The sequence below is a fragment of the Apus apus genome, chromosome 16 (genome assembly GCF_020740795.1).
Source record: "Apus apus isolate bApuApu2 chromosome 16, bApuApu2.pri.cur, whole genome shotgun sequence".
NCBI classification, from domain to species: domain Eukaryota; kingdom Metazoa; phylum Chordata; class Aves; order Apodiformes; family Apodidae; genus Apus; species Apus apus.
The window spans coordinates 6557843-6629158 of record NC_067297.1 but is presented as its reverse complement, the minus strand read 5'-3'; the positions used below and the strand labels follow the sequence as shown (position 1 = coordinate 6629158).

The 71316-nt window shown below is 47.8% G+C and overlaps 2 protein-coding genes across 6 annotated transcripts; both read right to left on the bottom strand.

Annotated features, from left to right (window-relative positions):
* Positions 1–22092: 22092 nt before the first annotated feature.
* Positions 22093–26105, bottom strand: GP1BB (glycoprotein Ib platelet subunit beta). Its single transcript, XM_051634467.1, has 2 exons — positions 24437–26105; positions 22093–23745 (listed from the first exon to the last, which is right to left on the bottom strand). The coding sequence occupies exon 2, from the start codon at positions 23573–23575 to the stop codon at positions 22961–22963; it is 615 nt and encodes a 204-aa protein (XP_051490427.1). The 5' UTR covers positions 23576–23745; positions 24437–26105; the 3' UTR covers positions 22093–22960.
* A 71-nt stretch (positions 26106–26176) lies between these two features.
* On the bottom strand, positions 26177–69101 carry SEPTIN5 (septin 5). Of its 5 annotated transcripts, XM_051634461.1 has the most exons (12): positions 68987–69101; positions 68842–68852; positions 36744–36840; positions 36121–36207; positions 35440–35563; positions 35134–35268; positions 34536–34653; positions 34114–34215; positions 33095–33191; positions 31653–31788; positions 30017–30119; positions 26177–29682 (listed from the first exon to the last, which is right to left on the bottom strand). In XM_051634461.1, the coding sequence occupies exons 1-12, from the start codon at positions 69027–69029 to the stop codon at positions 29626–29628; spliced, it is 1110 nt and encodes a 369-aa protein (XP_051490421.1). In that variant the 5' UTR covers positions 69030–69101; the 3' UTR covers positions 26177–29625. The 5 variants fall into 5 exon arrangements, with proteins under 5 accessions (XP_051490421.1, XP_051490422.1, XP_051490423.1 ...); XM_051634462.1 differs by lacking the exons at positions 68842–68852; positions 68987–69101 and adding an exon at positions 42793–42810; XM_051634463.1 differs by lacking the exons at positions 68842–68852; positions 68987–69101 and adding an exon at positions 40885–40906.
* Positions 69102–71316: the final 2215 nt, after the last annotated feature.

The following is a 71316-nucleotide window of genomic DNA, read 5'->3' as shown; positions in this document are numbered from 1 at the left end:
TCCCTGAAGAGAGAGGAGTTTATTTAATTCCCTACTGATGTCAGATCCTGTTGGTGCCAGGATGATTGATGGGCAAGCCCCATGACTGTCAGGAAGATGCGCTTTCAATTAGCTGTGTGGGCTGTTTCCATCTCTCTGCCCTCTCTCCCCACAGTCCCGTTGGGGCAGTGTCCTCATTGCAGGGCTTCTCTTTGGACCAGCATTCCATATTCCCTAACCTTCTCTTATGTCAGCAGCACCATTTTAAAGAAATGTGGCTTATTTTAAGCTGGGTAAATCTGAACATGGAATTTTCTGTCTTGGGCATACAACAGCCCTAAAACACACCAACTATGGGCCACTAGAGAAGACATTTATCCCAAGAAAGCCACAGGGTTCATAGAATTTTCTTCAAAACCTCTCTGAAACCCAGGATCTGTGGTACCTGGCTGATCATAGCTCCAAGGAGTCATGGAACCAGAAGAAAAAGCATAATTCTTACATGGTTTTGACTTCTGTTTTGCAATAATCACTCTAAGACTGGACTATCAACACAAACTCGAATTACTCCTAAGAAGCACAATCAAGTGTGAAGGACATGAGAATTAATCCTATTTTGTTTCTTATTTCTGCAGAACATATAATATCTTAGGTATTGTTCTCCTTCCTGAGTAACAAATTCAACTTCTAGCACAGCCACTTTTGTGCAAACAGGATGGCATGAGAACATCACAAGGGCATTTTCACTGTCTCCCATCAGCATTCATTCAAGCCCGCCAAATCAAAACATCTAAACCAAAAAGCTTTTGCAACTGTAATAAAATGAAGACAATGTTCAACATTTAAAGTTATGATGGCTAAACAAAAGCATTGTTTGATTTTTCTATGTGGTCTCACCTTAAATCGTGATTAAAAAATTTACACACAGGATGTATTAGTGAATCTCTGACGTTTCTTCCACAGCAAGCATCCAAACGACAATCTGCTTTGACAGCTTTGTGTCCTGGGAAGTCTTTACCTTGTAAAAGGCACTTCCTATAGCAGAATCTGACTCTCACTTAAGAGTGAAACAATTTTCACAAAGATAATATGCTAGTGTTTCTTTCCAGGTTGCACTAGAAGTAACAGGGCTTCCTGGAAATACTTTCCTGCACAAAGATTTTTCATGAAGAAGAAACAGTACAATCTAAACATTTCCTCCAGCCAAGAAAACTGAAGCCACTTTCCTGTGTCAGAGTTTTAGCAATAGCCAGATGTGGATGAACAGCAGGTGCCAACAGAAAACACCAGCTCTGAACTCACATGCTCTTCACTGGCCAAATCCAAAGCATGAAGCAAAGTTATTATTTAACTTTCCACAGCACAGGCGATCTAGTCAGTGACAACTATGTGAAGATGAAAGAAATAAGGGCAGTAATGAAGATCTCTACTATTCCAGGACAATTGACTCCAGAATAAAACCAGAAACCTAAGAGTTGAAGAGACGTATAGACAGACTTTGCTCATGACATACTGAAGATATGAATATGTAAGACTTGCTCTCCTGATTAAATAAAGCTGTTTTGAAGAATTTATATGAAATCAAATCATGGCCAGAAAAACTTACCTTAACTTACATCATCTGTGATTGCTTCTCTGCCTCATTCACAAGGACATTTTTTATTTGATCTACATCCAGTAGATCTAGACAGACCACATTACAAAGCTCACAACCCGTTGGCTTTATGCTGTCTTCTGGAGTTTACAGAAGCATCTTTAATTTTTATTCTGGAAAAGCCAGCTAGAGATGACCAGCATTTATATATGATCATAAAATATGCTGAGTTGGAAGGGACCCATCAGGATCATCGAGTCCAACTCCTGTCCATGTGTAGGGCACCCCAAAAATCACACCATGTGACTGAGAGCGTAATCCAAGCACTTCCTGAATGCAGGCAGACTTGGTGCTGTGAATATATAAACAACAAATTTGAGGTAAACATTTCTGTATTGGCTGGTAAAAAGATTCCTTACTTACAGAATTAAAATGCATGCCAGTATCAATAGCCATTAAATACAGTTACAAATGTGTTTGTCATTTCTAACACTGAGACAAATCTTTCTTGTTTTAGTCAGCCAGCATAACTCAAAGTCAGTTACATTAGTCTTGTACTGCTTGAGGAACAACACTCCAGAAGACTAGAAAGAAAAAGAGATCCTTTCCCATATTTCCATAAAGAAAAGAACCCTCCAAATAATTGTTTTGTTGCAGCCTTCCAACCTCTTTTCTATTTCAAGCTAGAAAATGCCATGGTACATAGAAATGAATGAAAAAGAAATCAAGCACCTGACAGATTTGGTTTGGGATTTAGGTGACATGTATAAGCAGATGTGAGACTTTCTTATATGACTCATTGCTCATCCTTGATCCACTACAATTAGGAAAGCAACAGATGGAATTAAAACAGGACAGAAAACCACGAAGGAACAAAAGCTGAGACAGCAGTCAGCCTGACCCCAAATTCAGTTACAGCATGCAAACCTGGAATAGGTCTGCTAAAATCAGTGCCATCTTTCCAGACTTACATACATGAAACAGAGATTAGAAAGTAGTTCTGACAATAAATCAGAAAGTGTGCGATATCATCACTAGTTTCCCTGCAGCTGGTGTACTGAAACACATGCCTCTCTGACAGGGAGGTGATATAAACAACTGAAGCCTGACAGTTAGAACGGGTTTGGACTCCAAAGGTTGGACTGCTCCATTTGGATCACACACTGAGGGTTGGCAAGATTGCCTATACACCACCTGCTGAGCAACTTGAAATGGAAAGGGAATCTGGCTTCACTCTCCACTATTCATCTGTTGGGATGCAGAAAAAAATAAAATGCATTTCTTTTTAGCCTTCTATGAACTTGCCATGCAATTACATATGTTTGAGATCTAGTGCAAAAGAGAGACCAGGGAAAAGGGAAATAGGGTTGCCTTTGCAGAGGCAGCTTAATTCTGTGAAATGTAGAGCCAGACCCTACAGTAAAAAGATCATACAACAAGCAGTTCACCAGGCCATGAGGGAAGTAAGAATTTGAGATATTAAAAAAACAGGGGAAAAGGAATGCCCTTTTAGATGCCACATGCTTTTAAAACTAGGGCAAGAAGGCTATAAGGAATGTCCTTAGTGCCAGTCAATGCAGCACATCTGGCTTCAAAACTGCCCTTGCAGCACTGCATGTTGTTTTTTTTTTAATCTGTGTCTGTAGAAAAGAGCAGTAAACAGCTCTAGCAGAGCTGTGATGGCCAGGTTTGGGGTGGAGTTTGAAAAAGCCAAACAAAGGTTAAGTAGGAAGTGCTCGTACAGCTGACTCTGTGCTTGTGTCTTGATCTAATGGAAACACACAGGGAAAAGCAGAAGAACTGAACCCTGATCTGGGCAAGTTTTCCCTGTAAAACATCTCCAGACACCCTAAAGGATGAAGCAAATGAAAAGCAGAAGGATCTGATCCAGCCACGGACCCTGTCAACAACATTTACTTCAGCTACTGCCAGCAGAGATGAGCAGTGCACAATCGTGCCTGCACTAGCCCCATGGGCAGGCAACGGGATTCAGAGAATCCCGTTGTAGGAACAGCCCTTGGAGCCATTCCTCCAGACTGGCTGGAGTGAGCAACGGGAGGGAAGATTCAGGTGGGAGATGTTTCTATCCCAATGTCGTAGAAATCTGCCCAAGAACAGGACGTCCCTTTCTCCTCGCCGGCTCAGCAGTGGAAGCAGCAAGTCCATCCCAAGGACGCTCTCCAGATTACTGATGCCCTCTGCCGATCAGTGGGAGGAGAATTAGCCTGGTGGGAGCAGTAGGAGAGAGAAAGAGCCCGAGCCTCTGCCAACCTGTGTCTGAAGGCTTCTAATAGGATGTGCAGTCCATCCCTTGGCGAAGGAAACTCCTTCCCTCTCCTCTGACTAGATACCCCACACAGTCACGTATCTGCAAAGGGACGACGTGGTTGCTGTAAAATCATGCACATGAGAGGACTGAGAGTGCCATTCTGAATCTTAGCACCTCTGTCACTCCCGCCCCCTCTGCAGTCAACAAGTGCAAGGGCTGAGCTGAAGATATTTAAAAAATCACGGGCACCTGTGGCTTTGTCTTCAATGAACGGCCCCTCAGCATATACTGAAGTATATCAGCACCTATATTGCTGATCTACAAGGCAGGGAAAGAGCAGCACAGCCCAGGAGTGCACTATTTGTTGAGAGTGAAAGAAGGAATTATCCCACTGGGGCTAAACAAGCACCTTGAAAATTCAAGCAATGTGCAGAGACAGATGAAAACAAGCTATAATGCAGTTTGGTTACTCAGATGAAAACAAGCTATAATGCATTTTGGTTACTCAGATGACATAAAATAAAGGGGCTGATGGCTTAAAGAAAAGGACTCAACAGAGAGACGTGAAGGGTATATTGCGCTTTTTATTGACTGCTCATGTCAGGTGGTGATGAATCAGGAACAGAGACCCCTGCTGGCAGGTTGAGAATTTGGGGGCTTCAGCTCTGCAGGAACCCACTGAGTTGCCCTGTCCTGCTGCAGCTACTTGTGGGCCTGGGTTTTCACTGCAGGTTGTGTGAAAAGCAGAAGCTGCTGGGAGGCTGCTGCTATGACTGGCAGGGCAGCTTCCCCCATGAGGCTGATGAAGGGGATGAGGAGAGAGGAAGAGGGGTTCTTTGCTAAAGATGTGCCAGCCTTTGCACACTGGACCTTTCCTTTGGGGTATGAAAAGGGCCAGTGCAGTAATATGCCAAGATCAATATGCTCTGCTCACTCTGGCCTGGCTGATCTCAACATTTCTTTTCACCATTAAGTTACAAAATTGGTTTCAATTTCCAGTAAGGCCTCTTTCTAAAGGGGCTCCTCCAAAAAGCGGCATGAAGTAATTTAAAACAAACAACAAAGCACAACTCTATCACAGAACCACAGTACAAATACAACTAGGGACCTAAGGACACGGGACACTTGCAAGATGTGCCTTCCTTCACAACAGGGCTTCCTGAAGCCAAGGGGATTTGATCTACAGAGCTCAATATCAAACTTGTGCAAGACAAAGAAAGTAATCCCCAAGCTACACCTCTGAGGCTCAGAAATGAGATCACACCTCCTACAGACGGAAAAGTTTACTGAGATTGTACTCAGATTTTAAGGGTTCATGCATCCAAAACTTTTCTGCTTTTCCTGGCTCTATCAGTTTATCTGAAAAAGGATATTGCCTCTCCCTAGAAACCCAGCCTTCCTTGCCAACCTCTAGAATAGCATTACATGGGGGTGAGTGGGAGGGGAGAGGGCGGGTGGCAGGCCTAGGTGGTCCCTTTTAGTAACATTGGGATGCAAGGACATGGGGATATTAATCATTCAACAAGTTCACCTTCTTTTGATTTCCATACCTGCAACATGTCTGCTCCATCCCATTCAGTTAGAATTTACTGAACCAGCCACCTAAGGAGTGATTGAGTGCTAGGAATGAAGATATTGTACCTGCTCCACAGAAGCCTGGGAAGGGAAGGAAGCCTTACCAAGCCTTTCCGGAGCAAGGAACAGTCTCCCTGTGAAGTGCATAGTGGCTGCAGAGTACTATTAATAACACACAAATTCTGTAAATAGCCGAAAAAGAATGCCATATGTATTTGTGGCAGAGACAGCCTAGCAAGAAAAGTTGCTCTGACTTTGTCCCTGGCCTATCAGGTGTTTTTACAAGACAGAAACACTGCTCTCTTTGCACAGCTTCGGTGCGGACAGCAAACAAATTTCATGTCCCACCAGCTCAGAAGAACAAGCAGAGATGCTGACATCCTTCAGTTCCAGCCTGTCCCCATACCCAACAACTCAGGAACAGCAGGCTGAAGAGCACCTGCACTAGGAAGTTGTGCAAAACCCCATGGTCACAAGCCTTTTTCACGCAGAAAAGTGTGAACTGGCCCCTCTACATCCATCTGACACCCTCCAGCTTATGAGAGGTTTATGTTTGGCAACCCACAGAAATATTATTTCTTCTTTGTTTGTTAGGTTGACAGTGGGCTCATGAAGCCCTTTCAAAGACCTGTCTTGGAGCCAGCTGACCTCTGGAAGAGCCTCACTTCCTTGCCTGCCTCAGTACACACTCTGCATGTAAATGTACATCATTTGCTGCATCTCACACTTCAGGCACCAAAGAGAACTGGCCATGGCATCTGCTCTGCAGGCCCAAGCGGTGTACACTGAAAGGCAACTGTTTTCAGGCTATGGGAACAACCCTCTCAGGTCTCCATTAGAGAAGGTGTTGACAGTCGCACTTATACAGGTGACTAAATTTCACCCATAAGAGACAGGCAGGAGGATGCTTTAATGAAGGGCACACCAAGAAAAAGCACCTTCTCTTGGTTAACCTCTGCCCCCTCGGGTCCTTGCCACCCACAGTGAGCTAATGATGTCCCCTGAGCCAGAACAACCAGTTCTGTTAGTAAGAGATTGGTTCGCTGCCACAGAGCAAGGGCCAGAGCTTGCAACAAATTGTGCTGAATAAAAGCACTCTCCTGAGTCTTTTCCCTTTGGTGGCACTGCAGCACCTCCCCTTCCCAAGGAGCCTTCTCCCCAGGACTAGACCTCAATTAACTCACAGCCTCAGGCTATAAATCAAGTCAATAAAAGGGGCTGTAAAATAAACATGAACAGGGCTTCCCGCTTTCCATTCAAACGTACTGAAGTGGCAAAGTCTTTTTCCAAGTGGAGCTTAGATACCCTGTGCTTCACTGGCCTCACAAGAGGGAATTCAATGTGCTCAGATATTAATACAGGTGACCTGGTCACTGGGATGCAGGTAGCACTAGGTCAGACTCAGGTCACTTCTCCAGAGTTTCCATGGGGTGGACAGGTCTAATTTACAGCTCACAAGAGCTAGAAAACAAGATTTTAGTGATGGAAGTTAAATAAGCAATGTTGTTTTTTATTATAAGGCCTTGCCTACCAGAACATCAAGGCATACATTTCATCCAGCAGATCTACCTGACACCTCAAATAAGGAAGGAAAGTAAATCTTCAGCCTCTGAGCCAAATTCTGCTCCAATGGATACCCATGGGGTCAACAAAGTTGGCTGTGTGACACTATCAACAAAACTGAACAAATTCTGCTGTCAAAGCAGCAGCCGTGAGAACTGTGACCTTTTACAAAAATTTGGAAAAAAAAAAAAGGAAAAAAAAATAAACAAAAAAAAAGAAACAGAGGGTCTATAAACCATTGTTATTTGTAGTGCTCCAGCGTGTAAAGCTTCCAGAGCCACTGCATGACAGGGGCTGTAAGCCAAAGTGAAACACCCTGCTCTGAGGTAGTGAAATCCCTGAAGGCAAGAAGAGGGAAAGAAGATAAAAGAAGAGCAGGGCTTCAGCTTGGTTCTTCTGATCCACTCATGTCTCTGTATTCTCCCACTAGGTGATGGAGCAGAGTAACTCATCCATAGGCTGTCAGGAACAGTCTTTCAAAGTAAGATAGCACAACTTAGGGAAAGTTCTGTCTCCACCTCCTGCAGAGTTCAACCAACTCTCCACACTGCCCAGCAGCACAGCAACCTCACTCATCTGGTCTACAGGAAAGAAACCAGCTTTACTACCCCAAATCACTGCCACTTCCCTCTGTGCTCCAGAGCCCAAATCAAACTTAGTTTCATAGCTTTCAGGGCCACATGGAAACTTGAAATATATTATCTACCATCGCAATGTAAATAACACCAAAGTATCAGTAACTCCCCAAATCTTTGCACTACCACATCCTTTGGAATCTCCCTTGTAGCTCGTAGCCCAGCTCCTGAGACTGTTTAACTCATAGGCAGACTGCTCGTTAGGTGCTGAATCCTCAACATATTTTAATGAAGGAATGGATGAAGCAACTGCAGCCCATCTTCGTTAGCAGAGCATCCAAAGCCTGTTCAGAAGAACTGAACTGCTCCTTGCATTAGGGAATAAGTGAGCACACGTGCACACATACGTAGTGGAACAAGAAGGGTTAAAATCCTTTGGTCTGTCTTTTTGTGGCCACTCCTTCTGTGTTGATTGTAGGTTTGCAAATAAATACTCATTCAGAGGAGCAGGTGAGACATCTTTAGAGTCCTGAGATGAATCAGAAGATATAGAAAAAAAGAATTCAAGAGAAGAGGAAAAAAGCTGAAAGGGACCGAAATCTTCCTTCAAGTCATTGTCCTTCCTCTGTAAAGGGGGAGCTATGACAATGCTCCTGTAGTTTGTCCAGTTAATTATAGAACAATACAAGGAGGAGAGCTGTGATGGATTGGAGATTTACAAGATAAAGGGGTGAGAGGCAGAGAATGGTAATTACACGAGGGCTTCCACACTGCCTATACAACTGACTGTTTGACTAACAAAAAGGGTCCCTCGTATCTGCCTTCCCTTCACTGATAAGAGCCACACAGGCCCGGGTAAACAGCACAGTTTGGCTTCACTCAATCTCGAGAGGATGCCCGTTGTCCTTCCCCCCACCCCGGTGCTGGAGAGGCACCTAGGGAGAAGGTGCAGCACTGGCAACTGCTCACCTTCTCTGCAGGGAGTGGATGGCCAGGGCAGAGATAAGAATCACTGAAGCAAGGCCACAGGCTGAGGGGACAATGGCGAGGCTTGGGCCACAAAGCCATCCATCACATGGGAAACAAAGCTGTTGTCAGCAGGGACGGCTGCATCCTCCAGGCATGTCAGCTGCAGAGTGAGTTGGGTGACAGGCCAGTCAAGGACTGACAAGGCCTCCGGGGAGATGCCAAGAGGAGAAACAGGCCATACAGCAACTGCTGACTGTCGCGATCCCACACCATGCCAGGAATGCTCACACTGTTTTGCAGACTCCTTCCACATGAAGAAAGTGTAAATCTCTTGATATCAAGGCTGTTCTTTCTTAATTGAAAGATTTCTCCAGTAGCTGAGGATGCAGAACTTTTCCTTGGCACAAGGGAGTATTGCAAATGCACAAATTAAAGCCCTTTATATATTCTGACCAAAAAATCCAAGCTCAAAATACTCAGGGATTTAATTTTTTTTTTTTCTCTTTTCTTAGTGGTGTGAGCCTTTCCCTAGTTGGTGTTATAACACTGAGCACACATAGAAGAAACCCCACCTACGTGTGAGGTGTCCCTGCTCATAGCAAGGAGGTTGGAACCTGGTGACCTCTCAGGTCCCTTCCAACCGTAACCATTCTATGATTCTATGTTACAAACCAGCCTGTGTCTTTCAGCTCTGTGACCACTAGTGCAGTGATACAAGTTTTGCTCCAGTTACTCGATTACAAAATGGAGAAACAGATTTGCAAGGGAAGGGAGCTGTGAGGTGGTACACGTGGCAGTCTTCACTCTTACATTTTATGCACATCCCACACTATTACTTAAGGTTTGGCTCAGGAATAGCTTTTGTGATGTGCCCCTTCACACTGGATACTCTTTATTTCAGACTAACATAGTAGCTCAGTTTGACTTCCTGATCCACTCAAGCCTAATTGCCCTGTGTTGATAAGCCCTGGAATGAGTAGGTTCTTATACATGTAGGTCCACCAAGTCCTTCACCTTGAGGGAAAACAAGCAAATTTGAAGCAGGTCTGGATTCCACATGAAAGTAACAAAAAAACAGCCTTTCCAAGTTCAGTACTGGCCAGAAAACAGGAATGAAACACATGTTTCTGATCATTTCAGAAGCTCCAAAAGAACTTTAGTTCAGAGAATGGGCAAGAGTTTGAAGGGGGAAGAGGGAAAACATGTGTCCCATTTGAAGTGTAAGACCTCATTTTTATAAGCCATCTTAGCCACTCTTAACACATGCATGTGAAGTGTCAGCCCAGGGCAATGTGCAAGGGTAGTTCATGATGCAGATATTAGAAATTACGACATCCCAGGGTTTGGAAACTGCTGAATCCAGCAATGTAGTCTGAGCTCATTATAAAGCAGGGTTAGAGAGGAGATGAGGGTCTGAACTCAGACTCACAAATAGCAAGGCTTAAAGTGGGGTACATCTTGAATCATAAACTGTTCTCTCTCCTTTCCACCCATTGCAGCTCCTGGGACTTTCCTTCTCTGTGTCATGTTTGGTGACTTTTTGCTTATTTTTCTGCAGTCAGGAGAGATGCCACAAACCTGGAGTTGGGCCCTTCCACCCATTAATCAAAAGCTACAAGTGCTCTGCAGGGAGACAAAACCTCTGTGTGTTTTCTCTGATATTTCTGGAGCAAGGCATGGAGGGCGGGGGTGGGGGGGAGGGCAGCAGGGGAGGCTGGGCCGAGGACCCCTAGTTAGATTAACATTTTATTCAGAGACCTATTAATCAAAGTCAGAAGTGGCATGAAGCAACACCAAGGGAGAAAAATATCTGGACAACCAAGGCCCTAAAGAAAAAACCCAACCCCCCCCCCCACCACAAAAACCTCTCAACTTGTCCCAATTTACTGCAACTCACTCACTCACAGTATTAGATGGGAGAGGGGGGATTTGCAGCCTCTATCCAAACAGGAGTGGACCATACAGGTAAATTCTGGCTTTTTTCACATTAAGCAAACAACTCTGTGTATCCTGCCCCCAGCACCAGTCAAAAAGGTCCCTATCTTTCTTTCTCCAGAGCATAACGTGTTTTCATACAAGCTTATAGTTTTTAATTATTATTTTTGGAAGACAGCATGATTAGACTTGTTTTCTTACCAGGAAAGACAGGCTCAGTTAACGAGAACAGGTCTGGCCAGCGTTCTGCTTGATTAGGGCCTTTTGGAAGGCAGCTTTTTGCCTCACAGAAGAGGAGATAAATGGCCTTATATACAGCATGATACCAACGGGAGTCAGGCACGTATATGTCAGGACACTGAACAACCCAGTGTTTGTTCCCTCCAGCACTGTCCATCACAAGACGAAGCACAGTGATGCAGGTGGTAAAAGCCTGAAAACATACAGATGCACTAGGCAAGAAAGGGGTAATTCCTTTAAGGATAAACATCAGCCAGGGAAGAATTCAACACTCATCTCTGTAGTTTGCCCCAAGAACTCAGCCACTGGAACACAGAGTGTTTCTGAGAGTCCAGTCCATCCTTGACCTCTGTCCTCACAGGCTGTTTGGAGAATGGCATCATCTGGACCACTGAAACCTCAAGGCACAGAAGGCAATTGGGCCCCATGACCCAAAAGATGAAAGCATTAAGAGCATTATTCTGCAGGGGGTTGACCAGTAGCAAGACAAATTTAACAGAGCCCAGAGGAAAAACTTTGTGCTTTCTTCTGAAAGTGGGGCAAGCCTGCTAGAAGAAAGAGGACAAGGGCTAAGCTGGAGAACAACATTTTATGACCAGTCATGCCTAGCAGTTCCTAGGAAACTACGGCAGCTACCTTATACAAAGACAGCTCTGTTGCAAGGAAGGAGAAACTTGGCTCTTTCTCAGAGAGAAAACTGATGAGTGCATCCTCCACCCAGGAAGAGCTAAGGCACCTCCAGCAGCTTTGGGCTGTTTTTCTCCCATGGCAAGTTCCCCGCAGCTGCTGACAGAATGGAGACTTGGGGAACTCAATCCCTTCTCTCTTCCCCAGGCTTCTTCCCCCTCCAATCACAAACCAGAAGAATATGGAGGAAGAAACAAATTTTTCCTGTATAGATACATGAGACGCCAGGCAAAGAGAAGCTTGTGGAATGCACAGCCCAATGGATCTAGTTTCCCAGAAAGACTGGCCTGGCCTTAGAAGACGGTTAATTAACTCTGGCAGCTCAGGGCTGGAAAATGTCCACTTCATGCACTGGAGTGCCTGTCCACGGGTGAAAAAAGGGCCAGGCAAACCATAGGGGGGCAAAGGTCCATCTGCAGACATATATGAAAAGCTTGGCTGGGCTTGTGTCTGTGTCCTCTGGGAGGAACACAAAAAAGATGTTGCCAATTGCTATAGCCAGTGCAGGATCTTGCGGGTGCAAGGGGAGAACAAGAAAACCACAACAGAGCTAGAAAAACACAGCCATGCCAGGCGTAGGTGGAGACACATTATCTTATGGGGCAGGCATGCACTCTGCCTTCCGTTCTCCAAGCATCACAAGTGCCTGTGTATCTCAGCCTCCAGGAAAAATGGTTGAGGGCTTGAATGGCCTTGAAGATGTGTCTCTCAGTGGGTGTTGTGGTTGACAAGTAGGGGAGCCGAGTGCATCACTGCAGCGTAATAGAAAGGAAGTTATTCCAAGGCCATGCATACGTGGCAAAAGCAGGATTTGGCTTCCCTTGCACACTGAAAGAGGACACCGTCCCATATCTCTGTGCACACTTGAGTGAAGTGTGTTTGGGACTTGAAACCTCTGTTCCCACTGCTAGTCCTGCACCTTGCCAGACTGCAGGATACATTTCATGCTCAACAAGATTAGAGAGATCTCTTCCCAGTGCAGCACCTCCCAACTGCACCATACATCAAAAAATTCAGTTTCCCCCTGTAATTCCTGTGACATCAAGGATCTGAATTCATGAAGAAGACTTATGGCAGCATTTTATGAGTCTTCTGTGAGATGGCAGCAGCTGCCCATCTAAGCATGAGATCTAGAGACAGACACTGCTCCCAAGACCATGGTGTCAGCCTGTAACACCAACTCTTTAGCATAAGACTTACTGAAACCTCGAGGGAGCTTGATGATTAATGTAACCAGGAAAAACAGGGGATCACAGTCCCTTCTCTGCAGTGTGCAAATTATTGACAAGAAAGCAAGGAAAAGCTATGTGCAAGACAGCCAGCTTGGGCTGTGCATCCTTCCACCCTGATTCCCAGTAAGCTGCAGCAAGATGCAGGAGTGTTCAACCCTTGCATTAGAATAGAATAAGCAGCAGCTGGGGAGCTTACAAATCTGCTTGGGGAAGCCTCTGTGTACCAAAGGGAGTATGAGAAGTTAATGTAGAATTTCTGATTCTTTGGCTTGCTACTCAAGTATCACAGCCATAAACATTTGAGGGAAATACTAAACCTAAACCAAGTAAAGTAAGGTTTAAATTGAATTGTTAGCAAAGAATAGGGAAGGAAAAGAGAAATAGAGGCCAGGAGTCACCAGGACAAGCCAAGGAAAACATTTTGAGAACACCATGCCACTTAGTGCAGTCAAATGTATATCAAAAGCAAAAAAAAAGTAGTTTTTCAGAAGTTGTTGCATAGCCAAGTTGTTAGGCAGGAGGCATATCCTTGCCCCTGCTTTGAGCCACAGATACATCCTCTCCTTCTGCCCAGCATTTTTCTCTCACAAATCTCAAAGCACTTAGAGATGTTCAAACTTAGCATACTTACAAGATTAACATTCTAGATTAAGTTTCTTGATAACTCAATAAAATAGACTTCAGCTTTTTCCTTCTGCTCTCCAAGTCCTTGCAAAAGCTGCTTTGCTGTGAAGTTACAGGGTGCCTCATGGCAGTCCAAAAGTTCTACTATTTTTCTCCCCATTGCAAGCTTAAGTGCAACAGCTCCAGTATATTTTATGTATAGCTTGGAATACACTGACTTGGGTGCAGCAACTCCAACAGAAGAGCCTCTCTTCCCTGCACTAGTGGACTCTGAGCTAGAGATGGATTAGCCAGAAAGGTAGGAGAGCAAGGCAGGAGAAGCAGAAAGCCAGCAACAAGACAGGCAAGGAAATCCTGGCATTCCTCTCTGAGCCTGTAACCAGATCCTCCCTCCTCTGTTATTCTTGCCACTCATTCCCCATCTTTAGGAATTGCTGAGGATACAACTAGGCCAGATCAGTAGGCAACAACTGCTTCAGCGCTTGTACAAACTCAGTAATCAGCTGAGATCAAGCTCCTTGTTGCCAGGAAACCACCCATCAGGTCTAGCTCTTTTTGTCTGCTCACTCCTGGTTGTTTTCTGGTCGTGTGCAGACTCCTTCCTGAGGGCTATTTGCTGTCAGCTTGCTTTGAGTATCAGCAGCACTGACGCTAAACTCTGCAGTGAGCTTCTCCCTCCCTAGCTGAGCAAGGAAACCTTTTCCAGGCAAAAAATTTACATCCAGCAGTGAACATTCCCACACAACTACTAGGGACCTTCAGCACTCAGCTAAAGCCTTCCTTGCTCAGGGAGGCTGAGGGGAAAGAGAAGGGGTTAGTGTTGGGCAGCTAGTGAGGATGCTGCAGCCACAATCCCCTCCAGCAACCCTGGTGAACTCCCTGTGACATCAGTCCAACCCTGCCACTGCCACGTGGAGAACAGCCCATCTCATTCAATACAGGGAACACTAGTGAATCCACTCATGGTCCAAAGATTCAAGAGAAGTGCTCCATTCAAGAGAAGTGCTCCAGACGTGGGTAAAAGATAGTACCCCATATTGTAATAAGTTCTGTCTTCTAATGGGTAGTCATTAAAACCACAGCACAGTTTACACAAGGCTCCTGTCGGTTCTAACAGCAGGAAGGAAAGCAGTTCCACACACCCTCCCAGCTTTACATGCTTCTTGTCCCAGGAACAGACGTCCATCCCTGTACCAGCTGACTTCAGCACTGCTGGTGCCAGTGCAGACGAATGCAGGGACCTGGCAGGGTGCCGCTGTTAATGGTGCAGCACCTGAGCTCAGTATTGCATCCCACCCGCTTCCACCGCCAGCCACCACAGCACACCCCAAGGAGACATCACCCCAGCACCTGTGGAGCTGCAGCCTGCTTGCAGCAGGCAGGGAGCCCACAAGGCTCTTGACTGCACTAGTGCCAGGCTATCCCTGGGCTGGATCAGCCACTGGGATCCCTGCCTGCTCCCTTCTCTTCCACACAAGAGACTGCCTCCCACCCTGCCCTCCTACCCCAGCAAAAATCTCTGTTGGATAGAGGAGATTCCCTCTCTGACAGATGTTTCCTTTGAAATAAGAGAAACACAGCAGGCACTGGACTCCCAGTGTGTCAACATGTGCAGCTCAGCCCCTCCAGGGGTCCTGGGAGTCCTTCCAAGACCTGCTAGATCAGTGTGGTTAATAAACTCTCACCCATTGAGCAAAAAAGAGTCTTCTGCTTTCCAGGGAAGAAAACCCAAAGGCTGTCAGTCCTGCACTGCTTCCATCAGGTGCACCCAATTGCACAGCAAAGCAAAAATAAAACTGTAACTTAGGCAGGAACCAGCCTTTTCAGGAGCATTTAGGCCACAGAAGCTTGGCTCCAGATGGGACCATAAGCCACTTCTCAATAGAAGTAGCCCCCTAGGCCACAAGGTCACTGTTAAGCCTATTAACAAAGATCATTTATGCCACCTTCCTCTTTCTGTGCCTCTGCTGTCTTACCACATGCGATGAAAGACATTTCAGCAGACAGAGCCCCTTCATTGTGCAAGATACAAAGCTGGTGGAAACCATTCAGTGAATTATTATTTTAATATTAAACTGCCAACTTGGCAAGACCAAGGAACAGTTAGTGTAAGTACCTATTTTAAAAACATACACATAATTTAAAAATCTATTTAAAATTATACATAAATAGTATGTCAGGCGAGTGAGCATGAAGATGAATGCACCAGTTGTATGCCCTGCGCTTCAGCTGAATCTTTTCCAAGATATACTTTTTTTCCCCTATCTAAGATGGGAAACATCTGAGATAATTTCCCATCCCACATATATTTCACAATTTCCCATCCCTGGGAACGTAGAATGCCTAGCACACGGGGCCCTGCAGACATCTACAGATAAAGGCACCACAAGGTAGGAATGCTGGAAACTCACAGACAAACAGGAATTGAAAGTACATGCTAATTTTCCCACCACTAATTAACCACTGTAACAAGTTTAGGGGATACAGAGCACAACTTTCATCTCAATTTCCTCTCATTTTGACAGGACTCGGATGCTTTCAGTGGTTTTAGAAGTACTTGTTGTACTAGACATGACTAATGTCACACATCCATAATCCAGTGTCTCTGTCCCACAGCTGTTCCTTTCTGCATTGGATCTCATTGAGCAAGAGAATAATCTTGGTAGTTTTGTGCCTGGCCTAGCACACACTCTAAAGGCTCCTTCAGTGAACCCTAGTTTGGTTGAAGTCAATGGCAGAATAGAGCAGGGCTAGGATTTCACTTCACTGCCTCCCAGTTACACACATTTTCAGCAGTTACATCTCCACATAATTTTTTTCTCTGCACTTCCAGAACAGAAACTAGGGCACTGGTTTATTGCAACAGACAGGGACTTACCCAAAGCATGACTTCTCCCAGAGTGTGAACACCACCATGTAGTTCAAACTGCATCAAATGCAGAGCCTTCTCTCAGATGCACACATGAAAATGTATCTCATGATGTATTTTCAAATTACAGATGATGCAATTCTGTCTCTCTCCACCTTTACCTTATGTAAGCATATCTCTTTTCCTCCTCTCCATGTGCCTCAGTCACTCAACACAGAAACAGAAAACATTACAGTCCTTTTTTTTCTCAGGTCAAGAACCACCAATGGATAGATATAAAACACTCTACCTGAAGCACTATGGGAAACGGCAAGGGAATTTGCACACTGAAATACAGACACAACACTTGGACAGAGTTTACCTTATTTTAGGAATAGTCAGCACAGAAATTACAACGTTGCTTCTTGCACTTTTGCAAGTCCCAGGCAAAGAGGAAAAGCAGCAAAGGAATCACTAAAATGCCATTCTTGACAGATAGTGGCAGAGGGTATGAGAGGAAGTGATCAAGAATAACAGTGTCTTGCTTTCAAAGCCTTCTGCACTGGATCATCAGATTAATCAGTTTGGTGCAGCTTGGCTGGCAAAGAACCAAACATGGGAAAGTAGCAAGCTATATTTTATGTACAACTTGAGAAATGCTGACAGTGCCGGGAAGGGTGGAGAAGAGCAGGTACCAACAGAATAGGTAGCAGCTCACAGCAGAGCTGAAGATGAGGCAAGAAGTATGATGACAGCTTTGGTTGGAAGTGAACAGCCAGACCAGGGTGGGGGCTTGGGGCCAGACCTGGAGAGAAGCATTATGGGCAGAAAAACTTGTACAGCTGCATAAGGAAACTGCCCTCTGCTTCATAAGTTTTAATGTGGACAATCTTGCTGCAACACATGGGGATTTATGGAAAGTGAACATAAAGCCTAAGTCTCACTGATTGTCATTTTGCCTCATGTCCCCATGGAACAAAGATTCCATGCTTTACCTCCCTTTTCTCTCCCTGCAGGAATCCAGGCAGCTGATCTAATATGAAGATTCACCTGAGAAAGGTACAAAACAGCCTGGGGAAAAGCCTTCATTTCACCAGCAGGTTCATTCACAGAGACCACAACAGAGGACACAAGAGGGCCATTGTTTCTGGAATAAAATCTCTATTTGAGCTCTCTTCTTTGGCCATGATCAATGGGAGGGAATTAAAGTCTCATCCTGGGAAAAAAAACTAGCTTGCTAACACTGTGTTGAAAGATCAGGTAGATGCAGAGCAAGTGTGGGCTCCCATACCATCTCTTGGCGAGCTTGAGAATGCCAGACGCAAAAGCCACCGCTAAAGAAATCTCGCCAAACACAGGCATAGCCCTTATTGTATCCTGAGAGAGACAACCGAGTTAAGGGATATGATTTGTTACAGGAGATGTGCGTGTTTCACAGTACTTCAATCCAGACTTCAGCTACCCACAGCTCCTGCCCAGTGCAGGGGCATTTAAATTCTCAGGGTGCTTACATGTTTATCTCTTCAGCATCTGTGATTTCTGTCCCATGGATGCACAGAACCAACCCAAATAACTTTAAGCTTTTCTGCATCTCTGTCCTACCTAGCTCTGGGGTATTCTCAGAGCACCTACCTCCTAGCCATCCTTCAGGCACCTTCTCATCTCTAACAGTCACACCAATGGGAACCCACTGCTCTCATCACTCAGTGATGATGGGTGAGGTTTTTTTCCACCTCACCTGTCAAGGAGTGGATTTCAGCCCCCCAAAGCTCATCAGTCTGAACACCCCATTGAGAACCAAAACTATTTCCATTATGGTCATAGTAACACGATGCTCACCTTCCCCTGCTCTTGGTTTCAATCTGATGTTTTAGAAAGCCAACAAGAAGACTGTTTAAACTAGCAATTACAGGTTCAAAAAGCAATGTCTGCTTCTTGGGCAACTAAGCTTGGAGCAGCATTGTCAGTCTTTCTGGGCAGACACACATCACACTCATCTTCATCCTCTCCCAGGCCCTCATCTCACTTTGTTTTTACTAGTAAAATCAAACGAGATTAAAAGCTATTTGCTGCCCTCTTCCGAGCAAACCTAAATCACATGTCAATATGGGTAGGGGCTCTGGACACAGCCTTTCATTCAATAAGCAGAGCCCTGTTTCCATGGAAAACGAATGACACTGGCATGGCATCAAACAGCTGTGACAGGCCAGGTGAGAAGTGCTCATCAGCCACTACAGACAAGGTCAGTGCCACGTAGCCTAAACCAGTTATCAGGTATCCATGGAGGGCATTCTTGGCTTTGTAACTCTCAGGTTAATCCTCCTGTGTGGAAATATAAAGAAAAAGCATTTCAAAAAAGCATTTCAGAGCAGAAGCAGACTATATAAAGAAATAGGAAAAAAATTACTTGAAGATTTAAGAGGGTGATTTGGGGTTTTTTTTTGGACTAAAACCACTTAAATCTTTTAAGTCCTCCAGCAGTGTGCTATCTTGTCCTTTGAGGGAACAGTACCTTTATCTAGACATAGAATATGTATGCACATACTATCTTCAGAACAAAACTTAACACTGCAAACCTGCTGTTTTCATAGCATTTATCCAAGATAACTAATCTTTTGTGGAAACCTGTTAAATTAAACCATGTGCTCTTCATTAAAGCCCTCTAAAATCAGGCTTGTGAGCCTGAGGAAGACTCAGGTTTTGTATGCAAATATACAGAAAAAGTAAAGCCATTTCTAGTTCTTCTCCCATGTATCCTAGCACAGACAAGGTGTCCCATGAAACACTGCTTTTCTCAGCACTCCCTCTGGGATACCCTGCCTACTTCAATCCTGAAGGGAAATGAGGGGGGGTTTGAAGAAGATCAGCTAGCCTCACATTCATGATTATGAAACATGACTTTTTCAATTTCTAAGCAATACAACAAACCCCAGATGAGGCTGCCACTAAGGCATCCATTGAACATTCCCACTTGGGCTCATGCACAGCATACAGCTGTGATTCCATGAGACAGGGATATGCAATGCTTCTCCAGGACTTTTCTCCATACCATCTCTGAGCACTGCCTAATTTTCAACTGTTGCACAGAACTGGCCTGTCTCGGTGACTAAGCCCTGTAGTGCATAACAACAATTTGTTCTTTACGTGCACAAATGCGTTATTTTCATCCCCCATGCAAGAGTGCAGAAACAATGAAAATCTATTTAAAACAACAGGGGTGGGTTCCCAGGTGTTACACATGAACCCATAGACAATCAGGAAAGAAGCACCTGCAGCAACCTTGAAGTAAAATGTAACCACTATCACCATGAGGTACAGGGACTGAAAAACTAGCTCTCCGTAGCTCTGCATCATGGAGGCTGCAAACACACTTTGGTTTGGTTTCCCAGGGTTTTTTAACCTGGAATCTTTCAGAAGAAGGTGCTTGGAAACATCCTAAATCTTTAGTAATGCAGCAATCTATCCAGCAAGGCTGGCAGCCCAATCCTGCATGCCCAGGTGTTGGATTGGCCTCCATATGAGTAAGTTATTTGCAAAGCATCTGAATAGCTTGCATTTATCTTCGCCATATTTCACCACTGCTTCCCCTTTGAAGCCACTGTGCAGCCTTGAACAGTCCCTCCCTTCAGAAAGAATGTCAGTTCTCCCTTCAGCAACAACACGGCAGATCCTCTGCAGGCCAGCAGAGCAGGAAAGCATCTCTGACGTGCCACCTTCTGAGCCAGGAGAAGCCAAGACATGCAGGCTCTAGATTTATGGAAGAGACATGCTGCCATGGCATACAAATCACTCTGCGCTCAGTGCAATTCATTATCACGTTGCTACAGCTGGTCACATTCTTCACAGGTGCATATGATGCCAAAAAGGCTTTTTAGCTTTCTTGTGCCAAGACTTAATGACAAAGAGTCAGGACCTTTCTTGTGCCAAGACTTAATGACAAAGAGTCAGGACCAGCACCCCGCAGCAGTGCTGACAGGCAGGCAGCTAAGCAGTCACAGGGTTGGGACCATGCCTGCTCTCAGTCCAGCCCCTCCCAGCTGAGCCTATACCTGTAGCACTTGCAGTACCTGCCCATGTGTGCTACCCTCTAATCCAGGTAAATTCAGATAAAAATCTGCAGGCAAAACCAGGGATTCATTCTGCCACAGTATCACACTTTGCAATAATATTGGGAAAGCAAAAGGCCTTTTACATCCTTTGCATGCATCAGTAAAGAGACTTCAGCAACAGGCATAAAACAGCAAAAATAACAGTGTAATGGACCAAAAGAAATTAGAAGAAACAGGTGAAGGGGAGACAGTGGGTTCTGCTACTTCACAGAATCGCAGTAGTGTCATGGTTGGAAAAGACCTCTAAAATCATTGTGTCCAACCATCAACCCCCTCACCGCCCTCCCCCCAAAAAAAAGAAAAGGAAAAAAAAAAAAAAGGAAAAAAAAGAAAAAACATCAAAACCAACCAAACAGTAGACCACGTCCTGAAGTGCCACATCTACAGTTTTCAAATACCTCCAGGGATAGTGACTACACCACCTCCCTGGGCAGCCCATTCCAGCACCTAACACTTTCAATTAAGTCATTCTTTCTAATACCTAAACATCCCCTGGAGTAACTTCAGGCCATTTCCTCATCTTATTGAATATTTACTTGAGTGAAGAGGCCAATACCCACCACCCTACAACCTCCTTTCAGGTAGTTGTAGAGAGCTACCAGGCCTCCTCTCAGCTCTCTCTTCTCCAAACTAAACAATCCCAATTCCCTCAGTGTCTCCTCACAGGACTAGTTCTCCAACTTGATTACACACCTGCATCTTGATTCTGGGAAAATAACACTGTGGAAGAGCAAGCCAGAAAACAGAGTTTCTATTCCTATGGAAAGTTTGTTCCTTGGGGAGGTGGAATAAAGAATACAACAGGACTTAAAAATCAGATACTTGAGAGCATCAGGAGGCCTCGCGCAGCACCAATTTCAGTCTCTCCACAGAGCAGGCTCTTCGGTGGAGCTGTCTGTCTCCCACCCCCCACCTTGGAGGCCATGGTCACTGCTGATGTTGCAGGTGATATCACAGCTTCTAGCAAGAGGCACATTGGCTACAAAGCTCAGCAAGGTCCAATTCCCAGAAGAAAAGAACGAATCTGAGCTGGAACTCTATTTCCTTGGGTGCTACGCTGCAACATCCAGTCAGGCTAACGCCACAGAGAGTAAGTGCAGGACAGACATGGGGCAGAGAGACGAAACAGAGAAAAAAGGCCCCCTGAGGCAAAGCCCTGGCTAACTTACCTCAGATCAGGCTGGCCCGGGCGCACACAGACTGGTGAATGTCCTCTTCAGCCTTTGATGCCATCCACCACCCTGCGTGCCAGCCTTCCCTCAGCACGGCCTTGCACACAGGACCCCATCGTCTCCCCTCAGCCTCCGTCCACACAACTTCCACCCGAGCAAGGGGCCTCTTCCGCTGCAATACTTCATACTTTTGAGGCTGGCACAGACCCCTGAGATGAGACGAGCCGAGGTGAAGCCCCCTGAGGCGGGGGACCCTCCTTCTCCCCTCAGGCAGCCCCTCCTTCCCGCCCTCCCTCGCCGGCCCCGCGCGCCCCGCGCTCAGCAGCACCGCTAGGGGGCGCCCGGCGCCGCCGCCTCGCGCCCGTCCCGCCCGCGGCCCCGTCCTGCGGGAGCCGAGATCCCTGCAGAGCGGGGAACCCCTGCCCCTGGGGGGCCCTTCCCCTCGCCAGCCCCCACCATACAAACAAAAAAACAACAAAAAAAATACGCAACACCTCAGTGGAACGAGAACAAACTCCCCCGTTAGACTGGCCCATGGTGGAAGGCGGGAGCTGCCCAAGTTTAACCCCACTGAGCACTTCTAGTAACGTCTCCACCTGCCTTCGGTATTTGTTCTGCTTGGCAGAGAGTTTGAGCGTAAGAAACCAAGAGCAACTGTCAGAGTGCAAGAGTGCAAGGTAACTAGTGCAGAAAAATAAGCCATTTATATCATTATGCATCATTATTTTATTTCAATTTTGCTCTGTTTCAAAAATAGTTAAGGGACATCATAAGGAGCAGTAGGCAGGTTTGTGGGTTTTGCAGTTTGAGGCTCCAAAGATAAACAGATCTCCTGGGCCAGGTTCTGTACAGGCACAGTCAAGAAGAGCCTCTGGTCTCTACAACTCTTGGCTTCAGGGTTAATTTCTCAAACATTCAGGGCCCCAGTCTGACTCAGTACATGTCAAAGTCAGTATTAAAACTATACGTAGCTTAAAAGGAATGAAGATAGGGTAAAATGGGTAGGTTCCTGAACATTCCCTCCCTCCCTCCTACAGAACATTGGAAAAGATGCATCCAGTAAAAAAAAAACAACCTTTCCCTTTACTGATGGGCAACTAAGGCAGGAGAAGACAAAGTCACTTGTCCAATGTTACTAAAACAACCTGTGTTAGCATCAAGGAAAGTGTACTTCTCCATTGTCTAGTACATTAACTGTTCACTGTCCACATCTGTCCTCACCTGACCTAATGCAACCAGAAGCATCATGGAAAGTACGGCTGAAAATACTCTAGCATAGGAAGGATCAAGAACTGTAGCCCTCATTGGAGCTTATGAGAAGTTCAAGTCAGTTCTGGTTGCTGTAGTTCATTATTTCTCCTTAGTCTATCAAACCAGAACCACACCCAGCTCAGCAAAGCAATCAAAATAATGCTAAAGAGTTTAAAGCATTAAAAAACACAAGACCAAGTCTTTCATCAGTTCATGTCCTGCTTTGGACTGCAGTCAGGATGAGACACCACACTGAATTGTTCCCTCTGGATATTTCAAGCCACATGACCATGGCACAGCATCAGCCAAGGCAGAGGAGGGACTTCAGGGTTGTGATGTTAATCACTGTTGTAGGGGTTTCTTGAGGAAGATTCCCAGGTGTCTACATGCTGGTGTAGATCTTGGGTGGTGCTCTGGGCTTCAGCGGTCATTCTCCGAAATTTCTGCAGGTAGACAATGATGAAGATAACCAAGATACTCTGCAGGAAAAGAAGGATGAAGAGACAGAGCTGAGAAAGGAGAGCCAGGCTGCAGTACCAGTACTGGCACGTGGAGATGATCTCATCTTCTGTCAGATAGGCAATGACCCGGTCCTGCAGGTGAGCTGGGGAGGCACATCTCAAATCCCTGTACAAGGTCCGGTTCTGCTGCCACTGGAGCCAGGAGTGCAAGTAGAGGATGTCACAGTTGCATTCCCAAGGGTTGCCCTGCAGGTAGACTACCTGGAGGCTCTTCAGGTTGTCAAAGAGCCCATTGGGAATCGAGGTGAGCCTGTTGTAACCAAGGTGGATAATTTCAGCTGAAGGGCGGAAAGCAACTGGTAGTTTTGCTACAGTTAGGTCTTTTGATGTGCAGTCAATAATGCTGGTGGCACACTTGCATGGCACAGGGCACGTGGGTATCACGAGTGGGAGGAAGCCAAGGAGGGACAAGAAGAGAATTCCACTGTTCATCTTCACCTGCAAACACTGCCCTTGTGAGACTGGATGAGGTGGAGACCAGGCAAGCAGACACCACACACTCTGGGACTGACACCACAGCCCAGGTCTTTTGTTGGTTTGTTCTGAGGATGAGTTTCTAAAGTTGGGTGAATCTGATGTTCTTCACAGGAGATGTGAGAGCTCTGAAAAGAGAGGAGTTAAGAGATGTTGTGCAAATTCTTGGTCTCTCCTTATAGGAGAGGGAATGTTCCCGGTCTTCCAACCCTGGATTTTAGGTGGGTTGTGAACAGATGGCTACTGAGAAGCTTAGCTGCAGCCATCAAATTCATTTTCACTAGTCCCAAGAAATGCAGAGCTGCTTGTATTTTCATCATTACTGAAGCTGCATTACCAGGGTAGCCAAGAACATTTATATTAAGGAATCAAAAACTGTAATATGAAACTGCATATCATAGCTCTGAACGACATCTTTCAGCAAAGCTTTGTTCATGCAAACTGCTAGAGGAGATTCAGAAATAAATTTATTGTTACCACAAGTAAAAAATAGCCTTTTCAGTCTTGAAAATAAGTGATAAACAGTCCTTGGCCAGCAGAGAGGCTTCTGACCACTAAAGGTGGAGGTCAGTAGAGTTTTACATGCTAGACGTTGCTCCAGCAGGTGAATAATCTCCTTCTGGAGCTGTGACCATACTGGGAGACACAGGGCCATGAGCTGTCTTTGTACTGCAGCCTCATGCCATCACTGAACACAAGCTGCTGTAAGTCTAGGTGAACAATCACACACACCTGCAGCAAGGCAGTGTCTTTCTGTGCAATCTGTTAACCAAATGTAAAGAGAAAAAAAAAGAAGAGAAGGTAGCTTTACTGACTTACCAGAGTAGTTCAGTCCTTGCTTTCTTGCTGGCTTTACAACACAAGAAGAAGGTCTTAAGGCAGTCCAGCCAGTGCAAGAGAGTGTTTGCAGCTGCATAGCTGAGCTCCCGGATAATCCCCTTGCAGCTGGCTGGCAAGATAAGGGCCAGGCTCATCCCAGGGACACCTCCCATATGAGGCCTTCCTGCAAGTTTGCTGCATGTCATCGGAAGCTGAGGCTTCACTGAGCAAGTCTTCCAAGAACTGGGAGCTGACAGCAAGAACATGTTTGCTGGGAGAGATGCTGATGGTACCGGTAATTGTGATTCTGGGCCCACAAGCTCAGTCAAACAGAAGCATCACAAAGTCTCAATTGCAAAGTAATAATTCAAAATGCCTTTCAACCTGGAAGGTGACATTACTGCTTTGTCCTGCATTCCCTGAGCACTGTGGCCTTTGGTTTCCCATCTCATCAGGAAGACTGCATTTGGCTGAGTGGTGAGACCTAGCACCTCACAGTGTGCTGGCCCTACAGATTCCCTGGAAGCAGTGGCACAAATCTACTTTTAATGAGCACTGGAAGATCTCCTGAAAGAAATGGAGTTCTAGTGACCACACTGGTGTCAATAGTTGAGCCAAGGAAAAAGATCTTCCAGGCACTTTCATCCTCCAATGACTGATTTTTGTAAGGGGCAAAATATAACTCTTGGCATTTCACCAACTACATCAAAATGAACTAACTAGCTGCATTCACAGAAAGACAACAGACTGGGAAGGAGGGTGCTGTGAGGGACTGCTCTTTTGATGGCCAAGTGAGATAGCAGCTCTCAACGAGTCCAGTTTGCAGCTACTGAGAATGACTGACCACATCCTTTATTCAGAATTTCCATTACAGAAATACTTGAACAGATAAATCCAAGGGTCAAACCTGCATTTAGTCAGAATCATATCTTCTCAAGGCCATCACACCTTCACAGACATTTTTGTGCCATCAGCCTGACTCCAGGCATTCGGTATGCTCCCTGGAATAAGGCCACCAGAACTACACTGTGAAATGGCTGCCCCATTGGGCCCAATTCACCATCACCTTGTACTGTGCACATTGTACAGAGCAGAAATTGTGAATGCCCTGAATGTGCAGAGACCTTAGGGTGTAAACAACAGCAGAATTTGGCCCTAATCACAGGAAAATCTCTGATGCTCTAAACAAAACAATTTAAAGTTCAATTTTTAGTAAGTTGGAGCAGATTATCCCAGATATTTCACTGTGGCAGGCAAGCAGAGTGGGAAACAAATCTCAGGCTAACAAACCCACCCAGTTTTTTCCTTTAGGGCCTGCTTTCCTCTAGGGAGCAGCTTGACTACAGCAGGGTAGGTTTGCTAAGCAAACTAATGCATTTGGTACTACGTTTACTCACAGGCAGGTGTTCAGAGCAGGTGTGGCATGGAACTGATCTAGAGCCAGACCCATCCTGGCCTTGCATACAGCACAGACTGAGCAATGCTCCTTTGGCTACTTACAAAATGGATTTCCTGGAACTGGATTCTGCCCAGCTGCCCATTGCTGATTTAGACACCACTCCTAGGGGAAGCTTAAAGACAGAACTTCAGGATCATCTCATCTAGCTTCTGAGCAACACAGGCCAGAAATCCCACACAGGCAGCCCTGCCTGGAGCCTGCTCCAATGGAACTGGATAAAAGGACAAACAGTCCGTTTCACCAATGCTGCTCAAGGGGACTGGAAATTAAACAGGAAGAGGTTGGGATTTTGCATGTATTTATTTCACTGATCAATTCAGGTAGTAAACATTATTAATAATAATAACAATAATCATTTAATAAAATGGATATGTTTTAAAGGGTTTCATTTTTCTTTGTTCACAATGACAAAATGTTCAAACAGAAATTTACAAAACATATATATATATAATAACCCAACAGATGAACAGGAAACAAAGAGCCTAGGAATGGAGCAGGGGGTGAGGAAGTTGCATGGCAGGAGCAAGCCAGCATTAAAGCACAGCAGGGTTTGTGAGGAGGAGCAGGGAATGCCATCTCAGAGCACCAAGAGTGGGAACCCCTACTTCTCTGGGGGGAGGCATGCAGGGAGGCAGCAAGGACTGCACAGGCAGGACCAGCACAGCAGCAGCACATACGGAGTTCAGGCCATGGCTCCCTTCCCAGTCCGGCACAAGGTCTGAGATGTTCTACCGACAGCCCCAGCTGCTGCTTAGACAGCTCTGCAGGAGGGACACCACCCCTGCAGGGACTCACTTGGCAGGGTAAAGCTTGGCAGAAGTGTGGGAATGTCCCCTGGGGACACTGGGGTCCATATGAGGCTGTGGAGGGTTGTGTGAGGGGAGGTGTTAAATTACTTTCCTATTCACACTTCTCACTGCCAGAGCCAAATGGCCAACTTCAGGAATCTCTTCTCCACTTACTGTGCAGCTCAAGTGCAACAGTCCTCCTTTAATAAACAGATGCCACCTTGCAGGATAGAGTCGAGGCCTTGGTGCTCCTCAAAGTCAGTCTCTAAGGCAGCCCCCAACTCTGGTGCTCTGGCCTGGGAACCTCCAAGGTGGAGGCCTGATTTCAGCAGCACCACTGCTCCTCTGTAAAGGCCATCTCTGGTGCCTCACTCCTCTGTGTTTTTTTAATAAGTGCAATTTGAACCCTCTTTGCCAGCTGGTGGCCAAAGGTTTCAGCTCTCTGTAGAGGACAGACTTGTGACTATGGACTTGATGGAGGAGCCATGTGCACTGAGCTCTCCTCACCCAGAGGGATGGGGCAGATTCACCCTCAGCAATCCTGCCTGCCTGTGACCAGTGTCCCCCATGCTCTCACCAGCAAACAGAACTTCCAACCACAGCCCAGGACAAAAGCTCTTTTACATCCATGCAAAAGGGTAAAGGTCTCCTTTATCTTACAGGAATTAATCTGTTGGAAAGAGGAACATCTCCAGCTGGACAGGGCTCATTTGCAATGGAACAGTCTCCTCACAGACAAGACTAGTGAAAGAAAAGAGGGGACGGGTACCACAAGGTGTTTCCCACTACACTAACACATACAAAGCTGAGAACTCAGCAGTCCTCCTGCTCTGAACAGCAGCAAACCAGCCCCAGAAAACCTGGAGGAAGCTCTTGTTTCAGGCTACTCCACTGCTCAAATAAGCCAATCACACAGATAAAGGTCACATTTCCTCCTTAAGCAGCTTGGTCCTGCATGTGATTAAAGACATGCTGCACCTTTCCCTGCCCTAGGCTAGAACTGCCACGGTCACTTGAGAGTCAAATAAAGGGAAGAATGAAAAAACAAAACAACCCACATTGTTGGACATTGCTCTTGCCTAGCTTGCACATTTCTCCCAAGGGGCTTCCACCTCACTTTATCCTTCCACACTGTGCCAGGGTCTCTCCCCTGCCCCTACAGCCCATGTTTTGGCTAAGCAGAGGCTCTGTACAGTGAGTAACTGGAACCAGCCAACATACTCACCACTGGTGAGCTCTGATCAGGGTTCTAAAGCCCCACAGGGGAATCAGACAACACAGCATCTAACAACAGAATTTAAGGCCTGGTTATTCCTGGCCAACACTGTGCTTCCAACCCAGGGAGAGTCAGAGATGGAGAAGCAGATACAAAGGGGGAAAGGGGACAGAGGAACTGGGCCAAAAGCCAGAGGAGCAGAAGGGCCCAGCCCACAGCAGCACACCCTGGACTGAAGAGCCAAGTGTTTCTCCCTCCAACAGTCCTGATTCCCTGTGAGTGTGGCAGTGTTGCTGCTGAGGCCTGCCCTGTCAGGCACATCACATGCTGGGGCTCTGCTCTGGCTAGTCAAAAGTTAAAAATATCCAGGAAGTAAGAACAGGACAGAAACTGCTGCCCAAAGAGTGTTCTTATCTCTGTCCAGCAGATCCACCAGCCTTCCCAGTGCTTGAGAGACAGGAAAAGGGAATGGGGCAGGGGAGAAGGGCTGAGTCCCAGGGAAAGGGCAGGGGAGCCAGTGCCACGTCCGCTCAGCCCCACACAGTGACATTCCTGCACCTACCACGCTGACCCAACTCCTGCCTAGACAAGTGGCCTGCAGATCACTGATACCAGCCTACAAAAACTGCCCCTTCCCCAGGAGAAGCTCAAAACCAGCAATGCACTTGTGGGACTGGAAAGCCTAGGGTAGGGCACACCTCTGCCCAGGGTTCCTACACCCTTCAAAGCAGTCCCAGCCAAGCACTCTGGCTGCCATGGTGCTCTCAAAGAGAGCAGATGCTGGAGACACAATGCAGCTGGATGACTAGAGCTTAAACGTGTGTGGGGAACAGTCTGATATCCTCACCCAGCTGCTGCAGCACCCTGAGGTTCCTCTACCAACACCTCTGGCCTGCCAAAGGAGGAAACCATAGCCAGAAAGGTGCTCACTCCCATCATCTCCTCCTTGCAGGCAATAGTCAACAACTCATCCTCTCTGCCAGAAAAACATAGTTGAGAGCAGTAGAAGTAATTTTCTTCAAACTGACCTCAGTCCCTTTCCTGCTCAGTGCAAAGATCCTGGAGTTTCTTGACAGGAAAATCAAAACCAACCAACTAAACAATAAAACCTCAGAAAATTCCAAGCAAGAAACCAGGGAACTATCAGGACCCCTGAGCAGTTCAGTGCACAGAGAAACCCACAGCCCCAGCTCTCAGGGCCAGGGCTGAGCAGCACAGGTCAAACTCACAAGAGGGTATGGCTGCCTTTACAATGCTTGTGCTGGCCCCAGAGAAGGGGAACAGGGAGTGGGGCACAGCACCTCAGTTGGGAGTAAACATTTACGTGCATTGACACAGAAAGTCTTCAAGTTTGTACACCAGAGAAACCAAGACTTAAAATAAGAGAGCATTCCCAATCAAGAGATTAGTACATGGGATAGGGAGATCTCTTTTTTTTCCCCTCTCTTTTTAGGATGCCTTAAGAGACTTGCCAGGTTATTTTCTTTTAAAAAAAAATAATTAAAATATTAAAAAAGAAACACATCAGTAAACTGTTAAGTGAACAGCCTCCTCCACAATCCAGCTGACCACAAAGCCAGCAATGCTGCTAATAAATTAGAGGGAGCGGGTACAGCTCTTCCCACAAGTCTCTATACAACAGGAAACCTTTTCTAAACGTCCACAGCTCTTGCCAGGCCTCAGATGGTCACTGGGGGATTCCCTCTGCCCTCCAGGTACCTGCCTCTCACTGATCCTGCATCTGCTGCTGCATCTTCTGCAGCATCTCTTGCATCCGCCGTAACTGCATGAGACAGAGAAGAGAGAGTCAAAAGGGGTCTGCTGTGGCCAGGAGCTGGTGACTTGCACTGGGGCAGTCCCTTGGAACTGACAAAGGGAGCCCTCCGAGAGTATTAACTCCTGCCTGAGCACATGGCCATCTCTATCTCCCGTGGAATAGAACCATATTTCTCTGACAGCTGAAGCCACAGCTTTCACATCATCCTCCACACCAGGAGCCCATGACAGTGAGAGGCAGGAGTGGGAAGACACAGGACAGCCTCTATGAGGCAATCCTGGAGAATCTCCTCAGATTCCAGCTCTCATACCAAGGAGGCCCAAGAAGAAATGGGTCTCACCTCCTCATCCTTCATTTTGATCAGCTTCTCTGTCTCAGTGTCCGGTGTTGGGAGAGGCAGGATAGGAATTGGGCTTTCTATTCTGTTGTCCTGAGTCAGCTTGCTAGAGAGATGGAGAGAAGGAAAAAATGCAGTCAGTTGTGTACAGACAATTTATCTGGTCACCTCTGGCTCATCTGTGCACATACCTACACATGTACATAGTATCAACACACTATCAGCAACCACAAGGCACCACATACTCACCACAGTCCTTTTTTTCCAGGAAGATAAAACCAGGCGAGCAGTTTAATCACTGCCAGTCTTATAAAAAAAGCCTTCATTTTATGAGGTCGGGGGGGCACGCGAGTGCCAGCAGGAGACAATGGCAGGAGCTGACTTGCTTCCCAAAGTCTGAGGAGCTCTCTGCAGGTGAAGAGGGGATGGTAATGGCCAAACACGTCTGGGCTGGAACTGGGAATTCAAGATGTCACTTGCAGGCGTTCACCACTTGGAGTCACCACTGGCTCATTATCAAGTCAATTCCAGCCCTGGAGCTTGGGATCTCCTCCCAAAATGTCTCTCTTGAGTAGGACTCTTATCCCACTGCAGAAATGGGCATGCTCTGATTTTATGAGACTTGTTCACTGGCCGGGAAGTAGCCATGGCATGAGAAACGGTACGAAACTTAAGCTTTTCTTAAGCTGAACAATTGCTTTTACATCGTGCTCTTCTTTTAATAGATATACAGCCTACCTAAATAGCAGCTGTGACACTTCTCACAGATCTCTAGTGCTTAACAGCTATTTTGGGACTCTATTCCCACTGCTGAAAAATACAGGCTTGCCTGCTATGCCAAAGTACTGAGATACACTGTGTGTGAACAGAATGTGCAAACCTGCACGTCTGCACACATGCAGGACTGACTGTTCCTTGGTGAAGTGCAGCCATTTCTGCTCTGCAACGTGGCAGCACAGAGCTAGGCAGTCAGTTCAGGCAGGAAGTGAAGGGGATGGTTTATAACAGATGAGCCAAGACTTGCTTAAACCTAAAATTTGCCACCAGTATTTCAGTCATGAAAGGAAGAAGGAAAAATAGAGATTTCAAATGAGCAGCCTATGAGTGGTCTCCCTTCTATTTTCTGATCATTGTGACTAAAGCCACAAAGAATCAAATGTCACGGGAAGACAATGCAGAGAAATCTTTGGAGATGTGTTAGGAGTCTTGCTAATTGCCTGGGCTCTGCTGTCTAAGAAACAGCAGCATCCCAAGGGGTATGCTGTCAATTGGACAGAACTGCAGACTGCCTTCCTCTTTGGCAACACACACACCCACCAGAGATCGTTTATCCTGTTTCATTAGGCTGGATGTATTTCACCCCATGTTAAGAACAGCTCTTCAAAAGAGTCTTGTGTCCCAAGATCTGTGTAGGGAATCCTCAGACAGGAACATGTATTCTCAGAAGTATTCCCAACATGGGTTCAGGCTGTGGGAGACACACCTGGATTTGCTATTTTACTTCCTAGTGTCATTCCCCAGGCTCAGCATGTCCCCAGCAGTCCCACAGCCTCCTGACCAACAAACCATTCTGAGAGCAACCCCAGCGCTGCAGAGAGTGAGACCTCTGCAACCTCCAGTTGAAGTGGTGGGCACCCACCTGGTCATTTGCTGGATGCACTGAGCTCGGTAGTTCTCATAGTGGACATCACAAGTGACGTCCTTCAGGTCGTGCATGTGTGTCCGGATCAGCATGTTCCGCAGCTTCACAAAGTCACAGTGTGCCTGGTTTTCCACTGCAGAAGCAACAACAGAGTGCTTGGATGCAGCACCTCACCAGCCCTCTCCAGGGAGCCCCTTCTCACCTCCTGGCAGGCAACCCGGGGACTAAAACTGCCTCCAGGAGTCCTTCCCCATCCTCCCTCCACTCTTCCTCACCAGTGCCTGGGGCTCTTCCTCCTGGCCCTGACACAGGCCTCGATGATGCTCTATGCTTCTCAACACCAAGGTCAGGCTCCTGAGATCACTGTGATCCCAGGACTTTTTCTGGGTAAAAGGGTTAATTAAACCTATACAGCAGAGCCCTGAAGGATGCTGCTGCTCCCATGTTGTTGTAACAACAGTGAGCACTGGAAGCAAACTGTCTCCTCAGAATTTAGGACTGGTCAAAAGGCCACTCTAGGCAGGACAGTTTCCTGGAAGGACTTGAATCAGTCCCTGAGGAGCAAAGCCATTAGCAGACAATGGTCTGGAGAGCTGAAAGAGCTACTGTTACTATGAAGAGGGAGGCCTCAGGCAGCACTGCAGGACTCTACAGGGAAACGTGCTTGCCTTGACAATCTCCATTTACCTCTCTGCAGGGCTGGGGAAGCTGCCAGGGTCAGGCCCAGGATTTCACCAAGTTGATCCCACTGCCAAATGCCAGGACCCCAACAAGCCCAGTCCCCTCTCAAGCCAGTGAGAGAGCAGAGGCAGCAGCTGGGCAGCCCAAGGAGCTGGCACCAGCCCACCAGTGCACATACAGGCTTGAGGAATCTAAAGCTGCAAGACCTTAAAGCAATGTGCCAGCACGTGGGAGTCAGCAACAGCAGCAAAAGCCATGTTAGGGTTATTCTGCCGATGCGTTTTATGAAATTTCTCCCTTTAGAAAGGGAAGAAAGTTAGAGGAAAAACACATCATGCACCAGCACAACCTCCACTGCAGCAAGTCCAGCACATACAAGAGAAGTAGAAGAGTGCAGGAGGGTTTATGATGCAGTTTGGCTGAGGACAATGGCTCCTCCCAGAAACTAAATTGGCAATGCCCAGCCTTCCCCCTTAAGAAGGGGCCATATCTTAGTGTATTAAAGCCTAGTTATTCTTCTATTCACACTGGAGCCTCTCTTCTTCACTCTGTCATGGGTTCAAAGACAGGGTGATTGCTACACCCCCAGCAACAGACCTCCTGAGCAGGTCCCAGTGCCTCTGTCTCTACCCTACCTTGTCCCTGCCATAAGCCAAAGGTGGCACAGCCAGTCATGGCAGAGGTGAGCTTCCCCCTGACATCCCCACTGCACGTGCCCACCATCCCTGCCTATCCTGGCCCCCAGGCACCACACTCACCTTCCACAATGCCCCAGGGGTAGAGCCGCCCTCGGACCCGCTGGCCTTTTGCCTCCACCACGGTGTTACTGCCGATGACGGCAAAGGGGGCGCTCTCCTGGAATGAGAGGCATTGCTGAGCCCAGCACAGCCCCGGGCTGCACATGGATCCCTCCCCCAAGGTCCAAGCTCAAGTGGAGGTGAACAGGAGAAAGAAAGTGCAGGTAGAAAAGCCACATGGACATCCACACCTGCCACAGCACAGGACACCACAACCCAGTTGCAGAGAAAAGCCTAAGGCACTAGGATCTGCAGGTAGTCTCATTCCCAGCCTGTCCTTCTCAGTTGTCCTGAGAGAAGCTGTCTCTGCAGATGCCTGCATTCCTTCTTTGAGGGAAAACTCTACAAGGAAGCCAGAACACAGAGGCTTGGACACCAAGTAAGTGGGACAATGTAGGCCAAGAGCTTGACTGTGGAGGAAGGTAGAGGCTGTGCTCCTCCATGCTCAGAAGGGAACCAAAGCATGTTGCCCCCCTCTGTGAGGAGAAACAAGGCCATACTGCATGCTCCTGCAGGGCTGGCTCAGCTTGGGTGAGTGTCAGGCCTGGGCTGCTGGGGCCTCCAGACAGGCCTATATGATGATGTTGCCTCCTTCCATGCAACTGATGTGCCACAGTGGTGCCTCATCACCCACAAATTGCTCCTCCTTGCTGATGGCCTCACTCAGAAATAAGTGCTTACAAATGCCATATAACCCAGTCTCCATCTCAAACATACAGCTGGGGTTGACCGAGGAAAGACTGACACTGCCTGGTGGGAGAGCAGAAGTGCTATGTCTTCTTGCCACACTTGACTTCATGGCACCAGCAAGGACATCAGCACCTTCTCCAGGCCACCTATCACATGAGCCAGTGTAGGCTGTTTTGCAGATACCAGCAGCACAGGCCTTTGGCACACATAGGACAGCTCTGACTTCCTGAGGAACAACCAACATACCCATGAGACAGACTTCCCAGGCCCCTGCTCAGCAGGCTTCTTACCTTCAGCTCTCTGTCTTGCTGCTTGAACTCCTCATCTTCATCAGATTCACACTCAGGAAACTGGTACACTTTAATGCCAAATTTGTCGATCTCTTCCCGGATCTGTTTCCATGCAAGACAAAAACAAAAGGACAACTCTGAATAATAAAAAATGCTGGATTTGCTCTCTGTGCTACCATGGGCTTGCTATAGCCTACAGGTAGTGAAAGGATTTGATGTTTCTTCTAGAGCTGGCCTCTCTTCAGAAACCACTTCCCTTCTCACAGCAGACCACTGCTGCAATTAGATTTGCAGATACATGCACACAAACACTATATTTTTATATGTACATATATATACATCAGGTACACTTGCTTCCCTCCCTCCTCAGCACATCCCTGCTGCCACATCAGATATATCCCTGTAGAGAAAGAGCATCTCACCCTCTCTTTTAGCTTCCGGATCTCGGAGGGGATCAGGCAGTCAGCTTTGGCAATGAGAGGCACAATGTTGACCTTCTCATGCAGAGCTTTCATGAACTCAACATCCACAGGCCTCAGTCTGCAGCAGGGACAAGGAGGCACGTGGTGAGCAAGGTCACACAGGGCAGCTCCCCCTTCAGCCTCTCCCACCCACCATGAAAGGAAAAAGAAAGCACCGTCACATGAGCCTGAGATGGCATCAGACAGTCTTCAGCTAGGGCTTTATCTTCTGGAAAGCTGTCTCAGATTTTAGCTCCTGAGTGTCCCACACATGCACATGCTGGGTATTCATTCCCTTGCAGGCCACATACTGCCCAGGACACAGCCCAGAGTCTCTGTCCAGCTGCCCTCAGCTGCAGGCAGCTAACATGGCCCCTCCAGCTGCTCCAGGCTCAGTTGGCACATGAGCCACCAAGGGGAAAGGATTGAGGACAGCTCAAAACTCCCTTTCCTACCCATCAGTCAGGCTTAGCTAGATAGGAAGGTACAAGTCTGTGTGGCATTATTTCTCCTGATTTACAAAATAGGCTGTAAGGCCTGAGGGAGATCATGCCCTCACCCATGACCAAAGGGCGAGATGAAGTAGAGGCAGCAATGAACTCGGTTGTCCTGGATGTTCTTACGGTTCAGGCCACTCTCATCGCGGAAATACTGTTCAAATTGCTGGTCGATGTAGTCAGTGATGGGCTTCCAGCTGAGAAGGGTAATTCAATCAAAACAAAATCATGTGTTTAATGGGACACTGTCTCCTAGGGACCATGAGGCTGCATCATCCCCTTCCTGCTGCCAGACCCCCTTCCTATGAACCACCCACAGAAAGCAGGTTGGCCAAGGACTAGGAGGAAGGCAGCAGTGGCCTGCTCACCACTCAGTGTTGTTAACAGCATCTCCAAAGCCTGGTGTGTCCACTATGGTCAGCTTCAGCTTGACACCCTTCTCCTCAATGTCCACCGTGTGCTTGACAATCTCCACTGTCTGGTTGATTCTCTCTTTGAACAGAAATACATTAGTTAATGCCAGAGAGTAACAGGATCCCTGCTCACATGCACGACAAGCTGGCTCCCTCCTTGCTACTGAGCACAGGGAGTAGCATGGGTTTCAAAAAACCCTGATCATCCTCTGAGGAGCCTCAAGGGAGTGGTACTATGGGAAGCCAGCAGCAGGCAGACTCTGAGAAGATATACAAACTTCTGAAGTGCTTTTAGCCCAGCTGTTCTGAACATTTTGTCCAGTCACTTGGGAAGGAGAATCCCTATCTCATTCCAGCACTCAAGAACAAAAGAAAAATCTCAACAGCTCAAGCCAAAGGCCTAATGCTGCTCTGCAGCCTTGTCTTCCCTTCAAAGGACAGAAGAGCCCTATAGCCAAACCCCTTCTGCTCAAATACCAGTGCCTTGCAGCCAGCAAAGCAGAGCAGCACAAGCAAGTGCTGGGATCCAGCTAAACCTGCAGCAGCTGCTGAAGCACAGAACCAAAGTCCTGGTCCTTAAGACAGTCTAGACCTGTGAACACAAGAACCATTCACCCCTCTTTGTCCCCAACTTACCCTCGGCATTGAGGAGTTTTCTGTCTTTGTAGAGGTCTGTCAGGAACAGGCTATTCACCAGCGTGGATTTGCCCAGACCCGACTCTCCTAATTGACAAAGTGCAAAGGGGAGGAGGGAAAAGCAAGCAACATGACCCACTAATTGACTTATAAATGAAACTGTGAACAAGGCTTTGAATCCTGAGCCAAAACAAGTGAGAGAGACGAGCTATCAGAATTTCAGAATGAGCTACACATTAATCCATCAATAGAAGGACTTTTGCTGTAAGATATCACAGTCCTTGTACAAATGTGGTCTCTCAGCTTCTCCATCATCCCTCCCCTTTCTTCTCTCAGTCCCTGGCTGGCCTTGCCTTCACCACCCAGACCAGGTACTCTGTGTGAGAAGCTACACTTGGTGCTTCATCGTGCAGGTTTTAAGTGGTCAGGATCCCCACTCCTCCTGGGGGAACAGCGTGACTGCAACACATGCTGGGGAACAAAGCAAGGTCTGGGAAAAGGATGAGAACAAAGCCAGAGGAGGATCCAGGTGCTAAGAGAGAACCTATGGGAAGCAAGGAGAGCTGGCCCTCTCCATGTACCCACCATATGGCCCAGCCACCTCCATCCATGGGCTGTCTCACCTGCAACCATCAGGGTGAAGTCGAAACCTTTCTTCACAGATTTCCGGTGGACCTGGTTTGGCAGAGTGGCAAAGCCCACGTACTGCTTCTCATGGTCCTGCAAGGGAGAGGTGGAGGGGAGCAGGTCAGGGTGTGTCAGTCCTGTTCAAGCCTCACACAGCAAGAGGGATCTGGACTCAGAAAGTTCCTGAGGCAGAGCCAAGGAGTGGAGAAGAGGTAGGTCCCTGCCCGGTGTGGGGCAGGGCACATACCTCCTCTAGGTTCAGGGCCTTCTGCCCTTTCTGCAGGTGGGCACAGAGGACCACCTCCCCACAGCTGCAGCCCTGCTCAGCTGCTCCCACCAGCAGACATGGCAGTTCACAGCAGCCTCCCAGCATGGAGAACACAAGGGAAAATACACATCCCACCGTTCCCACTAAAGAGCATGTCTGGGGCTGCTACTGACACACAACTGTATTCTTTGCTTCTCCCGCACAGTCACAGGCTCCCTTTACAGCAGGGTCACCAAAACGTCACCTCTCCCCAGATCTTTCAAGCCATTTCTGCATCTCTCTCTCCAGAGACACATGCAGTACATGATGGGAAACTGACTATACTTAGCACCTCAGGGCTTGTGGTGCCCTGAGCCACGTCTGGAGGAAGGTGCAGAGGCTTGGCTTCTGCTTGACCCGAGAGGGGATTATTTCTTGCTGTGTCACAGCCACTCCTAGCTGAGTAAGAGGAAACCCTGAATAATCTCTAGTATTATTTCTGAAGAATCAGAAGTTCTAGGAGCACAGGAATTGGGAATACGTGGAAGTATTGATAAAAACAGGTCAGATGCTTTTGGTGAGGGTATTACATTTGCTATTATTGGAGTGCTACCTACTGCCTAAGAACCCCCAAATGCCTGAGCTAAAGACTGCTTTTAGCATCACTTAAAAGAAACATAGTCCTGGGATTCACACTACAGGCAAATCCACAGACCTAGGAGTTCCTCAAAACCAGCCCCATCCCTGCCATGGTTGCCTTCAGGCCCTCTGGCTCTGCTTCCCAATGAAACACCTCCATGAACACAAAGTGCACACATAACAGCCCACACTCTCAGTGCAAGGACCAGTGCTGCTCAGTCAGTGGCACAAAGACAAAACATCCTCTCCTTGTGCTTCTCATACAGCCAAGCTTTGGGTTGGAGCAGGAGACCTGTCCTGATCTTTGCCAGACTTTTGAAAGACTATGATCACCTTTTCTCTCTGGTAACTCAATATGTTAAATAGTACCAGTAACATGCTAATAAAACCAAAGCTGAGGCTGAGGTGCATTTCGCTTATTTTCTTTCTTTTAAACCTAGATGGCTAAGGGATGACAATGGAGACACTGGGGAGCTGAGCTCTGGAACAACTTCACTTACTTCAGCCAAGTGTAACTGGCTGAACCTGATCTCTTGTGTCTGTTCAGCCCAAACAAGAACATGTGGATTTACTGAACCTCTGGTTACCTCCCCATAGGTCAGTGGAATCATGACATTTGAAATGAATAAATCCCACGCGGTGCAGTACACTGCTCTTTACCCTTGACTCATGCGGTCATTCCCCTGGCAGTAAGAAAGGTCAGTGCTGAGTGCCATACCAAGAGAAGAGCTTCCCTTGCCATGGGAGACAGCCATAGGGGCAAGGGGAAAAGCTGTCACTAGCCATGACCCCCTCCAACCAGCCACAGATGCATTGCAGAGCCCTGCAGAAGCCAGTGGCCAGAATGTCTGCCAAGGGTGAAGTGGCTGGAGATGCAGGGGAAATTGTGGGGAAGGATCCCCTTCTTCTAACAGCCTTCTCTCCAGAACAACAGCATCGTCCCTGCACCACAGCCAGCCTAGACCCACAGTTCCTCATTGTGGCTTTGGGACACGCAACATGTGCTCCCATCCCAGCCATGTTCGGGCACTGTAACAGGCATGTCCCACCAACTCTGCCAACGTGCCAACATCAACATGGCATTTAAGGAGTCCGAGTAGACTCCTAAACCTGGCGTCTGCCTTGCTCAAAGCTCTACACCAGTCATTATCTTCATTAGGACTGGATGCAAACATTATCTGCAGAGCAACTATGTACATGATGGAGAGGGCTGGAAAGGCTACTGAAGGAGGCAGTTGGCTTTTTACATTGTGAAAAGCTAAAATCCATTAACTAGATGACAGGTTTGGACGGAGGGAGTTCCTAGAGGCATCACAGCCCCCTCAGCATGCTCCTGATGCTCATGAGCCAGCTCCCATCATGCTGATACAAGCTGGGACAGCTGGTCACTGCACCACACTTCCCTCCCAGTCCAGCTGTCGGGAAAGGGCCCTGGCCAGCGGCGCTCTGGCACAAGAAGCCCCTCTCCCACCACCTCCTCCACATGATACCTTTGTTCCCACTGGCATCCCACTTGCACATGCCTGGGAACATGCCCCACACACCACAGCAGAGGCCACCAAGAGACATGGCAGAGCTTTGAGGCCTGTTACAAAGCAAAGCACCCCAGGCCAAGCAAAACATGTCTGTACTCCCTCAGCACACCAGACATCAAAGCAACACACCACAACCTCACAACCTCCACCACCCAGCTGAGGTGGCCAAGGCTCCTCAGCAGGCAGTGCCCTCCCTTGGAATTCTAGCCAAGGAACAAAGCATTGGTGGGTTCAAGCCCTGTTCCTGTGAGGCACAGAAATATTCAGGATCAGCTGCAGACAAGAGAAGCCATCCACAGTACTGAGGTGTTCAAAGGGCTGCCTGTACCTCCAAGGCAGCATGGCCTCCATCACTCCTGCCATTCCCAATTCCATCCTCACCTCCCTGGTGGACATGCTTGTTTAAACCAATCCAGACCTCATGTGGCTTCACCATTCACCTTAGGAATAAATGGAGCCTTGCTGGGCATATTTAAAAGGGCTAATATTAGACACCATGGGACCACAGAAAAAATGAAGAATATCTCCTACCCCAGGTCTGGAGCAAGCCCCAGAAATTATGAAGCTTGTGAAGGATCCTGCCTCCACTTCTTTAGGGAGGGGGGGGGGGCATCTCAGTGTTACAGCCTCCAGCACAAGCTGTCCAGCTCCCTCCCAGGCAGCCTTTCCTGCAATCCCTTCCCTTCTGGCCAGGCACAGCCAACACATCCGTGTCAGCATGAACCAGCATAGCCCAGCCCCAGAGGAGCAGCAGACCCTTTGCTTCCTTTCATTTCCAGCAAGCTACATAAATTCGTAATGCAAATAGCCCCTGGGGCATCTCCTGCATACATCTGTTTCCTTGGGCCTGGTGCTGAGCATGGGAGTATCAGCAAAACCAGTCGCCCACCACCAGCATTTGCTGCTGCACAAAGAAAACAGGCTGGCAAGGGACAGCATTAACATGGTAACACAAATCAGACTGCGTTTGGGCACACACCCAGGGCTTGCTCTGCCCTGAGCCCCCCCAAGCACAGACACACCACTCAGACAGGGAATCGCTGCATCAAATTACCACACAAAAATGTCTTGCATCTCCCAGCTGTTCCTCACGCCCCTTCAACCCTGCTCCTGCAGGGGCTGCTCCCCTCTTTTCTGTCCCTGCCATCTCCCCCTTACCAGCGCCTTTCCGCTCCTCTGCTCCTCAGAGGTCTCATCTCGTGCTGCACACGTCTGCTCGGGCACCATCCTCCCCCCTCCTGCTCCCCGGCTCGCACTGTGCTATAAATACATGCCCGTACCTTCAGCTTGGCTGGGTGGCTTCGCTGCGCCTGAGTCCTGGGAGAAAGCAGCCGCTCCACTAACCGCTCCTGAATAATGAGCGAATCCATAACCACGGCCGGCAGGACGGGCAGCCACCGCGGGCCAAGGAAAAAAAAACCCAACCCATGTGTTCCCTCCCAGCCTTCGCGAAACCCATGCGGCAGCCCCCCCGCCCACGCCTGCACACAGACGCCGGGCTGGCTCGGCTCGCCTCGGCACGGCGGCCCGGCGAGGCGAGGAGGAGAGGCCAGGAGAGGCGAGGAGAGACGAGGCGAGCGGGCTCGCACGGCAGCTGCCCGGGATTTCCTGCCTCCGCCTGTACTGCGGGAGGAGCCTGCCAGCAAGGACAGGACAAAAGCCACCACGCAGTGTCTCTCACTCTGCCAGTGTCCGGCAGAGAGGTTGTGCACGTACCGGATGCTGTTCCAGCCATGAGACTGATTCCTTCTGTCAGCTGGGCTGATTCAGCTGGAGGATTTCATAGACATCCTGACTGACGCAGCCAAGACAAAGGTTTGCTGCAAGGAAACCGGCTCTCGGTGAAAATGAGCCACTTCTGGTTGTGTGTGTGTGTGTGTGTGTGTGTGTGTGAGTGTGAGTGAAGGTCCAGAAAGGTCCGAAAAAGCTGGGTCCAAATTAACCCTCAGATCTAGTCCTGTTTGTTGTGGATCTGCCTCCACACGGTGCCGGTCCATCTGTTGGTCAAGGCTACACTGCAGCCTGAATCCAATTGAACAGCAGCTGATGTGTTCTGGACCTTAAAGCAACCATTTAAGCTTTGAAGACATCTCAATATAAAGGTGTATTGTGTGTTTGTTAAGCAGAAGTACCCAGCCCAGCAAGCCCCTACCATGCACTGAAAAATCATTCAAACCTCACCTTTGGGTTCTGAACCTGTATCTTAACACCTGCTTCCCAGCTTCTCTGTGCAGCCATAAAAACTGAACAGGAATTTATTTGAAACACACAAAAGCTGATAATCTCATATAATCACATGATTCCAGAAACTAGGGGGTTAACATCACAGCACATATAATATAGTTACACAAGATGGCAACACTGGTGGCGCTGGATGAACCTGCCACTTGCCACACAGGTTCCTGAGCAGCTTTCTGCTCACAAAGGGGGCAGGACACAGGCTGCAGCCACACTCCTGCCTCCCAGCCAGTGCTCCTGCAGCTTCCATGGGAACCACAGGTCTCTGGCAACAGCTCCAGATAGCACCTGATCAGCAGGGTCTGCCCTGGTCACCTCAGGCCAGAAGCCAGGGCTGCCCAAGTGTGGCTGACACTAGGTTCTGCTATAAGGTACCAAGTTACCGTGCAAGGTCTCCAGTGGCCTTAAGTCTGGGAGCAGCTGTGAGAATGGAAAGGTCTTTAGAAACCTGTTTTTTTTACATAAGCACACATTGGCAAAAAGGAAAGCAGAAGAAAAAAAGAAGTGTTCTACCTATGCTGCCAACCTCCAAGCTGAGACTTCAGAAGTTGCAAGCACAAGGTCCTAAAAGCTGAGAAAAATAAATAAAGGAGAACTGGGAAACCTTCCCAAAGCAGAAAAACTCTTGCTATACAGCAGCTATTCTATCACACGCATGAAGCCATTCCCCAAACCATCCTGCCAGGGAGCAGCACCCTTAAATTACACCCACTGGGTTTTGTTCCAGATTATTTCTGAGCATAACAGAAAAGCGGAAGGCCTGGACTGAGATCCAGTGTGGCAGAAACTGTCACCTCGCAGGATGTGTCTCTGTTTTGCAGCTCTTTCCCTGCTTTGCAGTGTTGCTCCATTCCTCAGGGAGCCAGTAACACTACAAAGTCCTCCCAGACCACTGGTAGGTCAGGCCACACCCATGCTGCTTCATCTTCCTCCCAGGTACACAATACCTAGTCCCTACTTCCCTGACTGGAAGACTTCACCACCAGGGTCTGCAGCTTGTGCATAACTTGGGAGCAGTGAAGGGACCACACTGTCCGCACTAGGTAAACCGAAGATACATCCAAACCTACTTCAGATAACACACAGGTTTCACCAGTCCTTCCACACCATAAACCACAACAGCTGCAAGCAAACCCTCTCCAACCTTCATGAATTCTCATGGCTTGGTAAACCCTTGTTTGAGGTCACACAGCCACCAACCACAAGCATCTTCCATGGGCACATGGAGACATGCTGTGTCCCCACAACCCCACTGCACCAACTCACAGCATTCTTCCGAGCTGGGATCACAGATGAAGTTAACAATGATTTGGTTGCGACAAAACCACAGTGTTGTTTGTGGCCCCAGGAGCTGTGCTGACAGTGCAGAGAGAAACAAGGACCTACTGTCTCCTGAGGTTCTTGAGCTCTCGCACATCACACTTGCTCTCAGGACTGGCAGCCAGGGAGGAATTCCAGCCAGGAGGCCATGCCTGGGAACACAGAGAACATTTTAGGAAAAGAAACCCAGAAGGGTAGATCTTGGCTACAGAGAGCTATGGCTTTCAAAATGCTGAAGGAGGGTCAACTGGTCCCATACTCAGCCTCCTCTGCCTCTCAGATGCTCATCTTGGCTCCTCTCCTACCCAGAGTCCTCAAACCAGAAATGACAGGCCCAGGAGATGACATGTTTATTCCCTCAGACATGCTGTATGACACACACAGAGCCTTTGGCACAGGCTGGCTTGTGTGCAAACTTCCTAAAGCCAAATGTTATTTTGCTTCTTCCTCCCTGGTTGTGCCCGCCCTTTCCACACAGCCCCTGGAAATGCCCAGCATAAACCCTGGCCTGCTCCTCCAAAAAGAAATCTGATGTACAACACTCGTAAGAGGAAAAATAGCACAAAGGACATCTCTCACACAGTGTGTAGCAGACCTCAGGAGGGAACTGCACTTGCAAGATCTGTAGCAAAACCAAAGTGTCTCCTTCTACTGCCTTATGGCCCACAGGCACCTCTTATCGCTCCAAGAAGGCAGTAGCATCAGCAGCAGAATCCAGGCCTCTGGCTGTCAGAGCAGAGATGTGCCTGGCCCCAACCTTCAGATCCCTCAGCCAGTGAAAGCCAACTTGCAGGGCAACAAGCTGATCCCACCTCATGGACCAGCCCTTCTTTGTCAAACTGTGACAGGAAAAGAGAAAGGCAAAAAAATAATGAATGAGCACTGTCTGGCACAGCCCAGCTCCTCCATATTTGCTGCTGTGTTGAGCACTTGCTTACACAATGGAGGTAGGGCAGAGCCAAACCACACTCCCACCCTTCTACAACTCTCCTTTGGCTTGTAAAAGCTGGCTCATGGCAAGCACAGCCTGAGGGGCTGGTCTAGGCAGAAGACACAACACATGTAGGAAGAACTGTGGCTGTGCACTAGCAGCAATGGAGCAATGTCCTACTTTTTTCCCTTTGTTAGAGGGGATTTCTAGCCTGCAGGGCTGCAGATGGGCTCTCCAGAAGAGGAGAGAAAACACATTTCTTTTGTGTATTTGGATGTAAACTCACAGAAGGCAAAATTCATCACTGGGCAGCTGTCTGGAACTTAGAAAATGCTCCCCAGGAGCAGCCAGCCCATCAGACTGGCGAGGGCAGGCAGGGGCAAACCCCCAGACTGCACTCCACACTGCTGGCCCAGGGAACAACGAGCTACACTTCACCAGCAGCCCTAATTAACAGCAGATGCAGGGCTGTGCTATCCCACAGTCATGGGAGCTGGAAGCAATACACCCATTTAAGAAAAACACCCAGTGCTCAAGGAAGCTGGCAGCAGTGCCAGGCACAGATCAGTCACACGGAGCTCAGTGCATCTGTGAACGCGACAAGCAAGGAGCAGAAATGAGAGGTTGGGACAGGGGCAGGAGAGGAAATTCTGACCTTGGCCTGGTCCAGACACCATTAACAGCATAGAGCCAGGCAACAGGGTCCCCTTGAGGATGCATCTGGCCAGCCTGGCCTGTGCTAAGGGCTGGTGAAATTCTGCGTATCCCTGCCTTGGCAGGGTCAGTACAGTCATGCCATGACAGCATTTATGCTTTTCCTCTGAAGCAGACAAAGCTATTTTCAGAATTTCCCACAGAAGGGAAATTTGGTTCCTTGCTATTTCCTACCAGGACAGGAAGGACAGTTCCAAAAGAGCCATTTGCTGAAGTGGATCAGGAGCAGCAGCAGGCAGTAAATCTGGCATGGGTCAAGCAGCCTATTCCCAGCTTGAACCAGCGTAATGGAGACTGAGGAGCTGCAGATAATTTCCTTGTGGGTACACAGCTAGAAAACTCCATGGCATGGTTCCCACCTTTTCCTCCTGCTTCCTTTCACACTGCATGAAAACACAGTGCTGACTCTGAAGAGGTGAAACTTCTTGAGTGTCACAAGGTTTGGACCCCACTGCTCCATCACCAGCAGTGCTGCACACACCCTGATGTTCCTGCTGACCTGACTCAAGAAACTTTGCCTTGCTGATCTAAACTCCGATGATTAATTTAACCTTGACCTTGCAAACAAAGCTCTAGGTAAGCAGTTCACAAAAGCAGCAGAGCCCTGACACTTCAGCCAGGTTTCATCCTTTCATGTTCAGGGAGAAGCAAGAAACCAGACCAACACTGCAGAAATCCCAAAGAACAGGATTAATCTCCTGTACATATATTGCCATAAGCACAATCAACACAGCAACCAAATCTCCTTCCTATCTTTTACCTACCCCACAGGTCAAGCTTTTATTTCCGCTCAAGGATCACTGCAGCTTTGTCACAATCTCTCCAGAAAGCTACCACATTCCATTTTAAAGGTATCTGTGCTCCCCACTTCCACTTTAAGCGCCTCATGATTCCCAAGAGGCACTGTGTGACTCACGCGATGCCTCCACTTCCAGCCCTGTCAAGGGACCAACAACCATAAATTGCCTCCTTCTTGTTTAGCAAGTTCACAGCTCTTGTCACACCCAGTTCCTCTGCTCATCATTTAGGATAATCTGAAAAATGTAAATTGGGCAAATGTGCAGCTGGCTGGAACTCTTCCACAAAACGCCGGGCTGCTCTCCTCTCCACAGGAACACAGGAGGAGTCACTTCCAGCCAGACCTTCTCTGGTGCTGTACCAATATGTTCCACGTGAGGGAGAAGCTGGCCCATGGAAGAGCAGATCCCAAGAGGCTGGAAGGTCCCACTGTGGCTCCCCCTGGCCAGGGCCAGGTAGAAATCGATTTGCAGATCAAACCTGTGACCCTTTTTGCTTCTGCTTCACACAGGGTCGCAGGTACTGGCACCTCCAACTGCAAATGCATTCAAATCCTTTGCAAAGGACAGAGGCTTCCAAATTTAGCCAAACCAGGCATTGTGGGAAGGTCTGCAGCAGCCTCTCAGCAGTACTCTCTGCTTCATCCTCTAGCTCAGCAGCACAAATCAGGCTTAAACAGATTCCCTGCCTCTCATCACATAGCTAGAGCTGGGAATACCAGAGGGAGGCAGAGCAGAGCCCTGCCTGCCCCAGGAAACCAGGAACAGGAATGCTTGGGAGACAAGCAGGTGCACATGGCTCCCCAGCACAGAAGCTGGCTGTGCTGGAAGCCCTTTGGAGGGAGAGAGAGGAAAAGAATGGTGATTTATGCTCAGAAATGGAAGGGCACTGCTTCTCCAACTCACAGGTTCTCCATCCAAATGACAAGAGCATCAGCAGTTTTGGATGCTCTTGATGCATATTAACATACATGAACAGCAAAAGGTTAGGGACAGGTTCCTGCAGGAGGTCCACTTTAAAGTTATAGGTAGTGGTCCCAATCCTGCGATCCTTACTCACCGAGTAGTCCCATTGAAATAGAGACGACTGCTCATGTGAGTAAGGGATGCAGAATCAGGCCTGTCTACCAAAGAGGCTGTATCCTGGATGGGAGAGAACATCATGGACTCTGAGCAGCGTGACACACTCACGCCTGGTCCAGCGGGGCTGGTCTGAGGGCATCACAGGGAAAGGCAGTCAAGGCTGCGGCCCCACATATGCAAACAGCACACTGAGCACAGACCATGAAGTGCGAGGCAGTGGGCAAATAAAAATGAAAATGGATAATCCATCCAAGCAGGGATGCTCCTGGTTCATCCCCAGTACACCTGTCTTATGGATACCCCCACCTGTGCGAGGAGATCTTTCTTAAACCTACTGTCTTCCCAGAAGGCTCCTTATAAACAATGCTGGGAGAACACAAGCCAGCTGTCTTGGGAGAGCTCCCAACATCTGTGTGGGTCTCCCAGCTACAATTAGCTGCAGGAGTAGCTGATGCCCAAAAGAGAAGAGAATGAGCCTACTCTTAGCTCACCAGATAATTTTTAATTCCATTAGTCAAGGAGAAAAAAGGCAGCACTCTAAAGCAATCTTCAGTCCTGGGAAGCACCCAAGGACAGGAAAGCTAGCCCCGGCCTGTGAGAAATAACCCTGAAAAGCTCTGCAGACTGCACCTTCAAGGCCAGACAGATTACTGCTTTTCATGACAAGGAGAGAGGGGCATCTCATCCTTCCCAGGGGGTCATGCAAGTTTCCATGCAGTGCTCAGTATCCTAGGCTCTACTCTCTCACCCTCCCTCCCTGCTGCCAGCTGTCCCCATGCAGTCACTCCGCAGTAACATGAAGCACAGCCCTTGCACATGCTCCTTGAGATGGCAAAGGCCCCCAGGGACCTCCACCCTCCTTCCCTCACCCTTGAGCTTGCATCAGCAGCCAACGTGACCAAGAGGAGCCTGCGAAGAGGGTGCCAAGCATCTACCTTCCTCCCTACCTGCCCAGCTCTACCCATGCTCCACCTCCACCAAGATGTGACACAGCCATACCCAGCTGCAAAGTGCTGCCCTCAGAGCCTGGCATGGGGCAGTATCCCTGACAAACGCAGCTACGTGGCTTCCAGTCTTACCCAGCTCCCCATGACTTGTGCTCAACCACCTCCCATCCCAGAGGGGACCCCTCAGAGCCCATTTCCCAGTCCCGCCATGCAACCAATCTGTAGAAACATTGCTTTCCACAGTCTGCGCAGGGCTGGGCCCCGCATCGGGACTAGTGTCTGTCTTTGCAGATGCATAATTAGATTCCTTTTCCATTTCCTTTTTCCTCCTGATGGTTTCTCTAGCTGGCAGTTCCCTCACAGCCCTGCATGATACAGCAGCATTAGCCAGAGGGAAATTCTGCTCCCTTCCTTCCCTTGGTTCAATTTAAACAGCAGAGTGAACTGTGCAACAGTTTGAGCATTTCGCTGCAGAAACATTTGCCCTTTTCAGTCTGGCAAACATGGCTTTCCCTCCCAAACCTGCACCCTCCCTGTCCCATCTCTCCAAATGACAGAGAACATGCATGTGATTAAAATGAGTGACATTGTTGGCAACTGGAAGCAATTAGCTAATCAGCAGGAATAAGCCATTGGCTGCACTTGGGTTGCAGCACACCTCAATTTATGAGCTGTGGTGCAAAACACTCCTTTTGGAGAGGGACTAAAAAAAGCACACCTGATTATCAGCAAGGGTGTGAGATGCTCTCAAAAAAGATCATAACACTCTCCTGCAGGAGACAAAACCCAAGGAGGAGACAGCAACCATGAAATCTGGGTAAACCACCACAGAGCTGTCTCTGTCACAGGAGCACGTGTCCAGATGAAGTATCCACACAGATCCTCAATGAGCATGTAAGACATCTATCCTTCTCCCCTGCCAACAGGCAGTGGGTCTCTGGGAAGCTGTGCTGGTTCCTAAGGCCCTGATGTTTTCAAAAGCATCACCAGGACCTGCAGAGATGCAGAGACACTATCTCCACCTGACAGAGGACAGAAGAGGAAGAATTGTCCTGCTGGGATTTATGGCACTCCCACAGATCACCCCTCACAGGAGATACACAGACTGAGGTTTTCAGAGACAATCTGTCAATTCTGACCTCTTGTACCCTATAACATACTGTGTTCTGAGGCAGACAATGTCCTGAGCCTGTGCAGAGCACTGTGGGTCTCAGCCCTTTGAAGCAAACCATTGAGACTTCCAGAAGCTCTGCATTGCTGCCTGGGCTGAGCAGTTCCTGCTAACTTCAAAAAACAAACTGCTGCCCGGCCCATGGAGGAGGCTTTGAAAAGACTTTTGGAAGATTTCAAGAGCTTGTGGCTGACTCTCTCCCCCCAGATCCATGCCAGCCCATTGCTGGCTGCCCACCAAGCACTGGATGGAACACTACCCAGCTGCACCGCTGGCAAGCTCGAAGGCCACGAGGCCTGAGACACTGCAGCCATTGAGCAGTGGGTGTCTCTTCCACCATTTGTGGCCTGGCCAGGCTTACAGGGCCTGGCACACCCTGCACACCAGGGACCACAGCAGACGTGAACTGCTGTTGCACAGCAGCAACATGGTGCTGTGTTCCTGAAGGACATCACAGCCTTGCTGACCCAGAGGTCCCCAACATAGCTGGGCTGTGGGCCACCAACACAGCTGTGGGACCAGCCAGGCAGATACAAAGCCTGGCAGTTTGCTGCATGAAAGAAAAAGAAAAGGTAAGGGCTGCAAGGCAGTGAATGGCTGTGATAGTCCTACACTTTGTCAAATATTTTTACAGCTGAAGGCTTGTGCAGCTCAGGCCAACAGAGAGGCTGAGGACCAGGACTGCTCCCCAGTTCCCTATGGCTGTGCAGCCATCCAGCATTCACACCAGCTCCCTGTATCCTGCCAGTACAGATACCAAGGCCATGGCCTGGGAGAATGCCATCAGAATAATCAAAAAGGGAAGCAAAAGATGCTCTCCAACACCTTTCTCTCCCCTTGTCCTCCACCTACTTGCTCCAGCAAACACCAAGCCTGGTTACACCTCTGCTGCACAACTCACCACTTCTCTGTGCCCTGCAGCCTGACTGGAGAGTCACATTTATATGCTGTGATTATGGGAGAAAACTTCACTGAATATCTAAACCAAGTTGTGGTGTCAAAGAGAAGTTTATTTCAAGCTTAAGAGTAATAATCAGTAACTGCTGAGTGTTGCTTCTCCTTATCAGAGCTGCTGACCAGTAGGGGAGAAAAAAAAATCAGAATAGTTAATCTGAGTTTGTAGTGAAACAAAGCAAAAACCCCTTTGGATGGAGAAGTATCTGGCTCAGAGTCTTAGCAGAGATTGTGCTGAATACCCAAGAGCTTCCTCTGCCCTTCCATTAATGCAGGTGGGATATGCAAGGTCTAGAACTCACAGTAAGGATGCCTATATGGATTATTTACCAAGACTGTTGGACACTGACAGGTCCAACAGGTCCTGATAGCTCTGTGGCACCCAGATGAACACCCGGCTCACAGCAATGGCAGGGCTCTGTGGCAGAGGTGCCAGCAGGCCCAGTGCAGCCTCCAGCCTGCCCTGTCAGCACAGCAGCCTCTGGCTGCACCAGTCCAGCCCCAAACTTCATTAGCAGTTTTGCAGCAGTGAGAGATTCCTGCTCACCACTGAGGTGATGACATCTGTTTCCACTTAAGATGCTGGCTCACAGGAACAGCTACAGAGCAAAGGACTCCAGAAAGACTTGGCTCTCCTGGGCACACAGGGACTGAACAGCCAGCTGGCTGGGACAGACAATCTGAACTCACCTTCCCCATAGCAACCTAGTACCTCCCTCTGTGCAAAGTACACACCTGGGAGGCACTGCAGCCCTCCCACTTTGGTTTTGTTATCAAACTCCTTCATACACCTACCCACTGAGCCACTTCCCTGCAGAAACAGAGAGCTTTTTCCTAATGGGACAGCACAACTGCACCAACTTACTGCTCTCTATGCCACCACAGCAGATGCTGACTAAGCTGTTCCCACATCTCTTGTTCTGCTCACTACAAAGCCAAAAAGAACCTGCCACTGGTAAGCCAGGATCCCAGAATCAGCACCCACCATGCCCTTTTTCTTTTTCTATATGAGGGTCCTGCAGAGATCACGCTGCACAGAGCAATCTTCACCTAAACTCGATTTTTATGTGCTCATTTTCACATATATGCCACCTGGGGCAACCACATTCCCACCTGCCCCCAAAAAAGACCAAGATTTGACAGCAGTGCATGTCAGTCAGTCCTAGCCAGCACAGAAGCACAGAGCTGACAGCAGAGATAAAAATGGCAGCATGTGGCATGGGAGTGTCTAGGTGGCTTCTGAAAACAGTATCAGGAAGAGGGAAGGAAGAAAAATGAGGGACACCCTGTGTAGGGAGGGCTAAAGAAGTATTGGCCCTGCCTGACAGCTGAACTGTAGGACTCTGTCACCTTGTTTTACCAGTCTCACCTGCCTCAGAAGAGAGAACAGTTCTCTTGCTCAACATTTCATGTTTCATGCTTTGAAACAGATTGCTTAATTCTTGGCAATTTGAGTTCAGCAACTACCCTTTTCTTGTGGTTGCTGCTTCCTCTCTGAGTACACAGTGTTTTTCAGAGCCAGAAGAGAGCTGTGCTCCTCTCAGCCTGCCCCCAGGCCCTGTAATTCCCCTCAGTGACTCCTCCCTTTGGAAGAGCTGGTGCCTGTAGTGCATTTACAACCATAGCAGAGAGCAGCAGAACATTTAAGTTCTCCTTTTCTTCCCAACAAAATCTTCAGTCTTACTTGCAGAAAGCTGAACAGATTTGTCCTGTAGAACAGTGCTGCTGGGTGAGAAAGGATGAAATACTGGGACATACCATGAACCAAATGCAGCAGCAGCACACTGTGATACTGCAGTGGCAGTATGGACAGCAGCTGGACAAAACTGCCACAAAGTGAAAAATCTGGAGCATCCTACACAGCATCACAAAGGGGATCCTTCCCAACATGATCTTGTCCTACTGCCCCAAACCCATTACAAGCTTCTTAGCCCATCTGTGGTTTTGCATACCCCACCACCAACCACAGGGCTCTGGAGGGGGCAGCTCTGAACCACTCAGCAGGCACAGACACATGGAGCTCTGCACCAGGGCCCACTGACACTGGAACCAGAGAAGGGAGAGTGGGTAGGGGAGAGACCTCAAGTCCATTCCCAAAAGTCAGAAAAGGCAGCTTTCTCTAGAGTGTATCATCCTGTAATGAGCACCTCTAGTGTCACAACACAAACACAGGAGCCTCCCTCACTTCTTCAGTCTGACTTTGCTTTGCTGTCACATATTGCCAAGCAATCTCACTCAGTCTTAGTGACTCTTCCCAAACGATACTTCTCCTTAAAGCCCAGGGTATACTGACATTGCCATCCTGGGTCCATTACAGCCCTGTCCCAGTCAACCTGAAGCTGCTATGGGGACTTCCTGCACTACAGGGAACACACACAGCTTCAGGCCACACACATGGCACAGAGCAGCCAGGCTGAACACCAGGACGTGAGAGGCCAGGAGAGTCTGACCTCCTGCAGCTACTCAGCCCACCAAGCAGAGCTGTGCTTGGGTGAGCAGGACCTGTTGCAAAGACCACCCACAGCATAGGAAGAACTAGCAACCCTGCCACCACACTGCTGGTTAGCCCTGAACAGGGGGGAGGCCAGAGCAGAGCAGTGCAGCGGGGCTGGGCACAGAGCCCTGCATTAGCATCCCAGCTCCAGAACTGACGAACCTCCTGCTGAAGGCAGCACCTGCTACAAAGGCTCATTTGATCCCAACACACAAGCCCATCCCAGGCTGCTGCCCGGACTCATCATCTTTATTGTGCCCTCTGTCTCCAGCAACAGGCAGGACTCAGAGCTCAATGGCCCCTTTCTGGGATGCTGCTGGGGCTCACACACAGGAGGCCACAGATGGCAGGAGACTGTCGAGGTCCAAGCCATGCCAAGCAGTGAGCATGGGCACCACATGTCCTTCACCACTGACAGCAGCACCACCCTCCCTCAGGGGTCCACTAACCCAAACTCTTTCTCACACACATGGCAGAACTCCTCTGTCCCCCAGTCAGCCACAGTCACCTGCCACTGCATTTCAGTATCATGGACACAGCTGTGGATGCTAAGCAGAGGGGACAAAAGGAACATGTTTGTTCAAAATCCCTGCTTGTCCACACACTTTCAGATTCTTCTATCACAAACAGGCATGGAGAAAACTGAGGCAGAAAGGACGAAAATGAGTCTGTAAACTCTTGTCCCCACTATCACTCAGTCATGATGGGACCTGTTGCCAGTTTCTGCTCCCAGGGCAAAAGGGAAAAGGGGCAGGAAGGTTGGGGGAAGTCTCTTGCTAGATTCCACAAATGGTTAAACTCTTCCAATTTAGCAGTAGTGGGAGGGGACTTATCTCCAAGCAAGTCTTGATACCACCTGGGATGAGGCCAAGAGAAAAGCAAATTCTTCCAGTGAACTTACCCCCTCCAATACTGCCTACCCAGCTACAGAGTTTCCTCCCCAGCCACAGCGACATGAGAAAAGACTGCTTTTATTTTCCCACTCCCAGACTGCCACAGCCAGGCATCTCTTCAGCTTGAGCTTGGGCCAGAAGGCAACTGGACTCAAGAGGAAGTGGCTGGACACCCCCACACAGCTTGCGAGACAGCACTTGGAAGCTGTCCTTACTGGACTGAAGTCCAGAGCTGTGCCTGGCAGATCAGCTCCTGTAGCCAGGGGCCAGGGTGGAGCCAGGCTGGAGCCAGGCTAGCTGGACACCAGCGGAGTCCAAAGACTCCAGGCTCCAACTGTGCAAGAGAAAATCTTGGCCATATCAGAATAGCAGGCATCAAGGCAAGAGGAAGAAGGGCCCTTTGCCATGTCAGAAGAATTCTCTGGTAGTTTCTGCAAACAGCATTAGCCTGTGGTCTCCCAAGCTCCCCATCACTGCCTGGGACCTGGAGCCAACACCCCAGCTGGCTCCCACCCCACACTCCAGATCCTCAGCACTCCCACTGACATCTCTGCACCTAGAAAGCAAAGCCTCTGGGGAGGGCTTTGCCTGCTTTTCCACTGATCCATAGGGCCCTCAGATACAAAGATCCCAGCAGGGACTCTTCCATCCAAGCATATACCTTCAGCACCAACACACAACTGCACTGAGCATGTCTCCCAGCACCCTGCAGTGGAGGCCTCAACTTTTCCTCAGGAGTCTGCTCTACTATGTGCTGTTTCCAGAAAGCTCTCTTGTCCAATTGTGTTTTTTGGACTCTGCTCTGTCTGCAGGCTGCATCTCACCAGTACCCACATTTGGGAGACCGGCAGCCTACAGAAGGCGTGTGGGGTGAGATCCTACCCTATACAGGCCAAGAGCACTCTGCTGAGAAGGAAGCACAGGGCTCTCCCTGAGGCCTCAGCCCCTCGTGGCTCCACCTCAGAGCTGGAGACTGATGAGGTCACCTCCAATCTGAAATCACTTCCCTTCTCAAGCTGTTCTCAAGACTGTACCACAGATTAATAAGAGCGGGATGGGTGGAGAGGGAAACCCAAATCATCAGAGCATGTTCCTCATTAAGAGCTCAACACTTCATTAATCTCTGCCTCTCCATCAGCTGCCATCAAACCCTCCACCCTCCCTCCATCCTCTGCAAGAACAAACCTGGCAGGAACTGCTTTGAGTTAATAGCAGGGCATGGCACAAGCTGTGCAGAACTATGCTGGGCTTCCCAAATCCAATCCCAGCAGAGCAGTGGGGAGAAACTGCAGCTCAGTGCTCTTGAACCAGCTCACCCATGCCACTCCACCTTGTGCCCAGCTCCAACTGCTGGCCTTCAAATGCTTGCGCTACAACAGCACAACTCTTCCTTCCCAGGCACACAGTGTTGGAAATGCTTTGTACTGGCAAAGGATCCTACCCACACAGCACTGAGCACCAACACCACAGCCCTGTGGCCTTTCTAGCACAGCCCCATTCTCCACTGTCCAGGTGGCCACACCAGCCAAGACGGCAGCAGGATTCTCTCCCCTGGATCAGGTGATACATAACCCAATGCCTAAGGAAGCAGGCTGAACAAGGATGGAAATTCAGGTCACCAGCACAGGGGAGTCCCAAGGAAAAGAGCCTTACAGTGGCTTGGCCAGTAGAAACCTCACTGACAGCTTAGTAACATAATTTTAAAAACACACTGACCACAGATAAATCAGTGTCTCATTCTTGGAAGCACTAACCCAACCACAGCATCCAGCATTGCCTCCAGCACTAATGGCCAAGATGCATCACTGCCACAGTTTCCTCCTACATGGTGATGCTTTTTTCCCCTCACCCCAGATTCTTCTCTACACAGGCAAGCACTGAGGTTTTGTGGGTCCTTTCCAGAACTGCCAGTCTCATTGCAAGGGCAGCTACTGGATGGGGCCATTTTGTCAGCAATGACAGCTGATGCAATCCATATGCTGTTTAGACCAAATCAAACTGTAGCCTATGCTTGTGGCCTTGGACTCATGTGTGCCACAGAAGAAACTGACCAAAGCAACACCGGGCATGCTACCTTCTGGCTCTGAGCCACATTCTCTGTCCCAAAACCCCCTCTCCAGCACTGTTTGTAGGAGACTCCTGCTTGCAGTTAGCAGCACACTTTTCCAGTACTCAGCTGCACTTTGTCCACAAACAGCCCTACATGAATAATCCTGCAAGTGAGAGCAGGCACACTCTCATGCTCCCACAGAGTCTTCATATATGTTCTTGGTTTTATGTTGTGGCTTAAAAAAACAAACAAACAAAAAAAGGCTCAATACACAGATAAAGGCCATTCAGAATGAAAGCAAAGGCTGCACTCAGGGCAGCTGTAGACTTTGACTGTACTGTATTTGAGGAACTCAGAGGTAAGATACAGGTAAACATACAAAACTATACCCTGTATTTTCCAGTACTATAGGCTGCAAAGATCTGCTGAGGGACTGTTGGATATTCTAGACAGCAAGATTTGAGGATATGAAAGAGATTATGTGAAATCATTAGTATATTCAAAGCGACAGAAAATAACCTAATTCAAGAAAAACCTCTCTTCCCAGGCAAACCAGGCTTCCTCTATGCAAAGGAATTCCACAGACATTAATGACACCAGTGTGCCTTGGCAGAGTGAGAGATGAAGGTTGTATTTTCCTTTTCCAGTAATACTTAGGTTTCACTGTATAAACTGTTCCCCTGGGAGCAGTTCCCCTATTCCACTGTATACACAGGATCCTTAGAGTTGGATTTTAAAGGTGAAAGCACCCATTCCCAAACTGCAGGGAGCCCAGTCCTAACAGATGTTCTTACTATAACAAAGAGCTGCTTCATTGCACTTCTGTCAAATTCTTTACCCTGCCACCCTTGTTGTCACTGGCACATCCAGAAAAAGCAGGGCACAGGAGGAGTTCAACCAGGCAAGAATGGCCTCATTATCAACACTGCAAAAGGTAAGAGGTCCGCAATAGCAAAGCCTGCATGAGCTTTTCATGCTGTGATGAGTCCAGTGAACCAGAGAGGATGCAGCACATGGAATGCAGAAGCATCCAGCCTGAGGGTAAAGCACTGCCTAGCTCTTCATCCCCAGATTTGTCATCCAGGGAGTGGATTGCAATCAGCTCCACATACTGGGAAGGAACATCCCAACGTGCAGGGCTCTGAAGCAGGGCACAAAGGCATTCTGAGCCCCATAGGGATTGCAATCAGAAGCACACAGGAAAACAGGGACACAGATCAGTCAGAAAGCAGCACAGTAAGTGTGATAGACAGTGACCACCCACTAGCTAACTCCTGTAAAGTACACACAGGAGGGATTTAAGGAAGAGTTTGGAGGAGGATAAAGAGGACAGTTTTCAAAAGAAACAAAATAGGATGAGATGTAAAAAACACTAATCCACAATGGAAAATCTCTGCCAAAGTCCCTTAAAAAGAAGCAGCATTGTATAAGTTTCAGTTCCAATAAAGAAACCAAAACGGTAATGAGTTTGTCACTCCTGAGGACAGCTGTGATCCTTTCCAAGCCATTTTCAGAGCTACAGCTCCTACTGATTTTTTTTTTTTGAGACAATGATAGAAGGGCCATTCAGAGCAGTCTAGAACTTACCTCCTGCAGTATTTTCCCAGTTATTTTCCTTTGCTAGCCCCTTTCCTGGACCTAATCCATGCATCACAGCACTTGAAAGGCAACTGTAAGCCTGGCACCAGGTGTGTAAATTCCTCTGCAACAGCCTGCTCATGGAGATGGGGAGAGCTCTTGCTATCCAGCAACTGCAATAAGCCTGGATGATGGTGGGGGAGAACAGTGGCAAGACTGCTCACCAGAATCCAACTTGGCAAACAGAGGAGGTGGCTAGGTCCTCTCAGTTTCAAATGCCTTGGGACACTTTTATCCATATATAAAGAAACCTGGCCCTTGGTTTGTATTATTGCAAAATGCCTAAAAAAATTTGCCTTTAAAGAAAGTACACTGCACAGTGGCCTTTGTGGAAAAGCTGAGGTTTCACCCTATTGTCTTTCATCTCTGCACCACTAACCTGGACCAGAGGAACATGTCAGCTCCTTGGTTAATCCAGAATATGCTGACAGTCTCAGAGGCACTGCAAGCAGGATTGCTTAATTTGGGGCAGGGACAGCCCACAGTTCTGGGCTGGCACAACATGAAACTGTAGGGTTGTGGCCCAGGAGAGGGCTTCCTAGATACCATCACACCAACACCCAGTGAGCCTGTCATCATGCCACAAGGCCCCACTGAGCTTAGCACTATGAAATAGAACATCAGAGCTGCTGTTATGTTCTTACTTAAAGGCATGGGGTTTACAACCCAACTCTGCCATTTTGACAGATTTCACCAGTGATAATTCAGTATGAACTACAGTGGGGTCAGGCAACCCAGTCTGACCAGGTCAGACCTGGAATGCTGGTATTGGCCTGGCATACTCTTGGGGACGATATTTCCTACCAGACTACAGAGTGCCATTTTCCTCTCTCCTCATCAAAAAATCACAGCCTTAGGAACAAACCTTAGCACACAACTGGATTGCAGAAGACAGAGATCAGAGCCCTAGACCTTGCAGAGGGTCATTAAAGGACACTCACTTTAGATTGTATTTCCCCACTCCTCCTAAAATCTTTTCACCTTAAGATAACAATTTCTCCCCTGAAAAACGGAGTGAGAAAGCAATCACAGAAGTTTTGCACCCAAAGTTGAGTAACTAATGCCACTACATCAGGGACAGAACTAATCCACTGAACAACTTGATAACATCTGTTCTTTGCAGATAACATTGCTGTGACACTGATCTTGCTGCTATTTCAGTCTTGATTTCCACTATAAAGTTTATCCAAACAGTCATCAATACAATCTCTACTTGCCCTGTAGCAAAACTGTTAAAAGCAACCCATTTATGCAGGAACAGCTAATTGTAAACTTGATCTTGTGGATTTCTGGAGGGTATTGTTGATTTCATCCATTTCTTTCTGGGCTCCATCTAAAAAAAGAAGAACGATAAAGTACAAGGGATATAAAACGGGAAATATTAACATAGCAGGTCCTGGAAGCGCAGAGTTCATGGAAATGTCACCTTTGAAATGATTATAATGGATTTCTGGAAGTCAGAGTAATGAAAGTGGAGTAAAGAAGGTATTAGACAAGACAGAAAGTCATTTGACCGTAAATCCTGTGGTTGTTGGACACACAATACCACAGCAATACCCAATGTTTGAAAGAACTTGGAAGCAATGGAGTAGAAAAATTGCATTTGCTAGATTGTGCTTTCCTACGAGGCAACCCAAAGGAAACAGAAACAGCCAGATAGGTAAGAAGGAAGATTTTGGCAGGATGAGGAACACTCAGCTCATCAGCAGGTTAACAGAGAGCCAGCACTCCCATGCAATGTCAGGTCAAGTGACAGCCATCGCAGGCTAAGAGTAACTTGTCACTTATGGTACTTCTAGGAGAACGGGGTGCAAAACAAGATTAGGTACCCATGAATAGTTATTGGGACCTGCAGCACAGCACGAATTCAAACCTTTGTGTTTTTTAAAAATCCAAAGCTAGCCAGCCATCTCCAAGCAAATCCCAAAGCGATGTCACTTGCAGAACAGGGAGGAATTTTCTTGGCCTCCCAGCTCAGGCTCTGACTGGCCAGAGATCTCTTGGGATTTATTTTCTGGTAATTACTCTCCAGTCATGTTTTGCTGTGGAATCCCACTCACTGCCCCTCACAGGCCTGTCAGAAATGTGCCATCCCCTCACAGCCACGATAAAATGTCACACTGTACTGGCCAGACTCAGCAGCCCTCCTCCACAAACCAGTTTAACCCAGAGACATGGTTCTGCCCCCCACATGGCTCTCCCCATGGCTTGCAGTAGCCTCATGTGTTCTCAGAATATACAAAGTCAAGTCCTTTCCCTTTTTATCTCCAGCCTCAGGGGGATAAGAAGGAAAAGAAAAAAAATCTTTAACATGAAGATTTCCAACCTGCTGTGCTGAGGAGCAGGGCCAGGACTGAGGAGGTCCGTTTTTACAATCACAAAGGTAATATGGTCCCTCCCCTGCACACCTCTGGAACACACTATTCCAAATGTATGTGACAAATCTACAGCATCAGGCCAGATTCATGGCCCAGCTTTAAGAAATTTTGATGGGACTTCCCTGACGTAATTCTGCCATAAGCAGGGAAAACTATTTCTCTTCAGGATTGTTTATAAACCATTGCCTCACAAATCCACAGTAAGACCTGCTTTCCTCCACTGGAGAAAACACATGCTGGCCCATTACTGCAGGATGCCAGCCAAGAGGTGGGTGGATACCCTAATTGTTTTATTTTTTTAAAAATAAGGAAGAAAGAGTGATTTGTCATGAAGGGAAAGCACTAAACCCCAAGGGGCAGTCTCTGGGTGCCCAATACAGATTCACTCTAGCCACACAAGCTCAGCCCTTGGGTTTACACAATGTGTCTGGGGAAGCAAGAGCAGGAGTCTCACCCAGACGCTTCCTGGACATCCAGTGCTATTAATGCCACAATAGATGGGATCCAGGTCCTCCATGCTGAGAGCTCTGCCTTGCAGGGACACACTTCAGTACCAAACACGCCTAAGTGCAAGATGCAGCAAGAACAACACATGTGAAGAAGCATCCACACACTTTGCAAAGAAACATAAGATGGTTCATTAAGCTTTCAGACTAACAAGCCCCATGATATCCCTCATTAGTAACCCCATGCACACACTGAACTGCTGCTGCTACATGAAGGGCAGCTCCAATAACACCAGTACTTGTTTACCAAGAGAACAATTCTTCTATTGACTGACACCTGCCCATGACAGCACAACCACGGGAGGAGCAGGGAGATGTTCAGATGACATTGGCCATTCAAACTAGGCAGCAGAATGCCTGGCACTGGCCAGAGCCTCTGAGCAGCTGCTGAGGACCAGCTCTACCACCTCAAAGAAAGGCCTTCACTAACATTAATGAGAGCTGCTGAAAATAATGCCATCACACAGCTATGAGATGGCACCCAGCCTTTCCTTCTGTTTGAGGATCAATAGGCTGAACAGAGCAGGCACTGAGGAACAGCAGCACTGGGCTCCATCCAGTCACTTCTGGTTTATTTAAATTGCTGTGAAGTCAAATGCTGTGAACCTGGTGCAAGCTGAGTGCTGTAGCAGCCTGCAGTTTGGAAGTGGGTGCTTTCACCTTTAAAATCCAACTCTAAGGATCTTGTGTATACAGTGGAATAGGCTCTGCTCCCAGGGGAACAGTTTATACAGTGAAATCTAAGTATTACTGGAAAAGGAAAATACAACCTTCATCATCTCTCACTCTGCCAAGGCACACTCCCAAGTGTGAGCTGAGCGCTGTGGCACAGGGCAGAGGAGGTTCTGTGACAAGAGGACACACTGCTGCTGCTCAGTTAGCAGGATACCAAACAGATCAATGTATCAGGATGGGGTGCAAACAGAAAATGTGCCTGGTCTGAGCTTTTGAAGTGTCAGCTCCAAGGCTGCTGGTAGAGTAGAGCAGATCCAGAGTGTTCAGCTGCTCAGTGGACCTGGAGTCATTCCCAAGCATGTGCATAAACTAACTGCCCAGTAAAAGCACCAAGCCACGTTAAATAACTGACCTTTCTGATACCCACTTCCCTCATAAATACATGTTCTTCCAAGGGCTCCTTTAAAAGGGAGGAGAGCTCTTTGAAGTAAGCAGACAAGCAGCAAAAGGTCTTAATCTTGAGAGCAAGACATGAGCAGTTTCCCTTCTGCATGCTCCAGCTCAGGGCTCCAGAGCTCTGCTCTGCCTGCATCACAGAAACCATCTACGCAGCGTTGGGACTGTAAACACAGCGACCAGGAGACAGATCATCTCAGACAGCATCTCTGCTGCTGTCCTGATGACACACTCTTGCAGTCACAGCAGCAAGGCTTTGCTGCAGGCCAGCTGCATCACTTGGCATTTAACCCCCACTGCTTTGATTCAGCCCAATGCCTACAAAATAGGACAAGCACCAGCTCCTGGAGGCTGTGACGCTTCTTCCATCACTATCTGATCCCAGCTGGCACCAGCACCTTTGAGCAGCAGGAACCTCTGAGAATCTATAGAATCCTAAAAGCCATAAACCTCCCTGACATTTTTTACAGCAGGTCTTGGGCAGAGGCAAGTAACTATTGGTCCAGATGAACATTTCCAATACTGCTTATCTGCATTTCCAGGATTTCATATCACTTAATACCCGATGCAGAGACTCAGAAGAGCTTTAAACTAAAAAGAAAGCAGAGCCAGGGGGACCATATATGTAGGGCACACAGATGTCTTTGTGACTCATATTTCACTCAAATATATAATTAATGTAGTATGTAATTTATTTGAAAATAAAAGTGGATATAAGACTGCAGGACCTAAAGAGACTACATGTGTGTACATATCACAGCAAGAATGAGCTCAGTGTGGCAGGCAGGATTAGAATAGTTCCCACACAAAGGAAATAGCCAGAAGACATGACAAAAGCCTGAAAACTAAATTACTTGCCTGGGAAGTCATCTTAAAAATAATTGCAATACAAACTAAAGCAGTACAAGGCCTGGTCTGTGCTCTCAAGCATGTTCACACAGCTCCAAGCACCAGGGGTCTGCAAGGAAAAATGAAACAGCCACCAGAGCCCAGACCACATCTGTACCACCATGGGCTCTGCCTCACAGAAAACAAAAGGAAGATGTCAAGCCCTTGCAGCCTCTTTTCACACAAGCTATACGAGTGGATTTTTTTCCTTCCCCCTTGCTTCTGCGCTGTGAATGTCCAGAGGTCAGTGGGACAGACTCACTCCCTGTGGCCAGTCTCCAGGAGCTAGCACTCGTGATCCTGTGGTTTATTTGCTCAGCCTGCACTCCCAGCTCCTGCTTCCTCTGCCAGGAGTCATTCTGGGAAAACGGCACCAGCTGCCCCGGGAAGGGGTCAGGCAGAGACAGGCCATCCCAGCTCCAGACACACACCCTGGACACACTTGATAACAAGGTTCAAAACAAACAGGGCACTCCCAAAGTTCCCAGGAAGAGCAAAGAGCTGAGCTGAACAAAGCTGGCAAGTAAAGGACCTCAGCTCTCCTGCTCCTTGGCTATCAGCAGTGGCACAGGACGGGCACCGCAGCGGCACATGGGGATGGTCAGCCACCACACTGCTCCTCTACCCCCAGACACCTTCAGGGAGCCCTTTGGTCCTGGCACCAGCTGTTACTGCTGTCAGCTAGTGCAGAGAAACTGCCCAAATTTAAGAGGTGAGCAAAAAAAACATAGTTAACTTCAGTTAAGGGTTTCCCACCTCCAACTGACTTCCAACTACACCAGGCTCACACCCCACAGAGGCCCAGGCTGACAAAGACCCACAGCACGCTACAGTTCTGAGCAGCAGCCCTGAGCCTGCCTCAGCCCTCACTGCCATAGCACCAGGCTGATGCAATCAGAAGGCTGCACAGCTGCATCCAGGGAGGTCTGTGTCAGGCAATCCCTGCACTGTGCTTCTAAAGCTGAACTTCAGCCTCAACTTCTCTGTTTCCTTTGACTTCAGGAGTGGACAGTTGTGCTGAAGCCCAAAACAAAACAATTCTCCTCCCCCTCTTGGCATTACACCCTTGCAGATGCTTGTGCAGGGTTTCACTTCCTCCTCAGCTCTTGGCCAACACTTTGCCAGGCTTTGCTCATTAGCATGACAGTCCCTGCAGCCATCCACAGGCTCTTCTCCCAGCCACAAGGGTAGGGACTGGGAGTGACAGACGAAGGCACAGCAGTCTAGAGCTGAATGTTAGCAGGTTGTAACAGATTTCAGTTAATGCACTGGAAATGCGCAGACATAAGAGAGAAGGAATTAGGAATCTTATCCATTCAGCCCTTAAAACAAAGGACCCCTACTTGAGTCAGGAGCAAAAGATCTCTCCCAGTTTGCAGCCCAGCCCCTGTGGGGTAGCATTGCACACACAAACCCCTCCACCCTTCCTTTCAAACAATGTTACTGCAATCCCAAGTGGTGGATAAACAGCAGCACCCATACTGATGAGCAGCACGTCTTCTGGAATCTGATCCCAGCTCTTCTGATGTACCACTTACAAATCCAGCTCCTGAACGCCCTTGTGGGAACAAGATGACTACAACCCTCTTCACAGCTCCGGGGACAATTCTCTGGGAGAAAAGGAATGTGTAACAGCAGACAAACATTTTTTTCCTGCACTTCAAGGCTTACCACACTGTAGACACACACGTAACACGCAGACCAAATCCAGCCCATATGGCAATTATTTCAGTTCGCTACAAAACAACTTGCAAACACTTCGCAAAAACCTGAAGTCGCACAATGTATCAGAGATACCACGTTTCCTTCATGAGTATTAGAGGATTATTCTGTGTGGTTTCACTGTCTCAGGGAAATCTCTGCCTTGGACAAGAAAGGGACAAAGGCAAGAAAACTGTACAAGTAAGCAAAGACGGTGCCCTCCAGTTCATGCTCTGCTATCCAGGAAAAAAGTAACAAGGAAGCCACTTGAACTGGAAAAGAAACAATGGGAAAGGAACGGTCTTGGCTCAGCCAATAGTATCTCAGCAAGAAGTGCTTGAAGTATTGAAGACAGCACAGAGCTCTTCAGGCTTGGTTTCAGCACATCGGAACAGCAGCTGCAGCAGGGTTATAGGAGCCACTGCTGTGGGCAGTGGGGTGTCCCAAAGCCGCTTGGGAAACTCCCTGAACATTTTAATTTGACAAAGCTCTAAAGATACACAGCAGGGACCCAGCGTGGCCTGGCACAGTGAGCAATCAGCTGGCTGAAGGTGAAATCTCCCCTGGATTGCCAAGGTGTCCATTTTATTGAGTATTTAACGAACAGCAATTTAAGACTGAAACTGAGGGTGGGCAATATGGACAATACTGAACTCCACCAGCTGCTCCTCTCTCTAGACTTGGCCTTTCCTGAACTTTGCAGGGAACTATCACAATCCCCTTACATTTATTGATAGAACAATCAAATGAAGAATGGCATCCCTGTGAAGCCAGTATAATTTCTGAGAATGTTAAGAGGTTGTAAGAGACTCCGTGACTTTGAAGACTAAAAGCATCCAGGGATTGGGTTTCTCCTTCATTCAGAAGGCAGCAACATTTACACCTGTGCAGTCATGAGCTACCTGTTGTAATGCCTCAGCAGGCTGCAAGGCTGCTCAGCAAGTGTCACAAGTATCTCCTGGGGTTAAATGAAGGTTGCTCTTACTTCATTAGCATCGGCCAGGATCAGGACACATCAGCTGTTGCACTTACACATTTGGCTAACATGCCTGAAACAGCCCTGCACAACTCATAGAAGAACAGAATTTTGGAGACTCACCCAAGTAGCTGAGCAGTTCGTGGAAATTCAAGGGACAAAAATCCCTGTGCAGGAAATGCCTACTTCTCCTTTTCATAAACTGCAGATTGCTACTCACACTGAGAGGGCTGAACCTCTCCCCTGCCCTGCACTAACGACCATTTTACCCATTTGGAGCATAAATAATTGAAGAGAGACATCAGCAACAGCAGGAGGCAAATTCTGTGTCCAGCTCTCCAGCAGTTCTTTTTCACCATGCAGCCCGTGTGCTGACCTCCTTTTCCAAGAAGCCAAGCAGCCAAAGAAGGGGAAAAAAGCCCCCCAAAAAGTCAGTGCTCAGAATGGACTTCCCTCCCCAGCCCAGAATAGCCCATCCATGCAACACAGGGGCCTCCTGCAGTAGGACTGTTTAGACAGATGCACAGCAGAAGGACAGGCAGGGCTGAACCTCTTGACATGCTACAGTCCCACCCAACTTCTGACAGACTGTTCTGAGCACTGAGCCCTTGCTCAGTTTGAGGATAAGGGACCAGGGTTGTCTTTTGAAATCAGCCAAAAAAAATTAACAAACCACAGAAGGCTTTTTTACAGAGAAGTAAAAGCTTCCACTCCTATGCTATGTCTGGCCAAGATACACTGGGACATCAGAAAAACAAGCAGCAATGTGCTGCTTTAAGAGTGTTTCCAGTATTTACCTCCAGACTCTGTGACTAATTTGCTACTCCCTTTCTGGCAGGCACATCTCAGTAGCCAGGATGCAAGACCAGGGTTGGAAAACACTGAAGTTGGAAGAAACATTAACATGGGGAGTGAAAGAGAAACAGCCTCACCCAGGGTGATCTATGACAGAGTGAGAGACTATCCAGCTGTGGGGAAATATCCCACTCACCAGCTGCAAACATAATTTTGCTTTTTCCTAGTGAAAACACCCTCACCACCCTGTCTGAATTGATACAGAGCACAACAAACAGCACAGGAGCACAGGTTCATATTGCCACTCCCAATGACTCAAATAATGGCAACTATAAAATAATTGGTTTAACTCAGAGAAAATTAAAAAAGCAAGTCAGTGGTACTCTGTTTGCCTTCCAGGTTCCTTACTTTTCTGCTCAAGCACAGGCATGAGAAAGAACTTTCCCCGAGTCAAAAGATCACTAGAATTGCTAATTTAAAGAAAATAGTTAGATGAAAGATGTAAATGCTGAAAACATACAACACAGGTACAAATCCTCCAAGCTGCTCCAGCACAGCCTTTGAGGGGATTCTGTAAAGACCCAGTCTTCATTGTACAACTGTACAAGGAAACCTCTCTCTCTCATGTGATACTTTTCATCACATATTTCACAAAATGCAGCTAATCAATTTTCACCATTAGGTATCTACACAGAAATCACTGATCACATTAAGGTCATCCTAAACCAGCTCAAGATACAGGAAGCTCCACTCCTCTGTACTCTTAATCTGCTCTTTGTCACCAGCAGATGCCTGTGGCACACATTACTGTTAATTGAGGGATTTCCATCTATCAGTCAGTGATAGGTGAGACTAAGGTTGAAGGTTGACTTTAAAATGATTCCTTATGTTGGCACAGTTGCCATTTTAGAAGGAAGTCATATCTGCTCTTGTAATATATACTCTTCCAGGAACAATGGAAAACTTAGCTTCTTTCCTTTTTCTAAGAAGAAAACAGAGGAGTTTTGACAGCACATTTTTAAGATCTAAACCCCAGATTCTCAAAAACTGAGACAAAAATGCAGTGCATTCAGGCGTTCTCAATGCCTAGAACTGCACTGAAACCATTGTTCCAGCCAGAATACCTTTACCACAGCACCTTCTCTGTATGCACTACCCCACCATATATATTTTTACTGACAAGCAGACCACCTCACAGTATGCTGAAGTAGAAAAAAGGACCAAGCTGAAAAAGGCACAGCCCTGTATGTAATTCCAACCCACTGAAAGAACTGGATCCACCAGATAGTCTCTGCTTCCACACCCAAACAACTTTGCAAGTTGATGGGGTGGGGAGAGATCAACTTGTGAAGGAGAAGTTCCCATCCTCCTGATTTAAAAAGAATAACTTCAAAGAACATTAGAGACATGGACCTGAGTGAACAGGAGCCAGCTTCAGAGACAGAGCAAGGTAACACCCCAAACAAACACACACCAACAACATGAGCAAGGAAGCATGTTCTGTGGGAGTGTGCAGGAGACTCCAGTTTAACTAGGTATTTGGGATGTTTCACCTGTACTCCTCCCACAGCAACACTTTAGGCTTTGGCAGAACATCTGTTCACTGCGCTTGCCCTGTAAGGTTCTCAAGTCAATATTCTTTCAACAAATTGCTAGGTTTCCCTTACATGAGGCCAATTCCTCTGCACATGGGACATTGGTCATCGCTTCATTTGTCCACCCACCTTCTCCACGAGAATCCCTCTGAGCACTCCAGCAATATATGACTTTGCTAGGAGATAAACCATCCCTCTTTAAGAGGTGCTGAAATGCAGTATAATAAGACTGAGGAGCTTGGTCTCGCTAGGCAAACTTTGGGCCAGAAAATGGTTCCTTTCAGTGTACGGTCTTAAACCACAACCCTTCCCCTTGGGAAGCTGGATGATCTATCTGCCCACAGAGACCAGTATCAAACCTCACTGACTTCAATGGCACATGAGCTCAGTGTCAAATAGACCATTTAAGAGGTTATTCCTTGGAAATCAGAGAAGCTGAGAATCTACCATTATATTATTTTCATAAATGGTAGGAAATAGGAGTCTAACCTGAAAATAAAAGTCTTCTGGACCCAGACAATGCATCAGCCCTGACTACATTATGAAGAAAGACGGAGACACATTCTTTGACACCACATTGTTCCATGTATTGGACCCAGCAAGTCATCAATATTAAGGTTTTACTGAAGGGTACCCTACTTACATGCCATCTGTTGTACTGCCCTCCCAGACATTCACTTCTTTTCCCAACTATTTATAAGAAAAATAGCTCTTAGAATAAATTTTGGAAAATTAGTTTGGGCAAGAATCACAGCTTTAGTAATCCTTTTAAATTGTTACCTGCTGTCAGATATGAGTCAATTGGAACAAGGTGCCACAGGAAAAAAACCCCTGCTCTCAAAGGATGCTAAGTAAAGATCATTTGTGGTTTTGCATGTTCACTTCAATTTTAACAGATTGCTTTGTATTCACAGCTTGGTTTCCCTCCACCATCCACAAGTAACATGGCTGGCAGAAATTCATAATGAACTGTGCTCTGTCATGCAAGACCCACTCTACGCTCTCAGCATAAGATAAGGGGATAAACATGCACACACCTACACATTTGAGGAAAGACCTCCTTTGCCCCAGGAGAACACTCTCCTGCAGACACAAACTCTGGGGTACAGACTCCAGCCCACTCTTGCCTATGCAGTGTGACAAAGGCCTTCAGGAACTACGATAATATCTACAACAGACTACTCTGATCTCTACATCACTTTCTTCCCCTGGGGAATGAACAGAAAAGGTGCCTTATACATAACCTGCTTCCTCTTTATTTAAAAACAAATGTACTCAAGAACGGCACGTTTCGGGGGGTTCACAAAGCTCATCTCCAGTTCACAGCTTACACCAAATTTTCTACAATTTCAAAACACATTCTGGATTGTTTCCCTTCACATATAAAACAAGAATTAACAGCAATACTCAAAATTAATTACAAAATATTAGCAAAACCCTACAATCCTGTCAACCCTGGGTTTACTTTGTTCCTCCCATCACTGCAATCAGCAGCTCACAAAATGCACAGGTGTCTTTTCAGGGTGGCTAAGTCTGCATTATACAAGGAAATGCCATCTCCTGCAGTGGCCAGGTGAATGCCCAAGCTGCTACTACACTAGTTTGCTTTTCTGTGGCCCAGAAGGGCTGTGCAATACCACTGTTTTGGCAGGTAAGGTGTTTGCTGGTTAAGGAATCAGAGCCCCTAACAGAGAAAATCTGGACTGAAAGGCAGGTGCAATCCATGCTGAGAATGGGTGAACTTCTTGCTGCAGGGGCCCATTTCACTGCCTTGCTGTGTTAACCATCACCTCCATCACTTCCCTCACGAGACACAACAGCTCTTCCATATACAGTAGGCATTGCTTACATTATGATGAAGGAACATGCAGGACTCTGCTGATAGCCCCTTACCTAGACATTCAAGCTTAGCAGAGAAAGATTCCTCTTCCTGTCAGACACCCTGTGCCCCTCCAAATACCAAACAAAAAAACCTGTCGATGTCATCTGATTGCATCACCCCCCTCTCTCTCTCTCCAGGACTCAAAGGCATGTCTCCAAATAGCTATCTGCTTTGCAAAGCAAAACAGATGTTCCCTAACGCCCAAATCCTGGCCGCCTGCGAGGTGTTGATCTGCCACACCAACAAGGAGTGGCGAGTGGCAGGACCGGGGCTGTGCCTGCGCATCTGCACTGCCAGTGATGGGGAGACGTGCTCCTCATGCTGAAACGCTTTTGCCAGCCCCTGCGCTGCCTTTCTCCATCCGAACCTACTCGACACACCCAAAGGCACTGAAAAAGAAGCAAGCCAACCCAAAACCCAGGGTAGCGAAGAAGACAAAGCACCCATTTCCAGGATGAATCCAGCTAAACAACGGCCAGCATGCCAAGGCGCGGGCCGAACCGCCGCCGTGCCCAGGTAGCAGGACACCACCCATTGCCGCAGCACGGCCGGGGCTGCACCGAGCCGAGGCCGGCGGGGGAACCCACCTACCTGCTTCTCCTCTGCAGGGCAGATCGGCGAGGGAGGGATGCCCGCGGCGGCAGCCGGCAACGGGGAGAGAAAAGAAGGAGAGAGTGAGGCGGGAGGGATGCGACGGGCCGCGGGGCGGAGCGGCCGCGCGTCGCCGCCGCCTCACCTGGGTTGACCAGCTTGCTCTTGTACCGCATGCCGGTGCTCATGGTGCCGCCGGCCGCCCTGCCTTCCCCAGCCGACAACAGCAGCGTGTGAGAGCGGGTGTGTGCGCGGCGAGGGCCGCCCCGGCGCCGCCGTGGAGGGGCCGGGGCCGCCCCGGGGCCGCCCATCCCGGGAGCCCGCCCCGCCGCCCGCCTCCGCCCGCCCCGAGACAGCCGGGCCGGGGGCTGCAGGGAGGGGGGGGGGACCCCCGGGGGCTGCAGGGAGGGGGGGGGGACCCCAGCAGGGAGCATCTAAGGTACCCGAGTATTGTCCCCGGAGCCACCCAGACCCACGGCTGTGTACACCTCGCTGAAGGCTTCAACACTAAAATCGGAAGTGCTCCCTACTCTCCAATAGAAAGGAGGAATACACCATTCAAAGGAATAATTTAGAAAAAAAAAAAAAAGGCGAACAAATGGAATAAATAGGAAGTGTGTTTCCAGATTTAGTATCTCAAAATACAGTGGGAAGTCCTGAATCATACTGCAACCATGCTGCCTGTGCAAAGCAGGAATGTGTGCTCTGTTCCTATTAAAATATTTTAAAGAGGTGATATAAAAAGTTATTTTAGGTAAAAGCTTCCAGTGTAACTTTTAAAGGAAAGGCAAGAGGGAACTCAAAAGCATTTTAAACACTCCAAAGGCAGTAGTAGCACATGATTTAAGAACAGCTCATAGGAACTCAACAGTAAAGGATCAAGGAGAAGGGGATACGAAGCCTAAGGACACACAGATCTTTCCACAGCTTCCACAGCTGCAGGGAAGGGTTATGTCTTCACAGGTCCCTCCCAACCCCTATGATTCTAGGTCTTCCACATTTCAAGGACAAGTAAATAATCAGAGTTGAAACTCTTCTGAACACAGGACAGAATAAGCTTGGCATGGTGATGGCTACACAAGGACACTCCCCTGCCCTGGAACAAAACAGGCACAGACGCCACAGTACTAACTTCTCAAATCCTTCAAGTCATCACAGAATTTATCTTGCCCTTTCTTCCATCTTCTCATTCGAAACATCTCTCATATCAAAGCAAGGAGACACTTTCAAGACCAGAAACTGACAATCTCGGGCACATACATTTTAAAAACCCATTAACTCATCCTGAGCTCACTTTAAGCCATTGATTCAAAGCATCAGAAAAAATTATCATGTAATTGTCAGAATATTCATTTGTTTTTCAATGTTAGAGAGCCATATACCACTACAGACTCTACACCACAATTAAAGGCACCAACAAACCAATCAACCTTTCATAAGTTCTTTTATCATCTGCCAGAGCATTTTAAATATAATGAAGACTAAAAGGACTGCAACAACCTGATCCTTGATCTTGCTGAACAGTTGTTCAACCAATTACATGTGGAGACTCTGTCTCAGTGCTGGGAAGTGTCAGCCCAGAGAAGGCCAGGGTAAAATTCAGGAAAAAGGACTTATCTTCCATGGCCCTGGCATTGCCAACACAGATGGAGTGGAAATGGAAGGTCAGAAAGGAGGCTTTAGCCAGAGGCCTCTCTCCAAAGATCTTCACAGTATCAAAGAATTGTCTTAACAAATTTATGTCCCCCCACTAAGTTGTGAAATATTTTAACACAAGCAAGTTAAAATATAAATGAAGATTATTATCAGGCATCGAACAAGTGGTAAGAGGCACAAAAACTAAGCCTACACTGAAAGGAAAGGAGTCAGGTCTGGTAAGAGAAGTACTGCAAGCCCTTCTTGGACTACTATCTAAATGTCTCACATTTTGAGCCAAAAAGCTCCAGCTAGAATTCACAAGTAAGGAGGCAGAATCTATCAATCAATAATCAGTATCTGCTAGTGAAAATCTGTTCACTGAGGCTTCATGCACAAGAACTGTGACAGTGACTTTAGGTGCCCTGCTTTGAAAAGAGGGAGGGGGAAAAAGCTCTGGTTTTAATAAAGACCAGATGCTTTTAAAAGGCTGTTTCCCTATTGTCCTAGTTTGCTTTGAAAGGTGAACCTTTTGTATTTATTACCTTTGTTCAGAGAGCTAATCCAGCACGTAACTCAGGTATGTAACCAAAATTTTGGTTTCTCAGGAGGGGTGTTGTCCTGACTTCAGCAAGCACAAGTAGACAGCATATCATTAAGAAGGCTGCAAAATATGATGCAAAATTATGAAAGAAAAACAACAAGAAATGTGCACAAAATGGCACACAATTAATAAGAAAATGTTTACCGTTAAATTTATCACCTTGGCCCTCTTGACAGACATATTTACAATTGAAATATTCATAAAAGCTGAAGATAACTTGTATGAACACAAATCTC

Excerpts from the sequence above, each read along its gene's own strand:
- GP1BB (XM_051634467.1), bottom strand. The coding sequence starts at position 23,575 with ATGAACAGTGGAATTCTCTTCTTGTCCCTCCTTGGCTTCCTCCCACTC.
- SEPTIN5 (XM_051634458.1), bottom strand. The coding sequence starts at position 40,538 with ATGGATTCGCTCATTATTCAGGAGCGGTTAGTGGAGCGGCTGCTTTCT. Across the intron at positions 36,208-36,743 it reads CTTCACCCTGATGGTTGCAG|GAGAGTCGGGTCTGGGCAAA; the intron begins GTGAGACAGCCC and ends TTTGTCAATTAG. Across the intron at positions 33,192-34,113 it reads AGCAAGACAGAGAGCTGAAG|GAGAGCGCCCCCTTTGCCGT; the intron begins GTAAGAAGCCTG and ends CTCTCATTCCAG.